The sequence below is a fragment of the Schistocerca cancellata genome, chromosome 4 (genome assembly GCF_023864275.1).
Source record: "Schistocerca cancellata isolate TAMUIC-IGC-003103 chromosome 4, iqSchCanc2.1, whole genome shotgun sequence".
Lineage (NCBI taxonomy): Eukaryota > Metazoa > Arthropoda > Insecta > Orthoptera > Acrididae > Schistocerca > Schistocerca cancellata.
In genome coordinates this window covers 222,876,225-222,948,313 of record NC_064629.1, presented here as the reverse complement: position 1 = coordinate 222,948,313, position 72,089 = coordinate 222,876,225, and the positions used below count along the sequence as shown (strand labels likewise).

Genomic DNA, 72,089 nt, shown 5'->3' with positions numbered 1-72,089 from the left:
CCTAAATAAAGAAAGAGCTGATCGTGTCTCTTTTTATCTCTTTTTGTTCGTAGTGAATGGCAAACAAGACACTTTTGAAGCCTTTGTTAGACAGACGAATAAGATCGATACAAATATTGGCCATTAGGGACGGAGCGGAAGCTAAAATATAAAAAGAAAGTGGAAGGATATCGGCAAAGTTTCTTTCCAGCGAACCATCCCGGTAATCGAACTAAAGGAAATTACCAAATACTGGAATTTAGGTAACCAATTGATGGGGGGAATTTGAAGCAAACTACTCCCAAATGGAAGTCAGCTGCCACTTGTTACGGTCTAAAATACTAATCATCGGAAGCTCAAGAAAAAAATTACATCTTTATGTCAGTGGGCTTAGCGCTTTTAATAGTGAAGTAGCAGCGTATACTGAAAGCGCTATTTTAAAACAGAACTTTATTGGCGTATGGTCGTGGCAATATAAGGGGCCATAAAGGTTGCGTTTATGCTGTCTAACGCTTTGACATTACAGGGTGATGTGGTGTTGGAGGAGCGACGTGAATGTGGAGTGAGTTATGGCTTGATTACTTAGGGGTGAAATTCCACACAGCACACATTTGCACAGGTAGAAATGTACATGACACTAGATATTGCTTTGACGATCTCTGCTTGCCTGCTTGTTTGAGTTCCAGCTAGAGGTAAAGTTAACACTGGCTTCGTTAATAATGCAACACAGCTTCAGTATTGAGATTAATATATTCTATTTCTGTTTCACTGAAAACAAACTGTTGTCACATTAAGCAAATTCACAGTTACCTACTTCGGTATGCATTGTTTCTATCGGCGTTACGTAAGACAGTTTAACAACAATAGTATCCAAACGGACAGAAGCTGATGCGCATTACAATACCGTATTCCTCAACCTCCTGACAACTTAAATTTTTAGAATCCGTATACTGAGACAGGACTGTGGGTGCCTATGATTCACTTAAATTCAGAATTCACACCTCCACTGCAAGTGATTGTAAATAGTATCATTTTCAATGTCTACCCACATTCCGCATTAACGGTACTGTGTTATATTTAACCCAGCAGGCACTACAGGCTCGCGGAAGTGGAATTAGTTGCACAACCTGAAAATAAAGCCAAACATTATAATGCTAAAGGGGGCCGGCCGAAGTGGCCGTGCGGTTAAAGACGCTGCAGTCTGGAACCGCAAGACCGCTACGGTCGCAGGTTCGAATCCTGCCTCGGGCATGGATGTTTGTGATGTCCTTAGGTTAGTTAGGTTTAACTAGTTCTAAGTTCTAGGGGACTAATGACCTCAGCAGCTGAGTCCCATAGCGCTCAGAGCCATTTTTTTGCTAAAGGGGATATAGATCGCAATCGTCATTCAGTATTTCGCTGTGACACCGTTAAATACGGATGTTACCTGCACGATTTGAGCAAAAATATCCACAAACCTATTCGTGGATAGTAATATGGGTTGTTTCCATCCTTCACCTTTATGAAATGGTTCAAAACTGCTCTGAGCACTATGGGACTTAACTTCTGAGGTCATCAGTCCCCTAGAACTTAGAACTACTTAAACCTAACTAACCTAAGGACATCACACACATCTAAGCCCGAGGCAGGATTCGAACCTGCGACAGTGGCGGTCGCGCGGTTCCAGACTGAAGCGCCTAGAACCGCACGGCCACCAGCGGCCGACTCACCTTCATGACAGCTTGAACTATGCTGGGAACGCTTTCAGTGAGATGTCAGAACGCCTGCTGCGCGGAATGGACGCGCGGTTACATGCGCCATGTTACGGTTTGAGCAGCCACTCCCGCCGGAGGTTCGAGACCTCTCTCGGGTGTGTGTGTTATTCTTAGCGTAAGTTAGTTTCAGTTAATTTCAGTAGTGTGCAAGTCAGGGGACCGATGACCTGAGCACTTTTGGTCCCTTGAGAATTCACCCACATTTCAACATTCAGAACGTATGTGAAGGAATGGCAGCCCGTTCTTTCTCAAGAGCAGAAACCAAAGAAGATAGTGTGTCGGATCCTGGGCTCTGGAGCAAAGTCAACGGTATGACTTATTCCAAAAGTGTTCCATTGGGTTGAGATCGGAACTCTGGACAGGACAGTCCAGGACTGTTGCTGTCCACAAACCATCGCCTCACAGACGCCGCTGTATGACAGGGTGCACTGTCATGTTCATAACAACAATCACCGTCTCCCTATTTTTCCTCTACTGTACGCAGTACACAATGCTGTATACTGTGTTTATATCCTCCCGAATTTAACATTTTCTTTAGGACAATTGCTTGAGTGTCGGCACTACGACAGATGGCAGGTCGAATTCACAGAACATTCCCAAACCCAAACTCTTCTACATCTACATCCATACTCCGCAAGCCAGCTGACGGTGTGTGTCGAGGGTACCTTGAGTACCTCTATCGGTTCGCCCTTCTATTCCAGTCTCGTATTTTCGTGGAAAGAAGGATTGTCGGTATGCCTCTGTGTGGGCTCTGATGTCTCTGATTTTATCCTCATGGTCTCTTCGCGAGATATACGTAGGAGGGAGCAATATACTGCTTGACTCTTCGGTGAAGGTATGTTCTGGAAACTTCAACAAAAGCCCGTACCGAGCTACTGAGCGTCTCTCCTGCAGAGTCTTCCACTGGAGTTTATCTATCATCTCCGTAACGCTTTCGCGATTACTAAATGATCCTGTAACTAAGCGCGCTGCTCTCCGTTGGATCTTCTCTATCTTTTCTATCAACCCTATCTGGTACGGATCCCACACTGCTGAGCAGTATTCAAGCAGTGGGCGAAGAAGCCTACTGTAACCTACTTCCTTTGTTTTCGGATTGCATTTCCTTAGGATTCTTCCAATGAATCTTAGTCTGGCATCTGCTTTACCGACGATCAACTTTACATGATCATTCCATTTTAAATCACTCCTAATGCGTATTCCCAGATATTTTATGGAATTGACTGCTTCCAGGTGCTGACCTGTTATATTGTAGCTAAATGATAAGGGATCTTTCTTTCTATGTATTCGCAGAACATTACACTTGTCTATATTGAGATTCAATTGCCATTCCCTACACCATGCGTCAATTCGCTGCAGATCCTCCTGCATTTCAGTACAATTTTCCATTGTTACAACCTCCCGATATACCACAGCATCATCCGCAAAAAGCCTCAGTGAACTTCCGATGTCATCCACAAGGTCATTTATGTATATTGTGAATAGCAACGGTCCTACGACACTCCCCTGCGGCACACCTGAAATCACTCTTATTTTGGAAGACTTCTCTCGATTGAGAATGACATGCTGCGTTCTGTTATCTAGGTACTCTTCAATCCAATCACACAATTGCTCTGATAGTCCACAGGCTCTTACTTTGTTCATTAAACGACTGTGGGGAACTGTATCGAACGGCTTGCGGAAGTCAAGAAACGCGGCATCTACCTGGTAACCCGTGTCTATGGCCCTCTGAGTCCCGTGGACGAATAGCGCGAGGTGGGTTTCACACGAACGTCTTTATCGAAACCCATGCTGATTCCTACAGAGTAGATTTCTAGTCTCCAGAAAAGTCATTATACTCGAACATAATACGTGTTCCAAAATTCTACAAATGATCGACGTTAGAGATATAGGTCTATAGTTCTGCACATCTGTTCGACGTCTTTTCTTGAAAACGGGCATGACCTGCGCCCTTTTCCAATCCTTTGGAACGCTACTCTCTTCTAGAGACCTACGGTACACCGCTGCATGAAGAGGGGCAAGTTCCTTCGCGTACTCTGTGTAAAATCGAACTTGTATCCCATCAGGTCCAGCGGCCTTTTCTCTTTTGAGCGATTTTAATTGTTTCTCTATCCCACTGTCGTCTATTTTTATATCTACCATTTTGTCATCTGTACGACAATCTAGAGAAGGAACTACAGTGCAGTCTTCCTCTGTCCAGCGTATTGCTACAGGTTACAGCGTGTTTCCTCACTCCAAACCATTCATTTCCAGTTGTACTCTGTCCTCCCGTTGATTTCACGCTATCTTTTGCAACCACTGTCCGCAATGCTCGATAGTCCCTGCCCGTCAGTGCCTGTGGTCTGCTTGGTCGTGGTTTAGCTTTGCTTGTTCCTTCCCGTTTCCACTTAACAAACAATCACCAACAATCGAACTGGGCAGTTTTAGAAGGGCTGAAATGTCCCTGATGGATTCGTAACTCACGTAACATCTAATGACTAGCCCACGTTCGAAGTCACTGAGCTGTACTGACCGAGCCATTCTGCTGTTACAGCCTCACTGCTCAGAACAGAATACTCCCCGCCTCCTTTTATAGTGACGGGTCCTCCTCTTGTGACATCTAGTGGTCAGTTCCGCATTACATAAGAGTGTCCAGATAATTTAGATCAGACAGTGTATATCCGTCGTAAAACAAGCTCTGTGATTATTTTTTCAACTATAAGGAACCTGTCAGCCTTAAAAAATCACTTTTTTAGCGTGGTCCGCTTAAACATTTCAGTGCAGGTAACTCTGATAAAATACAGATACTGAAAAACGACTTTCACTGGTACGAATGTAAGACAGGGATTCACGAAAATAAATACTATGAGACACTCTAATACGTTTCTTATGCAATCAATAACATGAACAATCATAAAAAGAATGGCATTGCCGGCCGGAGTGGCCGTGCGGTCCTAGGCGCTACAGTCTGGAACCGCGTGACCGCGACGGTCGCAGGTTCGAATCCTGCCTCGGGCATGGATGTGTGTGATGTCCTTAGGTTAGTTAGGTTTAAGTAGTTGTAAGTTCTAGGGGACTGATGACCATAGCAGTTAAGTCCCATAGTGCTCAGAGCCATTTGAACCATTTGAATGGCATTGGTTGCATCGCAGTACGTCAATTACATCCAGAGAAACTGCAAAACGAAGTCGACTCTTGAAATAAACGAAAGGCGCCGCTATTGCACATCCCGAGATGCAAATGTGATCCCCACATATCAGAATTTGTGACACGAAATCCCATAATTACTTTAGGCCCTTGTGACAACAGTGAAAGTAAGACTACCTACGCCAATCACAGTAACATTACGAAGTGGAGCTCACGCTTGCATGTCGAGATGTGCAATGTCAGTAAGTTACGTTTATTCCAAGCACCAACTTCACTTTGCCATTTCTCAGGATATAATTGACGTACTTCTATGCAACTAACGTCATCCTTTTCGTGATTTTAATGCTATTGATTGCGAAAGAAATAATATGGGGCGTCCATATATAAAAAAACGTAAGTTTGTGTTTAAACTAATAGTTCCCTACGTTTTAGAATGTCTCGTAGCGTTTATTTTCATAAACCGCTGTCTTACATTCATGTCAGTGACGGTAATTTTTCAATATCTATTTCTATACCAGAAATTCAAATGGTTCAAATGGCTCTGAGCACTATGGGACTTAACTTGTGAGGTCATCAGTCCCCTAGAACTTAGAACAACTTAAACCTAACTAACCTAAGGACATCACATACGCCATGCCCGAGGCGGGATTCGAACCTGCGACAGTAGCGGTCACGCGGTTCCAGACTGAAGCGTCTAGAACAGCTTGGCCACAGCGGCCGGGCTATTCCAGAGATATCTGCATCAAAACGTTGAAGTGGGCCACCCTGTATACATACATACATACAAGGTCTCTCTCCTAACAATCGTCAGACGCATTTTATCTGGTGTTTCAGAAGATATATGCAATTTCGTTTTCACATTGTGTAGCTGGAGACACCGCAGACAACTGCTGCTCGTCGTCTCTTTCATGCGACGCCCAGTGTCAGCAGAAAGTGTCGGTTTGTTTCCCATTACAAACAAAATTACTTTTAAATCGTAATTTTAAGTGCCCATTCGATAGAGTGGTTCCAGATTGGTCTAGCCCGATCTTTGTTTTATCGATATGTATCAAAAAGGGCAGTAAAACTCTAAGAATAACCAGTACGCCAGCAGCGATAGCACTGCCCTGGCCCTCGCTGACTGCTACCGCAAAGGATGCAGCGCTACAGAATCGCTGCTGTGTTGCTGTTTATTCTTCGTGTTTTACTGGCCATGTTAATACATACCGATAAAACGAATATCGGAATAGATTGATTTGGGAGCGCTCTATTGGATGGGCACATATAATTTCGATTTAAAAATAATTTTGTTTGCAATCGGAAACAAAGCGACGCTTTGTGTTGACATTGGGCGTCGCGTGAAAGATGTAACTAGCAGTAATTGTTTGGGCTGACTCCAGCAACACAATGCAAACACAAGAGAAAATGCGCCTGACGGCTCTCAAGAGTGACATTATTACCGCAGTTGTGCATAAAAACAATAGATAAATACTCTCCCACAATTCTTTTTTATTGGCGACCGGTTCGCAGAACTATCTGTCTTACGACAGGCATTAATTGATGGAGAATGAGCTTTTCAAGTTTCTAATGCTGCCTGTTTGTCATAATTTCTACGCTTGAAACCTTGCGTATATAGAGTTCAGATATGAAACACGGACAAAACACTGTCAGGTGTACTGGAAAATTTCTGGCGAACGCTTTGCATGTGTTTTTATAGAAAATAGGGCATTGTCGACGCTATTGCAATTGACAGTTTTGCCTATCTACGAAGTCAGGGTATTTTATATCGGAAAAGAACGTCAGAAACTCATATTTGTACGGAATTTAATATTGGTATCACGTAACATCTGTTGACACGTGAAAGACCAGCGGAAAAATGCTTCTATCGGAGTACAAAAAAGGCGAATACGCTCTTGTTTAAAAGTCTCTGACTGAAAAGGTGGGTACCAGCTCCTCATTCTACCTTCCCCAGCACCTTCAAAAATTTTCCCACAAATTTTGGCATGCGAACATATTCGCGCCCTTATTAACATGCATCTGATCACTCACTGCCACAAGCTGCCATAACTGTAACTCGCTTACACCCAGTAGTCCATCGCTGTAAGTCCTACATATCCATCCACTCCCACTTACCCATTGTTGCACATTCATTCCAACTCAATGTCATTATCTCTTCGTATCTCTATAACTGTAGCTGTCTCCTTTGTTTCAGTCACAGTCTCCTTCGTTCTGTTTCCTCTTATTGTCACTGTCTCCCACTTGCTCTCTCTTACTGCTACTATCTACTATCTCATTCATTCCTTCCCATTGCTGTTGCCTCTTCTCACTGTCACTATCTCTCTCTTTCTCGTTGTCAAGGGCTTGTGGAGACCATGCCATGCATAATCGCTACTGTACAGTATTCCAAATGTGGACCAGTACGCTCGTAACTAGACAGTCATAACGATTTGACTGATCAGTGTTTCTTTTGTAATCTGTCAAGATGCAACATTCGGATCTGTTCAGATGAGCACGGAATTTGTTGTAAATAGGTAATCTGCAGGTCTTCGAGTTTTTACGTCTTTGCGTTAGCACAGGGCGCAAAGTTCAGACGTTCAGTCACTGAGTCTCAGCTCCGTGCCTTGACCTAACGAAAAATGCGATGACTTTATGGGATATTACGTGAGATTAATTCCCTAGCTCTTTCTCCAGTTATACGCTCTGATATTTTTAGCTATATTGCTCAATGTATTGCTCCATAAGTAACGATTTCTACTGCTAGTATTTAAAGTCGACCATCATTCCGTTAAATTTGACTGTTGCTGAAAGCTTTGCGTGACACTCTGCTACCTTAGTCAGGACGATTGGACATACATTACTTGATAAGATCGTGAGCGGATGTTGCGTTCAGGACAAGAGGATGTTGACGACGTAGGACGGAGTATGCGGACTTGCGAAGATGCCCAGGAATAATTGGAAAGGACCCATAAAATGTTAGGAGAGAACAAACGTTTCACGATCAGGTAGTCTGTTATGTAGTTTACACAAATGGAATCGTTCCTGACATATGGAAGAAATAGGTCACGGGCTAAAATACACTACTGGCCATTAAAATTGCTACACCACGAAGATGACGTGCTACAGACGCGAAATTTAACCGACAGAAAGAAGATGCTGTGATATGCAAATGATTAGCTCTTCAGAGCATTCACACAAGGTTGGCGCGAGTGGCGACACCTACAACGTGCTGACATGAGGAAAGTTTCCAACCGATTTCTCATACACAAACAGCAGTTGACCGGCGTTGTTGTGATGCATCGTGTAAGGAGGAGAAATGCGTACCATCGCGTTTCTGACTTTGATAAAGGTCGGACTGTAGCCTATCGCGATTGCGGTTTATCGTATCGCGACATTGCTGCTCGCGTTGGTCGAGATCCAATGACTGTTAGCAGAATATGGAATCGGTGGGTTCAGGAGGGTAATATGGAACGCCGTGCTGGATCCCAACGGCCTCGTAACACTAGTAGTCGAGATGACAGGCATCTTATCGGCATGGCTGTAACGGATCGTGCAGCCACGTCTCGATCCCTGAGTCAACAGATGGGGACGTTTGCAAGACAACAACCATCTGCACGAACAGTTCGACGGCATTTGCAGCAGCATGGACTATTAGCTCAGAGACCATGGCTGCGGTGACCCTCGACGCTGCATCACAGGAGCGCCTGCGATGGTGTACTCAACGACGAACCTGGGTGCACGAATGGCAAAATGTCATTTTTTCGGATGAATCCAGGTTCTGTTTACAGCATCATGATGGTCGCATCCGTGTTAGGCGACATCGCGGTGAACGCACATTGGAAGCGTGTATTCGTCATCGCCATACTGGCGTATCACCCGGCGAGATGGTATGATGTGCCATTGGTTACACGTCCCGGTCACCTCTTGCTCGCATTGACGGCACTTTGAACAGTGGACGTTACATTTCAGATGTGTTACGACCCGTGGCTCTACCCTTCATTCGATCCATGCGAAAACCTACATTTCAGCAGAATATTGCACGACCGCATGTTGCAGGTCCTGTACGGGCCTTTCTGGATACAGAAAATGTTCGACTGCTGCCCTGGCCAGCACATTCTCCTCTCATCAATTGAAAACGTCTGGTCAATGGTGGCCGAGCAACTGGCTCGTCACAATACGCCAGTCACTACTCTTGATGAACTGTGGTATCGTGTTGAAGCTGCATGGGCAGCTGTACCTGTACACGCCATCCAAGCTCTGTTTGACTCAATGACCATGCGTATCAAGGCCTTTATTACGGCCAGAGGTGGTTGTTCTGGGTACTGATTTCTCAGGATCTATGCACCAAAATTGCGTGAGAATGTAATTACATGTCAGTTCTAGTATAATATATTTGTCCAATGAATACCCGTTTATCATCTGCATTTCTTCTTGGTGTAGCAATTTTAATGGCCAGTAGTGTAGATGCATCAACAACGAAAAGGACGAGGAAATCGCCCGTGGCCTCGTTTAAGCAACCGTACCGACATCCAAACATTTTACTCTTGTGACTTATGGAAACCACAGTCAACCTAACCCTGGTTAGCTAGACAGTATTTTTATCCTGCCGGTGCAGTCTGTAAGGATTGCTCCATTTTAGGATTGCTCCATTTCGTTTATCCATCGAAATGTAAAAATAATTGTGCAGAAAAGTGGAAGGAAATAAATAACTACATGAAAATTATTAACAGAAAGTCTTCAATCTTAAATTCTCTGTGTGGGTTAACAGAGTCTGAAAAATTAACTGAACACTACCATCTTATAAGATTTATCAATATTCATGGAGGCTTTTCCTGCAAATGCTTGCGCTACGGAGCACCAACGTAGAGATGAGTATGAAGAATCGACAGACCAACGTGACGACAGAGCGAGCACCGTGCACTGCACAGAAAAGAGAGAAATGAAGACTACAAAAGTAGAGCAAAGAGATGTAGTGCGTTTCCTTACAGCGAAGGAGTGCAAAAAACGGAAATTCATCAAAGAATAGCACAGGTATATAAAGAGCACTGTATGTCCGTTAGACGGGTCGAGGCGTGGCAGAAGGCTCACCATCCGAAACGCCACACCGTATTATCGATACCATTTTCCACCAGGTGGATGCTCTCAGTTTCCGAGTTTCGGTGGCACGAATTGCCCCAGAGGTCGGATTAGACATGGAAATTGAAAAGGACACGCAGTGCTTAATTTTACAGCCTCCGACTACATTTCTTTTTTCAATAGACCTTATAGAATTTGGTGAGTTTCATCCGATTTCCATAGAACAGCTAGATGTACGCAGGTTTGTTTCAGAATGTCTTTAACTATAACTTAAACGTTAAAGACGAAAGCTGTTTCTTTTATTAGATAATGATAGGTATACTTTAAGTAATTTACTTCAAGAGGTTAAACTTTATCTAAATTAAACAAATTAAAATGTTTCAGCCCTTCGCTTACGGATGGTGACAATATTTTGTTTTAAGGTATTACAAGAATCATTTCAGTAGGACGTGCCTACTTATTTATTTCCTGCGTTGATGCCGTGGGACCTTCCGGATTAAGTGGTATGTCAGGTTGCCCAAGAAAATGGTATGGGCTTCAAAGCGTTGCTCAGTTCATAGATAACTGGGTTTTTCGTGAAAAGTTCGCTGGAAGTGAAACTTGCAACGAAAATATCTTCTTGTGGCATTTTATTTCTGACACTGCCATCTTCCAGGATATCAGCAAATCTGGTGTATTTCGGAATCTTATAGTCTTTCTTGGTAAGTTCTTCATTTGGCATACTTTACTGCATATCCAAAGAAATCTAAACACATGCACATGTTGTCTTCTTTCCTTGAACCACATTCAACAGTTTTGTCGTACTTCCCGCTAAATATTTCCTGATGCAAGGAAGTTTCTCTCCTCTTCTCTTACACAGAAAATAAATTAGAAAATATCTTCGTATACAGTCATTCCCGTGTATCGTTATCATCTACCTCAGAATTAGTCCACTAGCCGCTACAAGGAGGAGGGAATCATATGTTCGTCAGGTAAAAGAAAGAGAAGGCGTTTTATATAATGGTAGTTGAAACGTCCCATGGATTCGAGTCCGGATCAGGAAAAGGGGGAAGTGACAATGGTATACAAGTGTACCCCGCCGTACATCATAATGAATATAGGTGTAGATGCAGGTATCTGCGTCAGTTACGAAAGTGTGTTTTAAGTTACTTCTACCTTCTTTTACTGGAGGAAAACAGCACGCTCCATATCTTTGACAAACCTATAAACTTGATGATTCGTAGGTTTTACTATACATGTTTTCGATTATAAGTTGAATTCTGGACTCTTGCATTAGCGTAAAAAACCAAATAGACATGAAAGTGAATTCCATAACACATTCACCCACCTTGAAGATGAAAGATAGTTTTGGAGACTACATATGAAATCAGAAAGCGTCCAAGGCATGTGGTGCTAAGCTACTATTTTATTGCATTACTGAGCACTCATACGAGTATGATGGCTCACATAAATCTTGCTAGTGACGACTGTGTGTCTAGTCAGGCATGTTCTGCTGCATGGCGTGAATGTTGTAGAGGAAAGATACGGTAAGCGCATTTAATACATTATAAGAAAACAAGATTTAATAGTAGAAGTTGCGTATTCATGGACATGAATAATCATTAACTTTATTGGGACTTCGTATCAAACACGTTGTTTTGAAATTCCGGTGTTCTTTGTGCAATGAAAGAGTTTTAAGTAAAAAAGTTTTACTAAAAAAAAGAATGATTTCCAGGGTAAACAAGTAAGTGCTTTCTCCAGAGACTCATTACTATGCTAACCTTATTCCCGAGTGCTTAATGCAGAATCCATTTCTTGGAAACATTTGCAGTGACTGTTGCCTGTCCACTGGGAAATTCAGGAGGAGCTCTCAAGTGTTATGTTTAAAAATATAAAGAATATGATTAAACAGCCGATTCACTGAAACAGCCTTTTGGAGAAATCTCCAAAGTCGGTAGCAGTTCTTGTCTAAAATCAAGCAGAAGATATACAGCTTCGTAGAGGTTTTACTATGCAGCGAAGATGTATAGCTTATTAAAGCTTCACATTTTATTCGATTTTCTATCGCTACGGCAATCAACATGTCCAGTCATAAATGCCCAGAATTATAAGGCATAGCGTCCAGCTTCGGATGTATTTATATTTACGTCACTTGCATTATACTGAAATAAATGACAGGAGAAATTGAACCTAGTTTAAGTAAAGGATTCTGAGAAATAACGGAGGAGGGAAAAATTCATATGTTATTCGAGGGACGTACTGACAGGCTCCTTCCCAGAGTTTTCGCTGACGTAATAATAAAGAAAAAACTCTCATTGAGAAGGCACTAATGTTGTCGGTGCGTTGTATAAGCGTCTGAGGCACGTGGTGCTAAGCTACTACTTTACTGCATTACGGAGCCATCATGCTAGTATTGCTGCTCACATAAATCTTGCCAGTAATGACTGTGTGTGTAGTCAAGCTTTGTACTGCACGTTCTGCTGCAGGGCGTAAGTCGTAGAGGAAAGGTAGCAGACAGGCATTTATTACATAACAAGAAAACGAGATTGTAGTACTCTAGTATTTATATAGGATTCTAGTATGAACTACGACAAAGATATGTACTTAAATATCCTGTTCAAAATATTCACGATATTTATAATGACGTCTAACATGTCAGTTGAAAGAAAGTAGGTATCTATTGAAAATTTATCTATACGGTTCCACGCTGGCCATATGAACGTATCCAACTGTCGGCTTATGGGTATTCACGAAAGCTTCTACAGTAGTGAAGCTGTTACTAAGAATAAACAACTTTCATATTAATGTAAAACAAAACAACTGTCTGTCTGATATATCTTTCGGCAGACTACTAATGTTATATTTTGTGTTTTTCACCCTCATCACAGCCAAAGTTAGTTTCAATAGAGAGTAATCCACGTATTTTTTTTTACTTTTTGGATAGTATATGTGAACGTTGCTACGTGACATAGCTGATTATTACGAATAAGCTCATTTGTACATTATGTATTTTAACCGTTTAGAGTAACACTGCCACCGTCAGATTCGTTACAAATAGTTTACATTTATGTTTGTAGTAGCCTTACTGAATTCACAGTTTGCTCATCTGTAAATCGTATTCCATTCAACAGAAATAGCTCCCGTTAGGTCCGATGATTGGCACAAAACCAACAATAAAATTTACTTATCGTTCATAATCACCTAACATCTTGTCAGAAATAAATTCCCGGTATAGCAGAGAAGTTTTTGAACTGATCTTACATGTAGGCAAAATATTTACTACACGGAACTGACCGTTGTTAATAAACGTAACAGAAGATGCTGAAAATAGTACACCTCTAGCGTCGATGCAGCGCTGTGTTCGATTTATCAAACTATGGGGATAGCAGCAATAGCGCTTTCTGTACTCCGCTCTAACCCTTCCAGTATGTGAGGAAAATTTGATTTCAATTAGCCCCACAGGTAAAAACCGCAGGCAGAGAGATAAGGCGATCAAGGTAGCCAGGACATTGCACTGTCTCTGCTGACTGCCCTCTCATCACCAGACACCTCACGGAATCGTGACAAGGTTGTCACACTGGAGTTCGCTGTTGCTGCGTGTTGCTGATAATATACATAGATTCACCTATCTGTTGTGAGTTGATTCACATATCGTTTCTGAACAAACAGTTTGGTCAAAGAATCATGTTACGATGCGGACGCCAGACACTGCGCATCCAACACCAGTCTTGAGATGATGCAACAGCTCTTCAAGGTACTCATGGGGATTTTCTGCTGCGCGCATTTTCTGAGAGTTGACATACACCGACAGGTTGAACCAGGCCTCATGTGAAGGAATAAAAAACTGAGGATCTAAATTCCTTATCCCACTTCACTCAGAAATCACCGACAGAACTCAAAACGCTGAAGTTCATCTGGAAGGTTTATCTCATAAAATAACAATAAATATGTAAAGGATGCATACGCAGGTCCTTTTTCACATCTACATCTACATCCATACTCCACAGGCCACCTGACGGTATGTGGCGGAGGGTACCTTGAGTACCTCTATCGGTTCTCCCTTCTGTTCCAGTCTTGTACTGTTCGTGGAAAGAAGGATTGTCGGTATGCCTCTGTGTGGGCTCTAATCTCTCTGATTTTATTCTCGCGAGACATACGTAGGAGGGAGCAATATACTGCTTGACTCCTCGGTGAAGGTATGTTCTCGCAACTTCAACAAAAGCCCGTACCGAGCTACTGAGCGTCTCTCCTGCAGATTCTTCCACTGGAGTTTATCTATCATCTCTGTAACGCTTTCGCGATTACTAAGTGATCCTGTAACGAAGCGCGCTGCTCTCCGTTGGATCTTCTCTATCTCTTCTATCAACCCTATCTGGTACGGATCCCACACTGCTGAGCAGTATTCAAGCAGTGGGCGAACAAGCGTACTGTAACCTACTTCCTTTGTTTTCGGATTGCATTTCCTTAGGATTCTTTCAATGAATCTCAGTCTGGCATCTGCTTTACCGACGATCAACTTGAGTTGCACAGATAAACGGTGTTGTGATTTAGTTTGACTTTGTTCCACTCTTTCCATAACTCCAGCAGTTTTTTCTGATATTCGAACTCCTTTCCAACAGTTGCGGTTTTTATTCGCTACAGAACCCGCTTGTCGCTAAGTTATGCACTGCATACTTTTCTAGAGGTTTCGTCGAAACACTTTCAGTCTTAAGCTCTGGTGCAAATTTTCAAAGATTGTGCTTCGCATAATACTCGACAATAAACATGCGCTGCTTGGTCGTGAGCACCATTTTGTACAGCATCCAACTGGTCACTAAACACGTCTGCTCCTCTCACTGACTCCAACGGGCGCGCAGTCCGGAGCCGCGCGACTGCTACTGTCGCAGGTTCGAATCCTGCCTCGGGCATGGATGTGTGTGATGTCCTTAGGTTAGTTAGGTTTAAGTAGTTCTAAGTTCTAGGGGGCTGATGACCACAGCTGTTAAGTCCCATAGTGCTCAGGGCCATTTGAACCATTTTTTGACTCCAACGAAATAACAAGGCGACGTACTCGGGACACAGTATGCACGAGATGCGCATGCGCAGACATGAGACAACAGCCGATTGGTACATCGAAATCAGTTTCCAGCTGTTTCTGCAATGGCAATTCTCCTATTCATTGATAAGGATCAGTTCCGTGTCAATCTTTTTCCGGGATAGTTTTATGTTTTCCTCCCTGTATAAGTTCAGTTTGAAACTTACCTAACCAAAAATTGTTTTTTTTAATTTACCCATCATCACCTATAATTCTGTTATCATGTTATCAAATTTAGGTATGGCTGCATCGTGTCCCTCTTAATTTGCTGAGTCATTTTTATTCCAAGCATTTTGTTCGTGGATTCAGTTATTCTCTTCAAATTCTTGTGAGGAAAGTAATGAGAGTGACAACCCTGTGAGCGATCTGGCAACGCTATGTTGTTCTATTTGAGTACACCGATGTGTTCATCCCTTTCTGATACTGAGTTCGAGTTTCAGCTCTGTACAGCCATAACGTGACTGCTGAGAGTACAGTTAGTGAAGCTATGTTTTTGTTGTGTGTTATGAAAATGGAACATTGCAATTTAGAGCTGCGCTGTGTAATAAAGTTGTGTGTTAAATTTGGGAATCTGCGTGTGTGACCTTTGAAAACTTGAAGCAGGTGCCCGGGGAACATTCCTTACCCAGAGCGTAAGTTTTTCGCTGGCACACATCACTTTGGGAACGCCGAGAACATGCTTAGGGAGATATTCAAAAACTGACGAAAATGTCAAATGTATGGCTGCTCTTGTGAGATAAGACCGACGTTTAATAATAGCTATGATGGGTAACCTTTTGAACACTTTCACCATACATTAAATCCTGACCGACGATTTGCACATGCGAAAGGTTTTTGCCAAAATGGCAACGAAAAACATCACAGCTGAGCAGAAGGACACTCGATGAAACGTGTATGTTGATCTTTACGAGATGATTGCCTGTGACCACGAATAGTTCAGTCGTGTGATGATGTGATGAACGCTGGATGTCAATCCTGAGATAAATCGGCAAAGTGAGGAATGATACATTGAGACATCTCCTCGACCGGAAAAAGCGCGAATGAGCAAATCGAACATCAAAACAACGCTGGTTTGCTTTTTCGATAGTAGGGGTATCGTGCATACAGAATTTGTTCCATCAGGACAAACTGTCAATCAAGTGTTTTACAAAGATGTTCTTGAAAGGCTGAGAAAAATGTTGAATCGAGTGAGACAGGATAGTCCGGACAAGGAGATATGCTGCATCATGCTAACGCCCCATGTCACACGGCCACGTCTATCACGGAATTTTTGACCTCAAAAGGCATTCGTGTTTTTCCACTGCCCCCTTATTCACCGGGCCAGAGTCTTTGCGACTCTTTTCTTTTCCAGGAATTGAAAAATGTCTTAACACGACGTCATTTTGGGACTCTGGAGAACATTGAAAAGAATGTGAATGTGACCTACATGTTAAAGGCTCTTCCAATTGAAGTCTTTCAGTGCTGCTACCAAGACCGCAAACGGCAACTTCGTTGGTGTACAGCTGCCGAAGGAACTAATTTGAACGGGAAATGGGGAAAATATTGTTGTTTGAAAAAAAATTAGTAGATAAAAAATATCTCTTATTACTTTGGTTTGTAAAAAACGAGGTTCCGGTACTGTGACCTTCTGGTGGAAGGGATTTGAAATTTCTATTTCTGAAAACAATTTTAACGCTTTTCTGCGAATTTTAAAAGTGTGAATGAAACAATTTTGTAATTTCTTAGACTTACTTACAAAAAAAATACTATCGTACTATATCTCAAAATTTGAAGCTCTGAGTTTTTTTCGTCAGAGGCACTGGTACAGAGTACCGGTGCATACCGTCACAAATCAAGCACAGGATATATACTCCATGTTTCACTAATTTACCAGTTTAATCTTACATTCAGCATTAGGAAAAGTAAACTCGTCAGATGATCTATGCTGGCTGAAAAGTACGTACGTAATTGATAACATCTCTTGAAATTAATCCTGTCTCATCCCTTATCCTTGCATTGTATAAAACAGGCAGCAGGTAGTTAAAAGTCACCTTTTGCGTTAATATGCAAAGGAGTCTAATTTCGGTGCGCTGGTGTTACAAGCGAGAGCTTCCTTAGGTAGAATGACCTTCGAGCCCATAAAAACGGCGACAGGTCGAACGGACCTAATTAAAAGAGTTATGTTCGGTGGGCTGGCGGTTTTCCTGCTTCTCTTGATGATTGCTTAATGAACGCCGAGGTCAGCTGCAGTTCCTGCTCTCAGCAATTTCCTCTCCGTCCAATAACTCCGAAGCACACGACACGCGAGCGCCGGTAACAGGCATCGCAAACTTTTTAATTGGTCGCTCTGTTGCTGTCGGTCTGACTACGTGACGATGCTGCGTAATTCACCTCTCTCCTTAAAAGCCCAACTCTACCGCAGCAAAACGTAGATGGCGCTCTGAAAAGTGTCGCGTTTACGACGCAATTGCTCAATTTTTCCAAGCTTGTACCATCAGAATCGCTCGATAAATTCGAACGGCTAGTAAATAGAAGCCCAGAGGATTCATTCTGGTTAATCTGTATCGACTGCAGCCTATTCAATGTTTATGACCATCACTTCACACTTACCCTCAGGCACACATTAACCCCTGACCTAATGACTGTACTAGGAAGATCAGCTCTGTAGAGACGTATTGATAGGTGGCACTCGGTTCTTAGTATTCTTGTTGAGAATCTGTATTGTTACAGACTGTCAGCTGTCGTCAAGTCTCGTCGTTCGTCCACCAGCCGCTGCTTCCTCCCGACACGTCGCCGTTATTCTTGCAGCTGTCGCCTCCACCTTTTGTGTCGTCGTGTTGTCGTTCAGCGAGCCGCCATCTGCGGCCATAGCGAGGCCGTTCTTCTCTTAGCCGTCGTTTTCACCTGTCGTGTTGTTTATCCACCAGCCGTCGCCTTCGGCCAGTGTATCGTAGTACGGCCATCAGCGGTCATAACTGTTACGCCAAGCGGTAGTATGTCACCGTTCCTCATTCCATCGTCCGCCTGTCTTTCCGTCCACTTGTAAATCAGCAATACTGATGCTGCAACCTTATCATTCACGTTACGAAATGAAATGATCGTATGGCATTTATTGGCCGGGATATCCCCTTCGTGGTTCGGCCGCCGTATTGCAAGTCTTTTTAATTGACGCCACTTCGGCGACTTGCGTTTCAATGATGATGAAATGAAGATGAAGGACACACAACACCCAGTCCCCTGCCGAGAATCGAACCCGGGCCCCCTTGCGTAGTAGGCGGTAACGCTACCACTGCGCTACAGAGGCGGACATTCATGTTATTTTTGTTTATTATGACCAGTTCCCATTCTCATCGAAAACCGTCACCAGATCTTGTGCCAAGCGTATCATACAGAGTTGAAATCGGATTAGCTGTACATGAAACAAGGGCCCCAAGATCTGATGAATACAACCGAAACCAGCCATGCTGTAACCTACAGAAAATAAGAACTTTTATGGTTACAGTATTTACTGGCCATCGGACACTAATACAAATTAAATTACCCGATCCTTCTACTCGTGAAAAATTAAGAGCCACAAGAAATAAACGAAGCTTAAGGAACTGACTCTTCAAGTTCCTGAGGTTCAGCGTCTATCACACAATGTAATCTGTGACACTTGATAAAAATGGGAGCAAGCGAACAGTTTACGACGCGACGTAGGCCACGTAGCACAGATATCCGGATCAAGTTTGTCAGAGTCTGTCATCAGTAGCCTAGTCGTGCACTGCTGACAGTCAAAGCCCCTTGGCAATACAGCAGGACGAAACGAGACGAAGTCTGCAGAGTCCAGCGGAGCCGAGCGATGTCGTAAACCGAGTCCAGAGGCTGTTAGGAGACACAGATCTGCTTTACGTGGTTGCCGGAAGGGAAACTAGCTTCCGCCTGTGTACGGCCGGTTATATTGCCATCTCCGTAGTTCCCCAGGCGGCAACACAGAATATTTGCCGCCGCTTCTGGGGAACCTGCTGCCGCTACGGCCTTCATGGGTTTTGACACTGAATGTCTTCGTCCGTCTGTCGCAAAGATATAGCAGGTAATAATAAAAATAACTTTTTGACACAGAAACTGGAAAAACTGTTCAAATTAAAAGGGCCGCGATCGCAAAATACTGCATAAGAACGTAAAAAAAATCTTGTTTTCTGTCTTTCAGCATTTCCTCACAACAAATTACTCCCACTTCTCCCCTCCAAAACCCAACAGTTGTAGCATATATATGATATGCAAATATTTTAATACGTTATTCCACATGTAAAACTAAGAAAGAGTTTTCATATAAACATAGGTCTGCAAGTGTTTAGTTACGGAGTTACGGCTAATAAAGGATTTTGCCTGAAATTTAGAAACTTCGCTAATATGAAGACATCGCAAAACTGTACGAAGTTAAAAAAAACACGATTTCCATTTATTTTATTGTTATTTATCTGGTGAATCTAATAAAACGTGTCCCAGACGTGTATCTGTAGTAGTTTTCCAGAACATTCAGAGAACCAAAGATTATTATACAAGTAAGTTTGTTTACTTTCCATTAACAATGCAGAAATGTTTATGTCATTGTTGACAACCGTTAGTGAGTTGTTTCAGTCGTTCCCTAACCTTGAAACGAGTTAGTTTTCTGTATTGTTCAGTGACCGCCCATAATAACTACAGTGTATTTAAATTAAACCACATTAACCTGAATTCGCGTGTGTTATGGTATTAATAAAAGCAGATTATCTGACACAAATCATACAGTTTCAGCTAACGATATTACCATCGTTTTTCTAAAATTAAATTCTCCACAACTTCTGCTGAAAACTCTGTGCAATTGTCTGGAATTTAAAAAAAACAAATTGGGCCAAGTAGTTAACAAATTAAAAATTTTACGAAATTACTTCTTTGCTTCTCTGGATATTCTGGAGAACTATTGCAGATGCATTTCTAGGACATGTTTTATGAGATTCACCAGATCAATAACAACAAAATAATTGGAAATCGTGTTTTACTTTAACCTCATATAGTTCCGCAATGGCTTCATATTAGCGAAGTAGTTAAATTTCAGGCATAATCTTTTATTAGCCGTAACTCCGTAACCAAAAATTTTCGGACCTATGTTTATATGAACTATTTTTCTTTGGTTTTACTTGAAGAATAACATATTAAAATATTTACATATCTTCGTGAATCACCCTGAATATAATATATAGTGTCTATAAAATTCCTGCCGGGCGTTGTGGCCGAGCGGTTCTAGGCGCTACAGTCTGGAACCGCGTGACCGCTACGGTCGCAGGTTCTAATCCTGCCTCGGGCATGGGTGTGTGTGATGTCCTTAAGTTAGTTAGGTTTAAGTAGTTCTAAGTTCTAGGAGACTGATGACCTCAGATGTTAAGTCCCACATTGCTCAGAGCCATTTGAACCATATAAAACTCCTGTTTTCTTTCGGCGTCAGATCCGATGAAAACTTGGGTTTACTAAATTGCTGGTGACCAGTTCTAACCAATAGACGGCTTGTGATTGTTCGGAGTGGAGCTATGTCATCATTCTGTCATGTGATAGAGAATGCGTCCATTCCTGCAGTGATGGCACCACCACTCTAATCCATGGTTAGGATAAAAATATGCAAACACCGCGAGAAATGCAAGAATGAGCATAAAGCTGATGATAGCCATGCCTCCAGGAGGTGCTGTTGTATTTGACAAAGAACGGCCCCTGTTTAATGTCCTCAGCACATAGCAAGTATTAACCGTGGCCAGAATACGGTTCTGAGCAGTTGTGAGTGCGTTATGTCGGAGGTAAGTGAATTCGAACGTTGGAACGTATGGTGGATGCTTTCGTGACGAAGGCTGCCGAAATGTCTGGTATCTCAAGCGGCACCAACTCGAAGTTTAGCCACGCGGTCTCGTGGCGCCTTGCCACAGTTCGCGCGGCTGCCCCGTCGCAGGTTCGAGTCCTCCCTCGGGGAGGAATGTGTGTGTTGTCCTTAGCGTAAGTTAGTTTAAGTTACATTAAGTACTGTGTAAGACCGGGGACCGATGACCTCAGCAGTTCGGTCCCACAGGATGACATCGGAAGTTCATTGAGGCTTTTTGCGGATGATGCTGTGGTATATCGATAGGTTGTAACAATGGAAAATTGTACTGAAATTCAGGAGGATCTGCAGCGAATTGACGCATGGTGCAGGGAATGGCAATTGAATCTCAATGTAGACAAGTGTGATGTGCTGCGAATACATAGAAAGAAAGATCCCTTATCATTTAGCTACAATATAGCAGGTCAGCAACTGGAAGCAGTTAATACCATAAATTATCTGGGAGTACGCATTAGGAGTGATTTAAAATGGAATGATCATATAAAGTTGATCGTCGGTAAAGCAGATGCCAGACTGAGATTCATTGGAAGAATCCTAAGGAAATGCAATCCGAAAACAAAGGAAGTAGGTTACAGTACGCTTCTTCGCCCACTGCTTGAATACTGCTCAGCAGTGTGGGATCCGTACCAGATAGGGTTGATAGAATAGATAGAGAAGATCCAACGGAGAACAGCGCGCTTCTTTACAGGATCATCTAGTAATCGCGAAAGCGCTACGGAGATGATAGATGAACTCCAGTGGAAGACTCTGCAGGAGAGACGCTCAGTAGCTCGGTACGGGCTTTTGTTGAAGTTTCCAGAACATACCTTCACCGAAGAGTCAAGCAGTATATTGCTCCCTCCTACGTATCTCTCGCGAAGAGACCATGAGGATAAAATCAGACAGATTAGAGCCCACTCAGAAGCATACCGACAATCCTTCTTTCCACGAACAATACGAGACTGGAATAGAGGGGAGAACCGATAGAGGTACTCAAGGTACCCTCCGCCACACACTGTCAGGTGGCTTGCGGAGTATGGATGTAGATGTAGAAAGCGGAGAAACATCACTCGGTAAGTCATAATGCGGAGGTAAGTATGTGTTGAGTGATCGTGACGGACGGTCACTGAAGAGGACTGTGGCGAAAGATAAGAGGATGACAGCTGAAAAAAAGTCTGTGCAGAACTGAATGTCGCACTCGTGAACCTGACAGCACAAAAACAACGGGAAGGGAGCTCCATAAGCTGGGAACTGCAGGGCGCGCTGGAGATCCAGAACGATTAATCAAATATGGTTCAAATGGCTCTGAGTACTATGGGACTAAACTTCTGAGGTCATCAGTCGCCTAGAACTTAGAACTAATTAAACCTAACTAACCTAAGGACTTCACATACATCCATGCCCGAGGCAGGATTCGAACCTGCGACCGTAACGGTCGCTCGGCTCCAGACTGTAGCGCCTAGAACCGCACGGCCACTCCGGCCGGCGCTTCGCAGTTTTCATTTCAGTTCTTGTATTATTGACACTTACTGAACAGTAAACATCTATTTATTTTGTACAGCATAAACACATGTCTCCGCCAAAAATACGCGAAAGTCGTGTGTATGTGTCAACCTTTCAAATTACGCATTCGTATTTTCAGGCTCTAGACTGAATTACTTTCGTGTTAAAGAAACCTTTGTAGTAGACAAAGGCTTTTTCTTGCTCGCGGCAGTAACATGCAACACACCACGCGACTGAATTATTTAGGCATCGACGAGCCAGCTAGGAAACAGCTACATGCGCATCTGTTTCTCACGGAGGCCTAAGGGATTAGCTCTCAACTCCGCAGTTCAATTCGCACGCATGCTCCACAACGAGGGTAAGAAAAAACTCATTACTGCTTAATGAAATGAATTACATGCTTAAAATGAAATTACTGGATCGCAACGTATGAAATCATTGAAGATTCAGTGATATGATGATATTAGTTCAAACCGTTCCGAAATGCTGAACCAAAACTGTAAAGAATATGCAGTGACAAATGAAAAATCTCTGCCAGACGGGGGATCGAACCCGTATTTCACGCTAATCGCAAGCAGCCGCTACCTGGACACACCTTCAGTATTCATTGACACTGATGCCTCTACCTGCGATTTCCGGATCCTACTACGGCGTTCGATTGTCGGACTGGCACTTAATTTCAGTTAACAGTACATACTCATTATTTCTTTTTCTTATTATTTTTCCTCTTATTATTATTATTATTAAATAGGCCGATAATTTTTATTATAAAAAGGAAGGTACGTCGTTTGAGTGTATCTGGTTTCAGATATTAAGGAGTAGGTCGTCCACGAAAGCTCTTGATGATCATCCCCGCAAACTGAGTTGAAACGTTAGGATTTTGAAGCAAAACCATGATACCACAGCATAAAAGCCCAACAAATTTTACTTACTTTAATGGTTCTCGTCGTGAAAGAGCCATTTTATAATGACGCGATGTACCTACAGAGCCTGCATCTCGTAGTCGTGCGGTAGCGTTCTCGCTTCCCACGCCCGGGTTCCCGGGTTCGATTCCCGGCAGGGTCAGGGATTTTCTCTGCCTCGTGATGGCTGGGTGTTGTGTGCTGTCCTTAGGTTAGTTAGGTTTAAGTAGTTCTAAGTTCTAGGGGACTGATGACCATAGATGTTAAGTCCCATAGTGCTCAGAGCCATTTGAACCATTTTTGTACGTACAGATATAATGTGAACAGTTTTCTCTGCCAAGTTGACTGGTCTGTTGGAGCTCAAATGAACTTCCGATCAACAGAAAAAGATTCAAACTGTAATATAAAACCAGAGACATTTCTCTAGTTTTCTGCGGTCTATTCAATTTAAGAACGTTATTCATAGAAAACACCCAAATTCCAGCTGTATCTAGTTCTTCGAAATACATCACTATGTCGAAGATAAGTCTCCCGTGATTGACGATTGTTTGATATAATAGTTCGCGACACAATCACAAAATAACACCAGTTTCAGCTGCTCATTCAGTTACCTCAGAACTGTTAAGAAAGCATCACTGTACCCGCCACGCACAGTTAGGTGGGATGCGCAGTTATAAGGTAGGTCTGGATACAATCTGCAGTTTTCCATATATATACTGCTTACCCAGTAATGATTTTTCAATAGATGTGAAGACAGTTGCTGTGATGAATTGAAACCAGTCATATTTTGGGACCATATTGTTACTGTCCAGGGCATTAAATGAATATATAAAGACTCTAGATAATCAGTTTTTCACACACAAGACATAACGTAGAACTTAATAACACTTGATATACATCCGATTGTATTCCTAGACGACCTCTTATTAATTATTCCCATTAAGGCACTTGTCAACTTCTTATACAAGAGTAGTTATAATTATATACATATATGCTAAACGATTTTAGGTGCTACTAACGTCGCTGAACTAAAAATTTAGGGAGAAATATTTCTTATACTTTGGTGGCTTGCACCAAACAACCTATAAGAGATTTTACGGTTCACGCAAGGGAGAGAGTGTGCTTGATGGACGGTCTGCGTTCGCTTCCATCTTGCATTTACATACAATGCAACATGAATCCAGCATATTAATTAGAGGGAGGAGCACTTGCGATTGTCGTTGACGAAACTTACATCTTACAGGTCAAAATTAGGTGAGACAAAAAGGGAAACGTCTGGGTTTTTACGAGGGCAGATCATTTCTGCGCAATTATCTGCAGTAACTGTATCGGACAATGTCAGTGTGTGACGTGCACCAAGAGCCACGGAGTGCAAAGTGATGATCGTTCATACACATCAGCCATGTGTAACTGGACCAACTAGCAGTAGCTCTCATCTGCGAACATCCACCGCAACAAATCGTGGCGGCTGGAGCGATACAAGTGACGCCACAGGTCAATTAAGTTCTCGAGCAGATGATTTCTGGAATCAAAATCTGACGAGAACTAAAAATACTGACCATCGGAACCAGGACACCAAACCCGTACTTGTGACCTCAACATGAACATCTATATTCTGCACGATTAGCATCTTGCACAGTGTGTCTCATTTCCATTAGGACTGTTACTACGAAGAATTACTCATAGCAATGTTCACAGAATCACTGTATTTATTCAGTATAGTCTCCCCCTGAATCAATACATAGCTGAAATCGTTTTAAAAGTGTTCAGAAACGGTCACTTAGTACAACTATCTGCTTCGCAACCGGTGTCCTTTCATTGCCAACTTCATTTTGGGGAACGACCAGTAATCGGCGTCGGCTAAATCCGGCCAACAGGACTGTGTTCCATTAGCTGGCCAAAAACTCGTGCATGATCTTCGCTCTGTGGGCTGGGGCGTTGTCGTGAAGGAGCAACCAGGAACCTGCCTCTCGGGTCGAATTCGAAGAATTCTCGCCCACAAACACAAAACTTAACACAAAACTTTTTGTTGCCTCGCTGTTACCGTACTATTTTCAACGAGTGTCAGACATGTACTGATATATTCGCGACCAGAACGTCTTCTGCAGAGATGCTACCGCTTTGATCTTCTACACGGATGTTGTTGAAACTTCAACGATCAGTTCGCCACGAGATAACATTGCAGTTTGGAATTTAACACAAGCAGTCCTAACGGAACTAGGACACACTGTGTAGAGTACAGGATGTACCAGAATACCCTCGCCCCTTTCCAAATGCTGCTGGTATGCAGGAAGAAAGTTTGTCGACACCCATCTATACAAAACTGTACAGTTGTTCAGTTTTATGAAGTGGTCATTACGGAAGGAGAATGATCAATTAAGTAATATGTTTCTTGACTCGTTTTGGAACGTAGGCTCTTGTAATTTTTGAACTAAGGCCCCCCACAATTTGCAAAGTCTGTCTCGAAGTATCTCCCGCTGTATTTCTGTGACGCTCTCGCTGACTAAATCTCGACGAACGGTCTACTTCCTCTTTGAATCTTATTCCTCACTTCTGTTAATAGAACTCGCTATGGGTTCCAGATCAACGAAAATAAATCGAGGTTTTCTTTTAAGCAGCTTCTTTCATTATGCTTCCTCTTTTTAATCTGAACATGAAATATATTTTTCCCCAAGTCTAAATTTATACTGTCATTCAGCTTAAATCGCCCAGGACAGAATTTTCTACGTATGTGACAGGTGCGACTGTTTTTCATATCTGACAGTCGGTCGGGCAGCCGAGTGATACAGGGTGCTTTTATTTTCTAATGTGCGTTACGATACGTTTAAACTGAGGCCCATACGTCAGATGCCCTAATTTCCAATCACCCGCAAGGCTACTTACAGTTTCTTAACGATACATGCCACGTCTTATATAATTCTTATTCCTGGTACACAAGTCACGACACAGCAGTACCTACGGTGGCAGTTTGAACAACGAACATCGATGTGTATTCAGCGGAATCCGCAGCTGTGAAACATATCACGTAAAATGAAGGAGGAGGGGGGAGAAACGAAATGGAAGGGATTATTGATACCAGCTGCAACAGAACTTAGTGCAGCATTAGCGACGACGAATGAAAATGTCTGCTGTACCGGGATTTGAACCCAGGATCTCCTACGTTCGAGGTAGTTGCGTTAACCACAGCGACATCCGGAGACAGTGTTTATCGCAAATGCACGAACTATCTCGGCACGACTCTCTGCCGACCCACATTGCCACCTAGTGTCACCTGTTCACAGCCCCTGTCGTTGTCGTCCATGCTCGCTACTTACAGATTCTCGCAGGAGGACGAATGGCCGGCCGTTGTGGCCGACCGGTTCTAGGCGCTTCAGTCTGGAACCGCACGACCACTACGGTTGCAGGTTTGATTCCTGCTTCGGGCATGGATGTGTGTGCTATCCTTAGGTTAGTTGGGTTTAAGTAGTTCTGAGTTCTAGGGGACCGATGACCTCAGATGTTAAGCCTCATAGTGCTCAGAGCCATTTGAACCATTTGAGGACGGATGTAATTGTGCATCCGCACTGAATGTGATGGATCCATTGTCCAGTGAGGCGTATCAGTTATATATGAATGCGTAATGTTTGTTCATTCGGTCTTGACCATATCAGGTGTTCAAGTCATTCTCCAGAATATTTTGAAGAAGACGAAATTATGCGCAAAGTATGTTACGCACACCTTGACTCCCGAGAAAAAACAACGACAAGCAAATACTTGCCGCGACTTAAGTGAAGTGAAGTGAAAACTGGGAAAACTCGTCGTGGGTGGTGAAACTTGTCGTTCTTAGTAAGAATGTACCACTAAACGACAAAGTGTAGAATGTGTTTCTGATGGCTCGCGGAAGTTGCGATGTGACGCGCGGGTTGAACAAAATCCCAAAGGAGGACTTTTCTGGTAGACTGGCATGTTTTATAAACGTTCTGTGCGTTGTACCCAATTGAGGGAAGCGGGAGGGCTTGAATCAATAAAACCACCATCTTAACTGTTCTCTATTTCTTTATTAAACCAGTCTAGAAACGTTTTGGACTGAGTTCATATCGTGGTGACTTAAGGTGTATCAACTGCTACCTTCGCCTATGCACTGATTTATGGTATTAGCCCTCGCCGGCCGCGGTGGTCTAGCGGTTCTAGGCGCGCAGTCCTGAACAGCGCGACTGCTACGGTCGCATGTTCGAATCCTGCCTCGAGCATGGATGTGTGTGATGTCCTTAGGTTAGTTAGGTTTAAGTAGTTCTAAGTTCTAGGGGACTGATGACCACAGATGTTAAGTCCCATAGTGCTCAGAGCCATTTGAACCATTTTTTCTAGCTGACTAGAAACAAAAGTCAATGGTATAGTTTGGTAGCAACAAAGATATTCGTTTTGACTAAAGAAGAAAAGTTGCGCGTCAAATACCGATGAAAGTGATTAATATAAAATGCGTTCTATCCCGAAAAACTTCCGAAATATACACTCACAGCTAAATGAGTACTCCGGAAGACATCATACGGTGTGCGGAGAAGTGCACAAAGTCAACCACTACCACTTTCTCCCCAACTTGTTCTATTCATGAATGACAAACGCGAAGAGCCTCTGTCAGTATGCCACCGTATAACCTCGAATAACCCGAGTCTTAGCTTGGCGGTAAAAAACTGGTACTTACATGGAAGGGATTTGTCGCTGAAGTCCTTTTGGAATGTGTACTCTTAGAATGTTAACAGAAAATCTCTCCTTCACGTAAAACGCCTCCTTTGTCGAGCCTGCACAGAAACTCTACATCTTCGTCTAGGTAGCTACTCTACAATTCCCGTTTAAGTATTTGTCAGGGGATTCACAGAACTCGTTTCAAACTACTTTTAGACTGTTCCAGTCTCGAAGAACACGTGAGGAAAATGAAAGTCTAAATCTTCTCGTGCGAGTTCTGAATCTTTTTTTTTTCTTTTAATTACGATGCGCATTTCCACCTATGTAGGTGGAAGCCAAGAAAATATTTTTGCATTCGGAGGAGAAAGTTACTGATTGCAATTTGGTGAGAAGACCGTGCCACAACAAAAGATGCCGTTGTTTTAATGATTGCCACCCCAACTCGCATATCGTATCCGTGATACTCGCTTCTCAGTTTCGCGATAATATAGCAAGACCTGCCCGTCTTTGCACTTTTTCAATGTCACCCATCAATACTGTCTGACAAGGATCCCACGCCGCATAGCAGTACTTCCGAAAAGGACAAACAAGCGTAATGTAGGCAGTGTAATAGATCTGTCGCATCTTGTAAATGTTCTGATAACAAAACACAGTCTTTTGTTCGACGTCCCCACAATATTTTCTATGCGGTGGTTCCATTTTAAGTTGTTCGTAACTGTAAGCCCTAGGAATTTAGTTGAACTGACGACCATTAAATTTGTGTGATTTACTGTGTAAGTGAAATTTAACGTATTATTTTTAATAGTTATGTGGAGGACCTAACATTCTTCGTGGTGGTAACTGAAACTTTTCAGGCCATACAGATATCTTGTCTAAATCATTTCACAATTCGGTCTGATGACTTTATCAGACGGTAAACGACAGCATCATCTGCTAATAGGGCTGCTCAGATTGTCCACTAAATCGTTTAAGTAGATCAGGAACAACAAACGTCCTATACAAGTCCTTAGGGATCGCCAGGTATCACTTCTGCTTCATTCGGTGACTTACCGTTACTAACTATGAACTGTGTCCTTTCTGAAAAGAAATCACGAATCCAGTAGCACAACTCCATTGGCACGACATTCGCTTAGAAGGTATTTGTGAGGAACGGTGTCAAAAGTCACTGGAAATCTAGAAATATGGAATTAGTATGCGATCATCTGTCGACAGCATTCATTACTTTGTGTGAATAAAGAGCCAGTTGTGTTTTACATGAAAAGCATTTTCCGATGCGTACTGACTGTGTGTCAATGTACTGGGTGTCCAGAAAAGGACTCCCAGATTTCAAAATTAAATATCTCGAAAACAAAAATGGTTCAAATGGCTCTGAGCACTATGGGACTTAACATCTATGGTCATCAGTCCCCTAGAACGTAGAACTACTTAAACATAACTAACCTAAGGACATCTCACAACACCCAGTCGTCACGAGGCAGAGAAAATCCCTGACCCCACCGGGAATCGAACCCGGGAACCCGGGCGCAGGAAGCGAGAACGCTACCGCACGACCACGAGCTGCGGACTATCTCGAAAACAAAGATCGATAGAGGAATGCAGTACACGGTATGTTTGCGAAAACTGTAAGATGTTTATACAGCAGTGTGAAATAATAGTTACAAAAGCTGCTAACAGATGGCGCTGTAATCGTCATACGTAATGCCTAGTATAAATAGTGATCCGAAGCCCAGAGCGGTCAGTTCAGAGACGTGAAAGGAGGTTAGCGTACCGAAGGAAGAGATTAAAACCATGTACTCCATTGAACAACGCGTTTTTCTGGTGCTAGAAGGTTAGAAGAGAGTCCTACGACAACAAGGTGAAATTTTCAAGCACGCTTTAATGTTCCGAAAGGACCCGATGCGAAAACCATTCGTACGCTCTTCGTAAAATTTCAACGAACAGGCAGCGTAACTGATGATCTAGTGGGTCACGTTGGCCGCAAGCAAACCGCAGTTACGCCTGAAAATATCGCCACAGTTTCTGGAATTATTCAGCGAAATCCAATGTCATCCGTCCGTAGAATTGCATCTGAGACTGGTTTGAAGCGTTCCAGCACGCAGAAAATACTGAGAAAGAGCTTAGACATGTTTCCATTCAAAATTAAAACGCACCAGGCCATACCCGTACGAGCTGTGCAACAAAGGGTTGCCTTTGCTAATCAGATGCTCACAATGATTGATAGTGAAGGATTTGATGTTGGCTGCAACTGGTTTACAGATGAAGCACACTTCCACCTGAATGGATACGTGAATAAGCAGAACTGGCGATGTTGGGGTTCCGAAAAGCCATATTGGTGTGAAGCGAAACCCCTGTATTCTCCTAAAGTTGCTGTGTGGGCTGCAGTATGCAGCAGAGGCATTATTGGCCCTTTTTTTCATTTGAGAAACGGTCACTGGTGCACGTTACGTTGCAATTTTGGAACAATTTGTCGCCACACAGCAAGCGTTAGAGGATCGACCAGGTACTGAATGGTTTATGCAAGATGGAGCCCGACCACATCGGACCGAACAAGTGTTTCGCTTTCTTGAGGAATACTTCGGGAATCGAGTCATTGCTTTGGAATATCCCAGATTTACTGGTGCAGGCATGGATTGGCCTCCATATTCGCCGGATTTGACTCCCTGTGACATTTTTTGTGGGGCACAGTGAAAGACATGGTCTACCCGAAGCCTCCCGCCACGCTGGACGAGCTTGAATCGGCGATCTCTGAGGCATGTGAATCCATTTCGGTTGAGACACTAAGAAATGTAATGGCGAATTTCATTCTTCGTTTGCGCCACCTCTGTAGTGCCAATGGTGAACATTTTGAAAACATTGTTATGTGATTGTTTGCAAAGATTGTTTTCATACGATTATTTCACTTACGTATGCTGATATGAGCTGTAGCGTACAGCGCCATCTGTTAGCAGCTTTTGTAGCTATTATTTCAAACCGCTGTGTAAACTACTTACAGCTTTCACAATAATACCGTTTACTGCATTCCTCTATCGATCTTTGTTTTCGAGATATTTAATTTTGAAATCAGAGAGCCCTTTCCTGGACACCCTGTATCATATTTCGTAATATTGGAACACAGTATACGTTTCAGAATCCTAGGGACAACAGACGTTAGTGACGTGTTACTGTTTTGGTCTTCAGTCCGAAGAGTGGTTTGATGCAGCTCTCCATGCTATTCTATCCTGTGCAAACCTCTTCAAGTCCAAGTAACTACTGCAATTTACATCCATCTTAATCTGCTTACTGTATTCATCTCTTGGTCTCCCTCTACGATTTTTACCCACTATGCTTCCCTCCAGTACTAAATTGCTGATACCTTGATGTCTCGGAACGTGTCCTACCAACAGATGCCTTCTACTAGCCAGGTTGTGCCGCAAATTTCTTTGCTCAACAGTTCAGTTCAGTTCCTCCTCATTAGTTAAATGATCTACTCATGTAATCTTCAGCATTGCATTCTTCTGGAGCAACATATTTCATAAGCTTCTAATCTCTTCTCGTCTAAACTATGTGTCGTCCACGTTTCACTTTCATGAATGGCTGCACTCCGTCCAAATACTTGAGAATAGACTTTCTGACACTTCAATCTATAATCGATGTAAGCATATTTCTCTTCTCTAGAAACTGTTTCCTTGCCATTTCCAGTCATTATGTTACAATCTCTCTACTTCGGTCATCATCAGTTACTTTGCTGCCCAAACAGTGAAAATCATCTACTATTAGAAGAGCCTCGTTTCCTAATCTAATTCCCTCAGCATGAGTCTGTAATTCTGCGGATTACTTCTATTCCCTTTCTTGTGTAATGCTGTGATCTGTGCAACTTTCCAGTGTTTAGATACAGATCTTTCGTCGAGTGAGTGGTTGTATATGATTATTAGAAACGTAGCTATCTAATCACCATACTCCGCAAGAAACGTTAACTGGTATACCACGTGGACCGGAAGACTTGGGTTTATTAAGTGACTTAAGTTGCTGCGCTATACTGAGGATATCTACTTTTAAGTTACTCATATTGGCAGCTGTACTTTAATCGAATACTGGAATATTTCCTTCGTCTTCTTTGGTGAACAAATTTCAGAAAACAGTGTTTAGTAACTCCGCTTTAGTGAAACTGTCATCGGTATCATTACCATTGCTATCTCGCTGTGAAGGTATTGAATGTGTTTTGGTGCTGGTATACTTAACATACGATAGAAATCTCTTTGGACTTTCGGCCAGACATGAAACTGTTAAAGACATCTCGCATTTAAGTCCACGCTGAACTTAGAGTTTCTGTAAAACAATGCCAAAATTAGAGATTTTATGTTTTTTTAAAGAAAAGCAAGCTATTTTCGTGTTTTCTACAACAGTGTCCCGACCTGTTTCGTGTTCCATCGCAGATCTGTTCCGTCTCTTATTTACACATATCAAAAAGAAGTTTTGCATCACCCCAGTTCCTAGAACTCCTGAAGATTGACGTTGACTATGGATATTGTATCACAGACACAGTCATAGTGACTGCTCAGAGATGTTACTAAACCCACCCAAAGATGTAAACAACCATGCATGAGCAGTACCTGTTAGACGGAAGGGGTCCGACAGTCAATCAGTTCCTGTCATTCCACCAGGAAGGAGGTACACGGCTCGTGTTGTCTGCAGTTCAACCATGCCTAGACGGTCAATACCGTGGTTCTATCGCGTCCGCATTGTTACTTTGTAACAGGAAGGGCTCTCAACAAGAGAAGTGTCCAGACGTCTCCGAGTGAACCAAAGCGATGTTGTTCGCACATGGAAGAGATACAGAGAGACAGGAAGTGTCGATGACATGCCTCGCTCAGGCCACCCAAGTGCTACTACTGGAGTGGATGATCGCTACCTACGGATTATGATTCGGAGGAACCTTGACAGCAACGCCACCATGTTGAATAATGCTTTTCGTGCAGCCACAGGAGGTCGTGTTACGACTCAAACTGTGCGCAATAGGCTACATGATGCGCAACTTCAATCCCGATGTCCATGGCGAGGTCCATCTTTGCAACAATGACACCATGCAGCCCGGTACAGATGGGCGCAACAACATGCCAAATGAATCGCTTATGATTGGCATCACGTTCTCTTCACCGATGAGTGTCGCATATGTCTTCAACCAGACAGTCGTCGGAGATGTGTTTGGAGGCAACCCGGTCAAACTGAACGCCTTAGACACACTGTCCAGCGAGTGCATAAAGGTGGAGGTTCCCTGCTGTTTTCTGGTGGCATATGTGCGACCGACGTACGCCACTGGTGGTCATGGAAGGCGCCGTACGATATATAAATGCCATCCTCTGACCGACAGTGCAGCCATATCGGCAGCACATTGACGAGGCATTCGTCTTCATGGACGACAATTCGCGTCCCCATCGTGCACATCTTGTGAATGACTTCTTTCAGGATAACGACATCGCTCGACTAGAGTGGCCAGCATGTTCTCCAGATATGAACACTATCGAACATGCCTGGGATAGATTGGAAAGGGCTGTTTATGGACGAGGTGATCCATCAACTACTCTGATGGATCCACCCCGAATCGGCTTTAAGGAGTGGGGCAATCTGGACCAACAGTGCCTAGATGAACTTGTGGATTGTATGCCACGACGAATACAGACATGCATAAGTGCAAGAGGACGTGCTGTTGGGTATTAGAGGTACCGGTGTGTACAGCAATGTGGACCACCACCTCTGAAGGTCTCGCTGTTGGTAGTACAACATGCAGTATGTGATTTTCATGAGCAATAAAAAGGGCGGAAATGATTTTTATGTTGATTTTTATTCCAATTTTCTGCAGGTTCCGGAACTCTCGGAACCGAGGTGATACAAAACTTCTTTTGATGTGTGTATTTAGTTGGTATGAAATTCTCTGTTGCCGTCAATTCTATTTCTTTGAATTTAAGTCATGTGTGGCGTGCACTTAGACAGTTTGGAATTAATGGAGACTGTTTCTTAGGCAGGCGTAATGCAGATCTTTACAATTTTGTGTGTGCTTCTATAAATAGTTTGACCATTTCAGTTATGATCTAGCGCTAAATAAACGAATGACGTGACTGAAATGAAAATATTGTGATAAGAGCTTATCCTTGATGACGTGCCCAGTCTGTCAGGAAGTAACTAAGAATCTCTCCAATGATGATTTTGTAACCTACCTTCTTCGAGGATGAAATTTCCTTTTAACACTTACAGCGAGTTTTACTCTGGCTAGTATTGTACGTACGTTGCACCTGAAATCGCTCCGGGCGCCCTTTCAAGTACGTGTTTTATGGTTTTATTGTTTCCAGTGAGTTACTGTCTATGATGTAATCAAACGCTTATGTGCCGTCTTTTCTATATATCCACAGTAGGATGCATTTATTTGTGGTGAGGGTCAAATGCCAGTTACTGCGCCAAATGTTTCTCAAGAAGTCTTCTTCCATTTACCTTCAATTTTCTTACCAAGTGCCTTCCGTACGTACAACAGCATCGTCCATCAACAGGCTATAGGTGCGTCCGACATCATCCAGTGCATCATTATATGTATCGTGAACACAGCATATTTCCAGTGAAATTTTTTGCCTCAAGTTATCATTTCTCTCACCATACTGAATACTGACCTTTTATTGCAACATGAGAATTCGAATGAAAGAATTTAAAGACAAAATTGGTTTAAGAACCGTGTAGTGCGAATCAAAGTAAATGAGGTCATTTTGTTTTGGCTACGTGTTCAGAGGCGTTTCAGTATCAAGCACAAACGTCTCGTATTTCTCGCTACAGGAGCGCCGCAGTCTCACATCCCTCGTGGACCGAGTCCGCTCAATTATCTCGCCGCCGCTGGTCTCAGAAATTGGCTCCGCACTGTTCGTCTCTAGAGCGCGCGTTTGCATTCGATTCTGCTCCCCGCGAACGACGTTAGCGTGGGTGACACCTGGAAACTTTGCCGCAGAACAAGTAGTTAGTTGGCCGTCGCAGGGGCTTCTACGGTGGGAGTCGCTGGCGCTGCTTTGATCGGGAGAGGTAAATTGCATCCGGCGGTCTGCGAACTAGAGAGCCACTGCTGAGAAAGCGCTTCCACGTGAGCCATTAATGCAGTAATTTGCGTGCCGCCGCCGGAAATAGGCGCCGGGCCGCGGGCAGCCGTGTGGGCGGCGCGCTTCCACTGCATACCCCGCCAGCGCACTCAACGTCATACGAGCATGCTGCGCGTCTATTGTTCTCCACACATACTAAGGAAGCGCACAACCAGCGGGTCTCCGATTTTGCTCTTCTTTCACAAGACTGAAGACGTAACGAATATTCCTTTAGCGCGATAAAATTCGAGGGACAGAGCTTTCTGAGCCTGCAGAATAACATACGAGAGCGTCAGCCATCGAAAAGCGCCGTTGGCACAATCGCCAGTTCATATTGACACTTCACGTGACGTCAAAACGTTCCACAAAACATTTCAAATGGCGACATTCACACAGGCCGTCAACGGACTGTCACGTCACGTTAAGGTTCTCGGGAAGAAAGTTTCGAGAATGGCATCGTCTGTTAACATCGGGAGTTAACCTACCTGCACAACGCTCATTCATTTTACAGTATAAAATGAAACTATATGGTTCCAGAGACCTATGTAAGTCTGAAACATTTATGATCTATATACGCAAACTGAAACGACGAATGACAATTTGTACCATGTCCTGGAGATGTATAAAGCTCGCTTATATGGATATGGTGTCTGTTCTTACGGACATGTCAGAAAGAATAGACACAATATGGTTCAAAGGGCTCTGAGCACTATGCGACAAATGCAGTCAAATTTGAGGGTTGTACTCGAACATTATGAATCATCTCGAAGAAAATGACTTAATGATACATAACCAATACGGATTCAGAAAATATCGTTGTTGTGCAACGCAGCTAGCTCTTTATTCTCATGAAGTAATGAGTGCTGTCGACAAGGGATCTCAAATGGTTCAAATGGCTCTCAGCACTATGGGACTTAACTTCTGAGGTCATCAGTCACCTAGAACTTAGAACTAATTAAACCTAACTAACCTAAGGATATCACACACATCCATGCCCGAAGCAGGATTCGAACCTGTGACCGTAGCGGTCGCTCGGTTCCAGATTGTAGCGCCTAGAACCACACGGCCACTCCGGCCGGCTACACACCATACCCATATAAGTCTATAGTTCTGGCAATACCGGCCATGACCTTCCTCTTTTGTGCGGATGCACACATATTACCCGAACTCTTACGGGACTTGGTAAGAATGTCTTCTGCGAGTAATGAGTTTGCTGGGTAGGGGCACTACGAATGTAGTGTGTGGACATATAAGGTGAGAATGTGGGTCTCGCGGGAGGCGTGGGCGAGATAGTCCCTACAGTCGCACTATCCTCTGTGCCCTCGGTGCCTCAGATGGATAGAGCGTCTGCCATGTAAACAGGAGAACCCGGGTTCGAATCCCATTCGGGGCACACATTTCCACCTATCCCCGATGATATGTATCAACGCCCGTCAGCAGCTGAATGTGTTAATATATAATTCTAATTTCGTTATAAAGATAGCGCTCTTCGTAGTTGATTGTCTAGAACTGTTAAACAATTTGGAAAAAGCATATCTGTGCCATTAGCTGTAAAGTTTTTTCTATTCTCTACCGGTTTCGATTGTTACAACCACCTTCAAGGAGAAAAACATTGTATATCAATGGATTATCTTTCTCACAGCCTTCTAGACTCATCTACAGTTCGTTTCGATTGTGTGAAAGAAAAATTAAAGAACAAAAAGTTTTAGCGTATAGAAGGTGTGGATCACGGCACATAAAGGTTGTGCGTGGCAGGCGCAGACGCCTAAACAAACTTTTTTAAGACACAGTTATAGCCAGAATTAGATAATGAAACTTTGCGACGTTATTCTTAAAGAATCAATCTAATAAATTACGCAAGACAAAATACGAATTTTTTCGCAATTTTGCCCTACGTCTGCCCTTAAGGCTTACCGGACTGCGTTACAGCTTCGCCAACTTCGTCTTATCTACCGCCAAACATTTGTATCGCTGCTAAGAATCACGCTTCTTCGGAAATGAGCAATAATAATAATAATAATAATAATAATAGTGTTACATTTAGGGTGAAGTATAATAAGGAAATGTGACGAAATGAATATTTATCAGTCCATTCACATGCGCATCGCTTTGAAGTGATGTCTGAATATATTTTTTTGTAGTCTACATGTATATACGTACTCTGTAGCCACCATACGGAAAGAGGCGGAGGGTACCTTGTACCACTACTAGTCATTTCCTTTCGAGTTCCATTCGCTTATAAAGCGAGGGAAAAACGAATATCTATATGCCTCCGTATGAGCCCTAATTTCTTTGTGCTCCATACGCGAAACTGTACGTTGGCGACGGCAGAATCGTTCTGCAGTCAGCATCAAATGCCGGTTCTCTAAATAGCAGCCCGGCTCTGAATTGCGTCCATGTCTTCCATTAATCCGCCCTGGTGGGGACCCCAAACACTCGAGCAGTACTCACGATTGTGTCGCACTAGTGTTATTTACGTGGTCTCCTTTGCAACTGCCCACACTTCCCTAAAATTCTCCCACAAACCGAAGTCGAGCGTTGGCCTTTCCTACTATAATCCGTACGTGCTCTTTCCATTTCATATCGCTTTGTAACTTTACGCCTACATATTTTATCGACGTGATTGTGTCAGGGATCACATTACTAACACTGTATTCGAACGTTATGTGATTGTTTTTCTTTCTATCTGCATCAACTTACAGTTTTCTGCATTTAGAGATGACTGCCATTCATCATACTAACTAGAAATTTTGTCCAAGTTATGTTGTATCTCTCTACAGTCAGTCAGCGACGACACCCCGCAGTGGTTAGACACTGGACTCGCTTTCGGGAGGACGACGGTTCAATCTCACGTCCGGCCATCCTGATTTAGGTTTTCCGTGATTTCCCTAAATCGCTCCAGGCAAATGCCGGGATGGTTCCTTTGAAAGGGCACTGCCGACATCCTTCCGTAATCCGATGAGACCGATGACCTTGCAGTTTGGCCTCTTCCCCCGAACGACCCAACCCAACCCAACCCAACCCCCCTGACGACACCCTCCGGTACGCCAAAGCATCATCACCACACATCCGCAAATTGTTGTTCAACCCCATCCGTCAGATCATTTGTGTATACAGAGAATAATATCGGTTGTGACAAAATTTCCTGTGCGGATCTGACGATACTCCTGTCTCTGATGAACACTTGCTGTCAAGGACAACCTACTGGGCTCTTTTCCTTAAGAGTTTTTCGAGCCATACACACATCTGGGAATTTACTGCGTATTCTCGCACCTTCGTTAACAGTGTGGAGTCGTGCACCGTGTCTAAAGCTTTTTCAAGATCTAGGAATATGGAACCTGCCTTTTGGCTTTCATCCATAGTTCGCAGGATATCACACCACAAAAGGGCAATATCAGTTTCGCACGAGCGATGTTTTCTAAATCTGTGTTGATTTGTGGAAAATATTTTCCGTCTAAAGCAGATTTATTATATTCGAACCCAGAATATGTTCGTGAATACTGCAGCGAACCTATGTTAAGGACATTGGTTTGTAATTTTCGGGTCAGTCCTTTTACCACTTTTATATCGAAGCGTCTCCTGCGTTTTTTCCAGTCGCATAGGGCTTTGCGCTGGGCGAGAGTTTTCCGATAGATGCAAGCTAGATAATGGGCTAATGCCGTAGAGTACTGCTTCTAAAACCGAATTGGAATTTCATCCGGTCCTGGCGACTAATATGTTTTCAACTCTTTGAGTTGCAATTCTGCGTCAGGGACTCCTATTTCTGTGTCCTCCATATGGGAGTCTCTGCGATGGTCAAATGACAGTATAATGTACAATATATTTGTACTGCTTTTGTTGCATCAACAGAAAGCAGCTGTGTCCGCTATTCGTGAAATGGGCCGAGTTTGTTAGCCTTTCTACGTGGTGTGTTCCAGACAGCTTTATGTGGATACCGGAAGTGACTGAGTTGTCAGTGAACACTTCATAACCGCTGAGAAAACACAACTCTCTACACTGAAAATATAGGTTCACCGCGTTTTGCGACAGGGCTTTTACAAGGACCTGCAACGGCGATTGACGAATCATCATACGGAGGTTTAGCGGAAGATCAGGTAAAATCTGGCGTGGCTCGAACGCAGAACAATCAGACTTCTGGGCCGGCCGGAGTGACCGAGCTGTTCTAGGCGCTACAGTCTGGAACCGCACGAACGCTACGGTCGCAGGTTCGAATCCTGCCTCGGGCATGGATGTGTGTGATGTCCTTAGGTTAGTTAGGTTTAAGTAGTTCTAAGTTCTAGGGGACTGATGACCTCAGAAGTTAACTCCCATAGTGCTCAGAGCCATTTGAACCCAGACTTCTGGTCTGCCGCTAAATGCCGCTGCGCTGTGCGGTGTGGCTGCGTGGTTTGAGGCGCCATGTCACGGATTTCGCGGCCCGTCCCGCCTGAGGTTAGAGTCATTAGTCGGCCGCAGGTTTTAACTTATAAATAGGTGAAAACAGACACTGTAAAGTGCGCAAACGAAAAGTATAAAACTTTACGGATATATGAACTGTATCACAGATACCAGAGCTGTACCCATAACTGTAATCTCTAAATGGACACGAGTTATCGACACAAGTAATTTATATAATCACTGTACAAGCATCCTTGATCTCACTTTTAGGCTCTCACTGATTATTTTTGCTCGCTCTCTTTGTTAGGTTGCTCGATTCTGAATTGCGCCAGCTTTGGTGTGATGTTAATTTAGCTGGGTGTTCCGCTTTAATTCTTATCTGGAGAGTAAATGTTTAATCAGATTCCGGGAATAATTAAATGTATAGGAATCGTATCAAAGTAATATGTTCACAGACAACATTTTCTTGTTTTCCCGTCATCACTATCGATTAGTCGCAGTTAAGACCAAATTGTGTGTGTGTGTGTGTGTGTGTGTGTGTGTGTGTGTGTGTGACTTTGAAGATATATTGTTAAATTCATTTTTTTATTCGTTTCCTCACAAGATTAGTAATTGTGGTATATCTAAAAACATAAGCTTTTCTTGCGGTCCGCGTAACTTTCAAGCGCCATTTCATGCGCAGTGATCTTTGGTCCTTAAATTCCGATAGACCCTGCTATCATTTTTACATCACGAAGTCAAATTATAAATTACATGTTCCGTTCCGAAAGGAAAAAGCATTAAATTTCACGGTAAGTTTATAAATTACCAGAACTTCCTTTCAAGCTAACTGTGGGCCGTAGCTATTTTAATGTTTCTACTGAAATTGTTTAATAATTTACGTATAATCATTAACAATGAAATCATAGAAACTGTATTCCATGATAAGAGGAACCAGTTTTCTTTAACGTTGCCGACATTGCTAATTATTTCAAGTCAAAATTACAGAAAGTTAATATTTTAATATCTCAGTATTTTACGTAACTTCACTTCATTTAAAGTGAGGAGGTGACGTTAAATTCTTCCCTTTCGTAATTCTAATATTTAGCTAGTTCCCACCAGTGTCTATAGTATTCCAAAGCGAGCTTCAACATTCAGTCCGTCTTTAACGGATTGCGTAAAATGTATTTTACTGTGGAAAACAAAGCCGAGTCATAATGGTTCAAATGGCTCTGAGCACTTTGGGACTTAACATCTCCCGGGTTCCCGGGTTCGATTCCCGGCGGGGTCAGGGATTTTCTCTGCCTCGTGATGGCTGGGAGTTGTGTGCTGTCCTTAGGTTAGTGAGGTTTAAGTAGTTCTAAGTTCTAGGGGACTTATGACCACAGCAATTGAGTCCCATAGTGCTCAGAGCCATTTGAACCATTTTGAACTTAACATCTGAGGTCATCAGTCCCCTAGAACTTACAAGGGAACATCCCCATCGCACCCCCCCCCCCCCCAGATTTAGTTATGAGTTGGCACAGTGGATAGGCCTTGAAAAACTGAACACAGATCAGTCTAGAAAACAGGAAGAAGTTGTGTGGAACTATGAAAAAATAAGCAAAATATACAAACTGATTAGTCCATGTGCAAGATAGGCAACATCAAGGAGAATGTGAGCTTAGTAGTGCCGCGGTCCCGTGGTTAGCGTGAGCAGCTGCCGAACGAGAGGTCCTTGGTTCAAGTCTTCCCTCGAGTGAAAAGTTTGTTTTCTTTATTTTCGAAAAGTTATGATCTGCCCGTTCGTTCATTGACGTCTCTGATCACTGTAATAAGTTTAGTGTCTGTGTTTTGCGACCGCACCGCAAAACAGTGTGATTAGTAGACGGAAGGACGTGCCTCTCCAATTGGAACCGAAAACATTTGATCGCAAGGTCATAGGTCAACCGATTCCTCCACAGGAAATCACGTCTGATATATTCTATACGACACTGGTCGCGGTATGTGCTTTACATGATAGGAGTGTGTTGTCGACCTACCTAACTTGTACACTTGGCGAATGGGTAAAAAGATTCTTCTACGTTGCCCGATTTACGTTTTCTTGTGGATGTGATAATCACTCCCAAAAAAGTGATGTAAACATAAGAGTTTGTCACATAAACTGAAAATAAAAAAAAATTAAACTTTTCACTCGAGGGACGACTTGAACCAAAGACCTCTCGTTCGGCAGCTGCTCACGCTAACCACGGGACCACGGCACTACTGAGCTCACATGCTCCTTGATGTTGCCTATCTTAAGCATGGACTACTCTGTTTGTATATTTTGCTTATTTTTTCATAGTTCCACACAACTTCTTCCTGTTTTCTCGATTGATCTGTGTTCAGTGTTTCAAGGCCTATCCACTGTGCCATTTTATAACTAAATCTGAGGGGGGTGCGATGGGGAGCTTCCCTTGTTAGAACTACTTAAACCTAACTAACCTAAGGACATCACACACACCCACGCCCGAGGCAGGATTCGAACCTGTGACCGTAGCGGTCGCGCGGTTCCAGACTGTAGCGTCTAGAACCGCTCGGCCACAACGGCCGGCTCAATGAAGTGTGAAAAAGTCTCATGAAAGGGAACCTCCTCGATAGTTGTGAAGTGAGGCATCCGTGATTGGCGTTAAAATTATTTCCCACAGTAGGAAAATAACTTAAAACGAAATGGCCCTGCAATTTCGTCGTGGTATGCTGGTAAGCAATGTTGTGGGTGACGCGCAACATTCAGTAGTTATTGTGCGGGGCACCGCATCCGCGTAGCGAGAGCAGCAGCGCGCGTAACAAACGGCACGCTGCGGCCTGCCTGCACAGCATATTTGCGCAGCGCGCCGAACACGCCCGCGGTATTCTCACCTGGCTAAATTCTTTCACGCGCCGCAGTTTTTGCACTGTAAACTTCCATGCAAAATGGATAAATTAATGTGGACGGTAATAATACGACCCCACGGGTCCGCATGCGAAATTGTTTAGACGAAAAAGTGCACACACGGGCGTGACACGCTGGGCACACAAACAGATCACTTCGAAAAAATAATAATATTGCTCCACTGACTTCTGACAAACACTGGCACCAGAAAAAATTTTATTGATTTGGTACCACGCCGTACCCCTCTAGGGCAATGACATACGGCTTTACATCACAAATACGTCTGAGTTACTTTAATTGTTACAGGCGGATGTCCAGTATTCAACTTTTCCAAAGGCGATTAACACATTGAATTCGTATACAGAACAGTGCAATTCAAATACCAGTCCGGCCGTTCTGTTTTCTGTGTTTTTCACTTTACTAGTACCAGATGAGGAGAGTACCACGGCGGGCAGTTAAACAAACCAAGCGCCGATTTCTTTCCTCATACTGGTCCAGCTATGCAAATGTTCCATTTCGGATTACCTTGATGTTGGCGATACCTTATACTCCAATCTTTGTATGCACATGGCTTCTCAGCCTAAGGAAAATACTCATCTCCAAGCCTCCGATGTCTCAGGAGCCGAATATTAAAACCGTGAGAATACTAAATCTGGATCATGAGGATATTAAACTTTCAGTTACTAACAACGCGTAGCAGTCTCCCTCCAAGACAGCAGTCAACCACCCAGATTGCTAGGTGGTTGAAGTCCAATGCAGAAAACAAAGGAACTTTCAAAATCGCTTGGATAGTATATAGGAAAGACAGATTAGACTCCATGAGGGATAAAGTGATTGTAGCAACAAGAAGAAACATTAAACCTAAGGAGGTTTAAAATCACTCCTAACGAGAACACACACTGAAGGAGTGAATGGCAGTTGGGGATTTACATTAGTAGTTTCTAGCCGCCGCCCTATTCAGTCACATATGTCGTAGATACATTCCAAGTCAATCTACATCCAATAGCACCACAACCCACGGACTGAACCATAATAGTAAGATATGACTAGTTTGTCCAGTATGGACTAGGAAAACTACATCTACATCTAAATCTACATGACTACTCTGCAATTCACATTTAAGTGCTTGGCAGAGGGTTCATCGAACCACAATTATACTATCTCTCTACCATTCCACTCCCGAACAGCACGCGGGAAAAACGAACACCTCAACCTTTCTGTTCGAGCTCTGGTTTCTCTTATTTTATTTTGATGATCATTCCTACCTAAGTAGGTTGGGCTCAGCAAAATATTTTCGCATTCGGAAGAGAAAGTTGGTGACTGAAATTTCGTAAATACACTCCTGGAAATTGAAATAAGAACACCGTGAATTCATTGTCCCAGGAAGGGGAAACTTTATTGACACATTCCTGGGGTCAGATACATCACATGATCACACTGACAGAACCACAGGCACATAGACACACGCAACAGAGCATGCACAATGTCGGCACTAGTACAGTGTATATCCACCTTTCGCAGCAATGCAGGCTGCTATTCTCCCATGGATACGATCGTAGAGATGCTGGATGTAGTCCTGTGGAACGGCTTGCCATGCCATTTCCACCTGGCGCCTCAGTTGGACCAGCGTTCGTGCTGGACGTGCAGACCGCGTGAGACGACGCTTCATCCAGTCCCAAACATGCTCAATGGGGGACAGATCCGGAGATCTTGCTGGCCAGGGTAGTTGACTTACACCTTCTAGAGCACGTTGGGTGGCACGGGATACATGCGGACGTGCATTGTCCTGTTGGAACAGCAAGTTCCCTTGCCAGTCTAGGAATGGTAGAACGATGGGTTCGATGACGGTTTGGATGTACCGTGCACTATTCAGTGTCCCCTCGACGATCACCAGTGGTGTACGGCCAGTGTAGGAGATCGCTCCCCACACCATGATGCCGGGTGTTGGCCCTGTGTGCCTCGGTCGTATGCAGTCCTGATTGTGGCGCTCACCTGCACGGCGCCAAACACGCATACGACCATCATTGGCACCAAGGCAGAAGCGACTCTCATCGCTGAAGACGACACATCTCCATTCGTCCCTCCATTCACGCCTGTCGCGACACCACTGGAGGCGGGCTGCACGATGTTGGGGCGTGAGCGGAAGACGGCCTAACGGTGTGCGGGACCGTAGCCCAGCTTCATGGAGACGGTTGCGAATGGTCCTCGCCGATACCCCAGGAGCAACAGTGTCCCTAATTTGCTGGGAAGTGGCGGTGCGGTCCCCTACGGCACTGCGTAGGATCCTATGGTCTTGGCGTGCATCCGTGCGTCGCTGCGGTCCGGTCCCAGGTCGACGGGCACGTGCACCTTCCGCCGACCACTGGCGACAACATCGATGTACTGTGGAGACCTCACGCCCCACGTGTTGAGCAATTCGGCGGTACGTCCACCCGGCCTCCCGCATGCCCACTATACGCCCTCGCTCAAAGTCCGTCAACTGCACATACGGTTCACGTCCACGCTGTCGTGGCATGCTACCAGTGTTAAAGACTGCGATGGAGCTCCGTATGCCACGGCAAACTGGCTGACACTGACGGCGGCGGTGCACAAATGCTGCGCAGCTAGCGCCATTCGACGGCCAACACCGCGGTTCCTGGTGTGTCCGCTGTGCCGTGCGTGTGATCATTGCTTGTACAGCCCTCTCGCAGTGTCCGGAGCAAGTATGGTGGGTCTGACACACCGGTGTCAATGTGTTCTTTTTTCCATTTCCAGGAGTGTAGATCTCGCCGCGACGAAAAACATCTTTGCTTTAATGACTTCCATCCCAACTCGCGTATCATATCTGCAACACTCTCTCCCCTATTACGTGATAATACAATACGAGCTGCCCTTTTTTGCACCCTTTCGATGTCCTCCGTCAATCTATGTGGTCTTTCCAACTGAAGTTGCTCGTAATTTTAACGCCCAGGTAATTAGTTGAATTGACAGCCTTGAGAATTGTACTATTTATCGAGTAATAGAATTCCAACGGATTTCTTTTGGAACTCATGTGGATCACCTCACACTTTTCGTTATTTAGCGTCAACTGCCACCTGCCACACCATACAGCAATCTTTTCTAAATACGATTACGTTACCAGCGGTGACCACAAATGTCTTGTGAATTTAAAATGAATGCATTATATACAGCATCCTTGAATAACTTAACTGAGATGCAGAGAGACGTGAGTGAAGTGTTGTAGATCTCCTGTCTGCGTACACACAAGATATTTTCGAAAGCGTCGATAAAGATGGTGAGAGCGTGGGTCTCAGGATCTTCGCCCGACGTTTGTTTAACGATTTCTCTGACGTTTCGCCAGCAGGAGTGACTGCCATTGCTGGTAGCGAGCCAGTAGCAAGTCATCAGCAACCAAACTGCCCAAAAGAGAGCCGATGATCATCAACACGAAGAAGTTAATCGAAATGGTAGAAGTCGTTAGCATCCTCCTTGTTGGATGAATCGAGAATGTCGAGTAAGACGAGGTGATAAAATATGGAAAAGATCAATCTTGTTTTGACTTTAAGAAAACAGAGATTAGTATACTCCTGGCCATTAAAATTGCTACACCACGAATATGACGTGCTACAGACGCAAAATTTAACCAACAGAAAGAAGATGCTGTGATATGCAAATGATTAGCTTTTCAGAGCATTCACTCAAGGTTGGCGCCTGTGGCGACACCTACAGCGTGCTAACATGAGGAAAGTTTCTAACCAATTTCTCATACACAAACAGCAGTTGACCGGCGTTGCCAGGTGAAACGTTGTGATGCCTCGTGTAAGGAGGAGAAATGCGTACCATCATGTTTCCGACTTTGATAAACGTCGGATTGTAGCCTATCGCGATTGCGGTTTATCGTATCGCGACATTGCTGCTCGCGTTGGTCGAGATCCAATGACCGTTAGCAGAATATAGAATCGGTGGGTTCAGGAGGCTAATACGGAACGCAGTGCTGGATCCCAACGGCCTCGTATCACAAGCAGTCGAGATGACACGCATCTTATCCGCATGGCTGTAAAGGATCGTGCAGCCATGTCTCGATCCCTGAGTCAACAGATGGGGACGTTTCCAAGACAACAACAATCTGCACGAACAGTTCGACGATGTTTGCAGCAGCATGGACTACCAGCTCGGAGGCCATGGCTGCGGTTACCCTTGACCCTGCATCACAGACAGGAGCGCCTGCAATGGTGTACTCAACGACGAACATGGGTGCACGAATGGCAAAACGTCATTTTTTCGGATGAATCCAGGTTCAGTTTACAGCATCATGATGGTCGCATCCGTGTTTGGAGACATCGCGGTGAACGCACATTGGAAGTGTGTATTCGTGATCGCCATACGGGCGTATCATCCGGCGTGATGGTATGGGGTGCCATTGGTTACACGTCTCTGTCACCTCTTGTTCGCATTGACGGCACTTTGAACAGTGGACGTTACATTTCAGATGTGTTACGACCCGTGGCTCTACCCTTCATTCGATCCATATAAAACCCTACATTTCAGCAGGATAATGCACGACCTCATGTTGCAGGTCCTGTACGGGCCCTTCTGGATACAGAAAATGTTCGACTGCTGCCCTGGCCAGCACATTCTCCAGATCTCTCACCAACTGAAAACGTCTGGTCAATGGTGGCCGAGCATCTGGTTCGTCACAATACGCCAGTCACTACTCTTGATGAACTGTGGTACCGTGTTGAAGCTGCATGGGCAGCTGTACCTGTACACGCCATCCAGTCTCTGTTTGACTCAATGCCCAGGCGTATCAAGGCCGTTATTACGCCAGAGGTGGTTGTTCTGGGTACTGATTTCTCAGGATCTATGCACCCAAATTGCGTGAAAATGTAATTACGTGTCAGTTCTAGTATAATATATTTGTCCAATGAATACCCGTTTATCATCTGCATTTCTTCTTGGTGTAGCAATTTTAATGGCCATTAGTGTACATGGGAACGTAGTTTTTCCGAGACGATATTCTGGTAAAAAATTGTCTCCGTCGTCCTGTCGCATTATGTTTGAGTGGTACCACTAGCTTTCGACGATTCGCTCTGTCGTCATCGTCAGAAATTGGCGTCCGCAGCTCTTGCTGTGCTGATATTTTCACTAATGCCGTGCTGGTACTATATCTGTAACTGTAGCAGAATTACGCCAAGATCACGTCATCCAGGGGTCAATAAATGCAATCATACTACCAGATATTTAGGTGATGACTGACATGGAGGAATGTTAGTAGAATTGTCGATATCGTCGGAGTCAAACATCGCAGCATATTCATCAGCAGGCTCCCAGCACGGCGAGCTCGCTTCCATGTGCCATAAAGCGTGTGTTCATTATACAAAAGAGAATGGCTCTGAGCACTATGGGACTTAACTTCTGGGGTCATCAGTCCCCTAGAACTTAGAACTAATTAAACGTAACTAACCTAAGGACATCACACACATCCATGCCCGAGGCAGGATTCGAACCTGCGACCGTAGCGGTCACGCGGTTCCAGACTGAAGCACCTTTAACCGCATGGCCACACCGGCCGGCTGTTCATTATACAGATTAATGTTATCGCTACATTTTAACCGTTCAGATGATGACGAAATTTCATCACTCAAAACCTTGAAATACCCTTTATATCCAGCACGGGAAGATAATCGGCAGAATTTCACTCAAGACACTGCAGCTCGCTACGAAAGAGAATGCAGTGATACCATAAAGAAAACTTAATAGCAACTTGCGCAAACAGTGAAAAGGACAATTCGTGTATCCTCAGTAATTTTCAGTCAAATTCACTGCTGTCAGTGTGCATACACGACATAGCGGACAGGGCCAGCAGCGCTCAAAGACTCCTTGCAAACGATGCTGCTGCACACAGGAAGTTATCGTCGTTCGGCGATTGCAAGGAAATGTGTAAAACTTAGGACAGTATTTGCAGTGGAGTACTAAATTGCAGCTTTCTTTAAATGTTGGTAGATGTAAGATAAGGCCTATAAAAAAGAGAAAAATTCTGATAGTATCCATTTATTGGATTAGTAGTAGCCTGTCGTACAGTTTCAATATCGAGGGTTTTTACTACGAAACGATATAAAATGGGACGAACAATTCTAGTTCTTGGTCTGGAAGGTGAATGGAAGACAGATTTGTTGAGAGATTTATGGGAAAGTGCAGAAAATATCTAAAAAGAGCTACATACAAATTGTCAGTGGGTACAACTCTGAAATACGTTTCCAGCGTTTGGAACCTTTAACATGCACGCATGACAAAAGACATCGGAAGAATTTAGAGAATTGCTGCCAGAAAATAGGAAGAGGAATACTGTACAACAGTTTTACTGACCACATCGTTTATCTCGTGTTTAGTGACTTTAAAATAGGGGGGTTTAAAAGGAGTAACGAGACATACAGATAGTCATTTCTTCCTTAGGCTCACACGCGACAGTCGACATGACGTCTCTCACTCCAAAGGCGACATGGCTCTAGATGGCAATGGTTTCGATTCTACATGTCTCCAAAGATCGAACACATTATGGTATTGTCTGCTATGGTATTCCACTGACTTACTGATTCCAGTGTGTACTGTCACACTTATAAGCGCACTTTGTCTTCGCACGGTACAGAAAGAACGCCCAGAGCGAAGTACCTTTCCCGAAAGCCGGCCGGTGTGGCCGAGAGCGGTTCTAAGCGCTTCAGTCTGGAACCGAGCGACCGCTACGGTCGTAGGTTCGAATCGTGCCTCGGGAATGGATGTGTGTGATGTTCTTAGGTTAGTTAGGTTTAAGTACTTCTGTTAGGCGCGTAGGAACCCAGCGGGCACACACTTTTGAGTACCCCAACTGGTAGATAAGAGCGTCTGCACTACCAACAGAGACGTTCAGATGAGCAGTGAGGTGTTTGTTTGTGATCCATCGGTCACCTCGAACGAGAGTGTCCGCACGTTCCAACATTACAGGACTCTCAGCTGCGTGCAGCCAGCCGGTACGTGGAAGATCGGACTGGTTTGTGCAACCTTGTGGCGATGACAGACGCCTCGCCCAGTAACTCACCGTGCTTTTGTTCACTGCCAGATATCCGTAGACATTCTACGTGCACCTATGAATATCTGCGATGCTCTGGTCTTTCGTCAAGAGAAACCCTATGACAGCTCTCTGCTTGGAATGCACATCCGCTGCAGATGCCATTTTGAAGGCTACGTATAGCGTCGCCACCTATCAGAACGCCATGAAACTATAGGGGCTGAAGTGGGGATATGCCACGATGTCCCACAACAAATACCGTATTTTTTCACCGAAAGTGGCCGAGGGAAAAAATTTGTTGCATTACTTGTTTAACGACCCTCGTAACATTACGCGATATCTTAAAGGTGTATAGAAGTCAGTGGTGGAATTTTTGAAGATTCAGCTTAACCCGATTGAAGGCATTAGTTTGTTTCCTAATAGACGAATTCACCAATGCGTCCATGTAAGTGTTCCTCATTAGCGTAATACTTTATGTTTAAGTGTTAAACTCATATACTCGTTAACGAGAACTGAACTCATTTCCATGAATCGCTTCACTCGAAGATAAATTTCTCATCTAATCAAATACATAAACTTTCTCCTGAGCTATCCTGTACAATAACGACTTAAAATTTCTACGTAAAGTACGTAAAGACGAACGTAATATATTATAACAGGAAGAGAGTGTGACCGAGATGTGTTATTTCGTAACTGACAGGCAAGACGTGCATATTCAGTTCCTTGCGCAGAATATTCAGCCAACTGTGATCACAAATTAGCAGAGAGCAAATTACAGAGTACAGAGGAAGCGCTGTTTCAGCCAGTAACAAAGCTGTCAAGACAAGACCGCAGCGGCAGCTTCATAGAGGCTTTGTATCTGCTCGCTCTGCCACACAAGTTCTGTAACATCTACTGTACTACGGGAGCACTGCCGACTAAGTACTGACGAAAATATCATCTTCAGATATTAACGGTGATAGGGGAAACAGGGAAAGATCCCGACAGCACCCGATTACAAGACTGGTGGTGAACATCTAGAGGACCCCAGGTTGCAGTTCTTGCGAAACTACCGTGGATGCATGTAATTAACTTGTATTCGAGGAAGACTGTGTGGCCGTTATGCCGTCATCACTGCACGGGTTGACACAAAAACATTCATCCGCTTTCGCAAGACCGTATCTTCCACATCTATGAAGGTAGAAGCATGGAGTGAATTCCAACTTATGCGAAGGACTATAAATTTTTATTTTCAGAACAACCATCCGATCTGGTAAGGGTACATTTTTTTATGTGCACGCAATAAAACCTCCTTGGGGTACTTGTTACAACTACATCTCAGATCTGGAGCTAATGCGTTCAGTGCTGTTGCTATACGGCATCTCAGTGCACCCAAAGTTTCTGGAAGAGGTGGGACATAAATGCACTCCTTCACGAGCTCCCACAAAAAAGTAACTGACCGTGAGATCCGTAAGGTCCTTACTATCTTCTCTTGTCTTTGAGGCAACTTTTATTAAGAAATGTTCTCACGCAGGCACCAGTTCGGGGGTGCTTCGCAGTTGTGGAAAAAGCCAGACCTTCAACGTTTTCAGATACATAAATCAAGTAACAGTCTTTTCCGTAAGGACAAAACATGAGGTCTTGGAGAGGCTCTCTCATTGCCAATTATCGTTTCTGGCAGCTGCGTTCCCTTGTGGTGGCTTAGTTTCCTCGTAAATGGAACGTAGCTTCATCAGTGAGCACTAAACTTATCTTCCACCTCAAAGCCGTGAATGAATTCGCAAAGCTCTAGTGTTGTTCAAGTAACTTACGGGAATTTCGCAGAGTGTCGTCGTCGACAACCATCGATATTTCGACAGGAGCACACCCAGCCATTTTCAAGGGAATTTGAAACCTCGGTCCGAAAGAACAGACACCATATCCATATAAGTATGTAGTTCTGGTAATACCGGCCATGACCTCCTTCTGTGCGGATGCACACATATTACCCGAACTCTTACGGGACTTGGCAAGAGTGTCTTCCACGAGTAATGAGTGCGTTGGGGTGGGACACAACGAATGTAGTGTGTGGGCATACAAGGTGAGAATGTGGGTCTCGCGGGAGGCGTGCGCGAAACAGTCCCTGCAGTCGCACTATTCACTGTGCCCTCGGTGGCTCAGATGAATAGAGCGTCTGCCATGTAAGCAGGAGGTCCCGGGTTCGAGTCCCGGTGAGGGCACACGTTTTCACCTGTCCCCGTTGATATATATCAACGCCTGACAATAGCTGAAGATATTAATATAATTCTAATTTCGTTCTAGACTGCTGCAGGTCACCAGTGGTGTCTGTTCTTTCGGACATGTCCGTAAGAACAGACACCATATCCATATAAGTATATAAAGATGACGGACGTTAGAAGTTATCGATAGTGAAATTAATGACAAATGTGTCAGGTACCATAAACTCCCCCCCCCCTCTCTCTCTCTCTCTCTCTCTCTCTCTCTCTCTCTGTTTTTCGAACGACTGAGAGCAGGATTCCACGCAGAATTTAAACAAAAACCACCGTATCTACTCATAAGGTTACTTGCTTATTTAATTTCAACAGCTTCCTTAATAACACTATCTCAATAGGTGGAAGTGCATGCCAGAATCTCCTTGTTGTTAAATTCTACAGGATGACCGGTGCCTAGACAATGTTCTGCAATGGCGGATTTGCTCGGATATTTTAAGCGTTTGTGTCGTCTATGCTTAGTACACCTGTCCTCTGTAGCCCTGATAGTCCGACCAATATACGACATGCCGCAACTGCAAGGAATACGGTAGACGCCCTCGTTAGGCTAGGAAAGATCATCCTTTACGGATCCTGAAAGGACCCTGATCTTAGACAGTGCTCGAAAAACATACTTTACATCATATTTACGCAAAATACGACCAATCCTGTTCGCAGTGCTCCCTGCGTAAGGCAAAAGGCCGTAGAGGTTGGTGCCACCTCGGTATTATCATCACTCATCCAGTGCACAGTTCTCGATACTGCAACGCACATCTAATCTATCGCTATAATCATTCCGACGAAAGGTGACTAACTCAGCTGACAAACTGTCAGGATCCGAGGTGACATGGACCCTGCAAACCTAGGTACGAAGTACCCGTTCACGTTGAGCCAGAGGTAAACGTAAGTGTGAGTAGGTTTCCTATAAACGGCATGTCCCAACGTACCACCCACCTTTCCCCTGACCAACACATCAAGGAGGGAAAGATAGCCACACTTTTCCACCTCCACCGTGAAATGAATATTCGGGTGGATTGAACTGAAGTGTTCTAAAAAGTGGTTCAAGTTCTCATTGCCGTGTATATGCCGGGAGAAACAAAGGTCTCTAATGTTATTGTTGATCACCATCGTGAATCCTGCATAGCTTGAAACATAAACGTCGTGTCGCTGCGAAACACTCCAGATACTCATATTAGGAATAGCGTACTCCAGTTGGCAGTGTGGACTACGTGCAAAATTCAGCTGAATGCGCTCTACGTATTTAACGAGCATAGGTGAGCAATGTGGAGTTCCCGTCACAAAAACAGTGTGTTGGAACCGCTGGTGTCATCGTCGAGTGCTCTGAGCTGCAGGAGCCGCACTGCCGTACTGTCGACTTAAATCACATCTCACAGTCGTGACTGAATTGCAGCTGTTGCAAAGAAGAGCGCAAAACGCCTTTTGTTGCTGCATTATCGCAATCTCAAATCGACGCATATAATGCAATGACCTAGCTCTATGGGGGAGACCCCATACAGGGAGCCGCATGAACCGGAAACTTACAACTGGTGCAAAGACAAACTTTTTGTTAGGACACATAACTTAAAATTCATCTAAAGTTCCTATCTTCATTATTGTAGAATATATAGTCTCGTGAAGTCTGATGAAACTTTTTAAAATGCCTTGTACACGTCGCGTAGCAATCATGGGAATGTAACAAAGATCACGACCCGTACAGAGGAAAGAAAGCCTGTCATTTTTCCCTCGGTTCATACGAGAATTGGAGAGCACAGAAAATCGCTAACACTGGTTCTAAGTATCCTCTTCAACTCAAGTACAATGGCTTGCGGAGCGTATAATCTGGTACTATCGGAGGGCAGATCTGCTCGGTGGTCGTAATTTAGGTTTCAAGAGATTTCCCTAAATCACTTCTACATCGACATCTGTATTCCTCACGGAGCGTGGAGGAGTATACATGCTTCACCTATTTCGCTCTTCCCTTCTGTTTTTTCGTCGATGGATTGTGGAAGAACGACTTCCGGCGCCTTCTTTGTAAATCTGAATTTCTGCTTTATTACTGTTATACTAATCAAGTTAAATGCATGTGGAAGAAAGTGAAATGCTTAGTCTCTCATCATGCAGCTTCGGAATTTTGACAGAAAGTTTTTATGTGGGCATACTGTTTCTCCTGTGACGTTTTCCACCTACGGTTGTTCAGTATTTTTAGGATATTCTCTCTCTATCTAAACAAAGCAGTGACTACAAATTGGGCAATTCTTCTCTGGACCGCACCGACCCCTTCTGTCACTTAAACTTGCTGTAGGTTCCAGGCTGACTAACAGTTCTTAAGAATATATGTAACAAGAAATTTTTAAGCTACTCCTTTCGTGGATATACTGTATGTGCTGTACTTCCTAATGATTCCGCCGATCAATTTCAGTCCGACATAGGTTTTACCCAGAACTATACTGACGTGGTCGTTCCACGTTACATCTTTCAATATGTGTCTCAGACGTATGACAGTGATTGTACAAGTGATCGATCGATGATGATGATGAAATTAATAAGTAAAAATCTAATCTATTCTTCTACTTATTCTCTACATAACATTATGTTGAGTGACAGTTGACGTGTTCACGCAAAACATTGATCACCTACAGGTCTTCTTGCGTTTAGAAACAATTTTCTGATGATACTATCTCCATATTCACACCTGTAACTACCTTTTACAACGTGTGAAGCCGTTTTTACCAAAAATGCCGCGGCCAATTTCATGAGCCTATATTGAGCTTTTATTCGATAGCAATGCATAACGCATTTTAACTAATCTCAAGGAACCTCAGTTTGTCTTTCCACATGACAGAACATCACCTCCATGAAGATGAAAGGGCTTCATGGAACAATGTCATCACAAGGATATCCACCAAACGGTCACCAATGTTTTTATATTTAAACTGCGCCTTCACAACCGGAGATAGCGCGTAATGATAACAGAAAAGATAGGAAAGTTTAATGAACCGGATAAGGCGAAGAAAATTAACTTATATCTAAAAATCATTGCTGCTTGAACCAGAACAAATATTCGTATATTCACGTAACTAATCGAGCCTGTGACGGGTCAAAGTTCGGAGGTTCAATCGAAGTCAATCATTACAAATATTGGCATTAAAATAACTCTTATGTTAGTTACCAGAATGGTCTCTATAGACTGCAAGTAAAAAATGCCTTGGTGTCAAGATGATAACTTGGTCCGTCGGGCATACATCGTTAGCTAGATTGAAAGATTGCGGCCCGCAAGTGAGAGATATACCAGTTGGGCACTAGATCCAACAACAGCATGCATTCCGCTTGTCACGTATGCAGCTCCGAGAGAATACACGATAACTGCGTTAAAAATTTTGTACTTTACTTTCTCAATGTCGATATGAATTCAGTACGCGGAAATAGTCTTTCTTATCATCCCTTAGATAACGTATCGCACCTTCTGAAATACAAGAAGATCTAATCGATTCAGTAATAAAATCCACAACAAAAACAGCAAGTGACTTCATCTACATACTGTGAAGCCTCCGTACAGCGCATGGAGGAAGTTATTTCTCAACACTAGTAGTCACTCCTCGTACTATTCCATTCTTAGAAGAAGCGATAGATTAATCGTACATGACCTAATGTCTCTTGTCTTCATCTTATTACACACACGCGAGATAAATAAACTAAACAGCAAGACCGTTGCACAAACATATTTCGAATATCAGTTTTTTAAATTTACTCAATAGAGTCTTGCTACAACAGTGTCGTCCTTATTCCGGCGATTCCCAGTTAAGTTCCTTTAGCATTTCTCGTACAATTTTGCGTGGCCTAGAAGCACATGTCCGAATTTAATCGACGTTTTCCGTTAGGCCGAACTGATAAAAATCGAAACATTAGTCCTGTGGACTAGGACAAGTCGCACTATAGTCTTTTGAGAGATTTCCTCAAAATTTGCGGTGCACTTTCCTACAACCTTTGTGAGTACTAAGTCTATAAGCTTATGTCTCACAAAGAAAAATTTTTAAGGTACCTTTCATTTTAAGAATGATTCGGCAAATTTATTTTTGATTAACTATGAGTATGGCTGCCGTACCGGTTCCTATAGTCTTAACATAAGGGAGGGAGTTGTGTGTACCACGTACTTGTGAATCGTGTGAGCTTTATTCTACGTGTTATAATTTATCTGTTTCTGTGTAATATTTTTGAGGCGGAGATTAGGGACCAGCTTAACATCAGCCTAAACGAACGCGGAAAGCCGCTTAGAAACCACACTCAGTCTGGCTGGCGAATCAGGAGAACGGTCGTTAATCCGCAGCAGGCATTCGATCGGCATCTGGCTCACTTGCCTCTCTTGCTAGACAGCGTGCCGCGCATTACGCTGTACGGACAGTTTTTCTGGATACTATCGTCTAGTTGAGTGTTATTTCAGATCGGTATGCCGCATTTTACGTTTTGCTTTTTCCTTTCCTGTGCAAAGCGAAAAACCTAAGGTCCACTATTTAAAAATATGTTAAGTCAGAACGTGGATGTCAAATGCGCTAAAAATTCTGCAACTAAACTTTCCATTATCATCAACGGAAAAATGTATATGGGACATAAAAATAATGTATATGAAAACTAACAAATCTGTAAGCTTAAAGACAGAAGCTAAGAATGCGGTAGTGACTCTTACGAAGTTGAATGGTCCGCAGCTCGTGGTCGTGCGGTAGCGTTCTTGCTTCCCGCGCCCGGGTTCCCGGGTTCGATTCCCGGCGGGGTCAGGGATTTTCTCTGCCTCGTGATGACTGGGTGTTGTGTGCTGTCCTTAGGTTATTTAGGTTTAAGTAGTTCTAAGTTCTAGGGAACTGATGACCGTAGATGTTAAGTCCCATAGTGCTCAGAGCCATTTGAACCATTTTTTACGAAGCTGAAACGGCTATAGGCAGCGCATTTAGCGAGATGAAATTGTGGTAGGTGGACTGAGAAGGTTCTGTGTGGGATTCTTCGTGATAAGGAAAGACCTGAGGACGACTTATTGTCGGATGGGTTCGCAGCGTAAGGAAACAGGCAGGGAAGAATTTGATAAAGGCTCCTGGAGATTATGAAGGAAGGAAGATTAGCTTTCAGCGGTCGATGGCGAGGTTATTAGAGATGGAGCACAAGCTCAAATTGGAGAAGGGTGAGGAGGGGAATAATTAATATCCTTTTCAAGGAACCATCCCAGAATTCGTCTACAGCGATTTAGGAGAACGACGGAAAATCAAAATTCTTTATGTCTTGACTCGGTTTTAAACCGCCGTGATCGAGTATGCCAGTCCACTGGCTTACCACCTCGCTCAGTTTGTACGGAGAAGTCTGGAAGAGGCCCATATCCAACAGTGGATGATAAATAAATTATGATGATGATGATGATGATGTTGATGATAAAGGCTAGAAATAAATTTATACAGTCGCAGACATCGCAACCATTGTAAAATGAATAATAAAGTAAAACTAAGCCTTCAGTCCACCTTCCTCACGACTGGTTTCAAAAACCCTTCACACAGCTTCTCCGTGGTAACTAAACGATGTAATGTGTCCACAGGAATTGGGTAAGCTATTCGGAAGGCGGTCGCAGGTTCGAATCCTGCCTCGGGCATGGATGTGTGTGATGTCGTTAGGTTAGTTAGGTTTAAGTAGTTCTAAGTTCTAGGGGACTGATGACCTTAGAAGTTAAGTCCCATAGTGCTCAGAGCCATTTGAACCATTTTTATTCGGAAGGAAGGAAGTTTATGGTTTGACGTCCCGTCGACGACATGGTCAGTGGAGACCGACTTTGGTTGGACACGGATAGGATGTAGGAAATCAACTGTGGCCTTTGTGAAGCACTACCTTGTCATTTTCAAATGTTAAAATGCGTGTGAATTCCTAAAGTACCAAACTGCTGAGGTCACCGGTCCCTAGACTTGAACATTACTTAAACTAACTTAACGCTAAAGACAGCATTCACACCCATGCCCGAGGGAGGACTCGAACCTTCGGCGTGAGAGCCGCACGATTAGTGACATGGCGCCTTCTAACCGCACGGCTGTCATTTTCCTGAGGTCATTTAGGAAGATCACAAAAAATAAAATCTTTACTGGTCAAAGCGAATTTCACTACCGGTCCTCTTAAATGCGAAACCGATGATTTAAACCAATGCGTCACCTGTCTCACTGAGGACGTACACAGACAAATTTTGGGATTCCGAAATTAGAGGTTGAGGAACTCTCACAACATGAGCGGTGGCAGATCTGACGCCAGTAACACAGCTGTTATTCTGTGATATGCAGAGTCTTCCCAGGCAGTTTGATCATACTAATCCCTACGTGACAGTTGAGTGAACGTATTGCGTTTTGTGAGGTTACTGTTGTTGTTGATGACGATAAAATTCGTTTCGGCACCACGTAGCCTACTCCTCTGAGATTACAGCAACTGAGGCGCTAAACATAACCACCCCTTCCGATGAACGGGCCACTAGCAAAAGTGTCACACGGGCTCTCGTCTCTGGGAATAACTGCAGACGGATTAGGAAGTTAACCAGGAAATTTTCACACAAGCTGGTGATGCTGTCCTCCCTTTGATGGCCAAATACTGTGGAATGAGTTCAACCTCCAAGACTATATCTATTCATCTAGTGCCGGCAAAACTCCGTCACAGCCGCATTCCTTAATCAGCTCGCCTGCAGGTAAAGGTTCTATGCGTATTTTAATTATTCTTTCGGTTAAAGCAGTTGTTGGATACAAAGAGGGAACACCGTCAATTTCATGGTAAGCGACATTCGTTCAATTAATTCTTTGACTACATTACTAACAGCCAAGTATAAACCCGCCATTCGTTTTTCCGTCTACATGCCATAAGGAAGACACAATTGGTCGTGTTACCTATGCTCTCCAAAGGCTCCCTGTTGTTGTTGTTGTGGTCTTCAGTCCTGAGACTGGTTTGATGCAGCTCTCCATGCTACTCTATCCTGTGCAAGCTTCATCATCTCCCAGTACCTACTGCAACCTACATCCTTCTGAATCTGTTTAGTGTATTCATCTCTTGGTCTCCCTCTACGATTTTTACCCTCCACGCTGCCCTCCAATACTAAATTGGTGATCCCTTGATGCCTCAGAACATGTCCTACCAACCGATCCCTTCTACTAGTCAAGTTGTGCCACAAATTTCTCGTCTCCCCAATCCTATTCAATACCTCCTCATTAGTTATGTGATCTACCCATCTAATCTTCAGCATTCTTCTGTAGCACCACATTTCGAAAGCTTCTATTCTCTTCTTGTCCAAACTATTTATCGTCCATGTTTCACTTCCATACATGGCTACCCTCCATACAAATACTTTCAGAAATGACTTCCTGACACTTAAATCTATACTCGATGTTAACAAATTTCTCTTCTTCAGAAACGCTTTCCTTGCCATTGCAAGTCTACATTTTATATCCTCTCTACTTCGACCATCATCAGTTATTTTGCACCCCAAATAGCAAAACTCCTTTACAAAAGGCTCCCTATGGGTTGTGATTTCCATTCCTGTTTGTGGACTTTATTTCTCATTTATGTGAATTCCTTTATTGTTTTCTGGCAACTATGTGGTGCACTAGGTAACCTCTGCGTCCGTTATTCGACATAACCTCCGGTTCAGAATTACATTACAAAAGTAAGTGACGGATTTTTATCTTCCGATATAGTCAGAGCGTCAACATACGTCGGAGGTATCATCATAACTTAATGCAATAAAAAAACCTACTAAAACTCAAGACAAGATAGCCTAAATTGAGATATTACTGACCTATGCAGTCTGCATAAAATATTTATGTACTGAATGTGCGCTCAGTGAAAATGTATTTATGAGCATTCACACCCTCAACTATCTACCTACAAACGAAGTATTACTCTAAGTTATAAACCGGCGAAGTCTGAACTTCGACGAAAGAGAGATCTTCCAGAAAACCGCAAAACAAAGTCTGTCAAATTCTGGATGTAAGCGGACAAACTAATTCTGTCTGAAAAGTGGCTCAACTGGTCAACCAAACCCCGATATAGCAGTATGCTAGTGACTGATACGGTCTAAAACTTCATTATAATCAGTACGTTAAGGGAAGCGGAATGTTTGTAACAGGTCCATATTTGATGGTGACGTCAGTTCTATTCTAGTGCGATCGTCAAAATAGGGTGCCTAGAACGTTTAACACGATCGGAATGATCATATTTGCGGGTGAGCAGAGTGTGGAATTCTGCGCGAATGTTTCACTGGCAAATTCGGCGACTGCTAATTACGTTTCATTGCAATTCCTCGTCATACGTTGACACCTTATGATACAATTATGTACTGTTTAACACGCAGAAATGCCACAGCCGTCGAGCGCCCACTGCATTTTAGAATCAAAATAGCGTAACCTTTGTGGACGCATAGGACAAGTAAGTTAAAACAGAAAGTTTCACGTTTGCACACGGTCGCTTGGCAGGAGCAGTAAATGAATCAACAAAAGCGGATAATGCGTGCTTGACAAAAATTTTGCCAGATTCTGCTGAAAAATGCAAAGATAATAATTTGGCACCTATATGATCTTCCACATTCATCTGTGTCGTATTTCACAATAAAATTAAGGAGAAAGAGAGCATTGCGCCACTTTCGCTTAATTCTCCAACTTCAAACGCAATGAACGAAGACTTACAGGCATTAGAAAACAAGAGAGAGGAACTTAATGCAACCTACTAATGCGGCATTCGCTCTGTAACTAGAGGTGGACCATCGAGCCCAACCTGCGAAAATGGTGTGGGTTTTGAAGGTGTCGTTGCTGTGTGTCTATCATAAATTGCTAAAAAAATTATTCTGATATGTTTCGTGGATCATATTCGCGACAGCTAGCTATAATGTGTCAGTAGGTTCACAAATAAAATTCTCTTCCTCTGTTAAAACATGGCTACACACAGACCATTTGCGTAATTGGACTTTTTTAAATAGTAATCTAAAACAAAATTCGATAAATGTAACCACGAGACATGCATACCGTCCACTCAGAAACTGATCTATGGATTAGAAGGAGCTGTGAAGTAGAAATGATTTCAATTCGTTTATAAAAATACATTATCCACCAGCAGTTTTAATTAACGTGGGACGGGTCAAATGTTTTTATGTCAGCATACTTTACTCTTTTCTGTGAAAAGTTGTGGATAGTGCAGAACGTTTTTGTTCCTATTGTTATATTTGTGACTGATAAAATTATTTTCAAGTAATGTCTAATCCTTCATAACAAACTTCACAAGTGAGTTAATGTATTATTTGGGTGTTCTGAGAACAACTTATTTTTTAAACAGTTGGTTACTTGAATTTCGAGGATGGATAACATATATCCTTACAGCACATTTATGTACAATGAATATTTTGTGTCTACATGTAAAATTGCCCCGTAAAATTATTCCATATTGCATCAATGACTGGAAGTATACAATGTAAGCTAAAATTGCAATTCTTGCATTATGTAAATCAAGTTACTTGGGAGAAAGGTTGCGTAGCCCAAAGCCAATAAAAAAACAACCATTTATTATTCTTTCTGGTGTTTATTTAAAGTCTGTGCGTATCTTTAGTAAATGACATATTTACTCTGATAATGTGCTAATTGAGTTCAGGGAAAACTCTGTGACAATAAATTTTATAATAATCCAGAACTGAGTTACAGATGGATGCTACTAGGAACAGTGAGTGCCAGTTAATTGATATACGCTTTTCGTCTACGAAGACATTACCGCCCAAGCTAAATCATAAAAATCTGTGGAGGACTTGGGAAGTCTAGTCAGTTCAAACAGAAACTGTATGTGTTGAGAAAAAGTGTGACTGATATAAACGAGCGCAAAATCGCTTCTGAAGGACAACAACAGTCGTCGTATGATCTTGAGGCATCAATATGCTTTTACAGTTACCAAACCACTGCACACATGTGACCTCATGTCACGACGTTTTCATTGTACAGTACCTGCAACTACGTCTGTACTCCGCAAGGTCGGTATGGTGTGTGACGAGTGTTACACATTGTACTCTTCCATGTACCATTCACAGATGGAACGTGAGGAGGAGGACTGTCGATATCTGTCAGCAGCAGCCCTACTTTTACATTCGTTATCACAATTCGAGATGTCTGCTGGAAAAAATAATGTTCGTCTAATTTGCATTGGAAGAGTAAATATTTGCGGTCTGTCCACCTTAAACCACGTCGGGTAGATATTCCTACTCATTTGACGGTAGCGATTGATTCCAGAAACTGATCGTCTAAATGTAGTCGATATCTTATCTTTTCAACTATTTACGATGATTAAATTGTACTGTATTTATTTAAGTTTGTGGTCGGTTTCAGAGCTTTGTACCAAACACTAATCATGTACATGTGTCGCTGATATACTCGTATTTTATTTTAGATACTTCTGTAATTCCTCAGTTTCCCAGGCAGATCTTGCGACACGAGGGAAACTCGCCGATGTCTCGTGCTATAACCCGTACGACCCTTTCCTGTACACGTCGTTCGCGAACAGTATCTGTGGCCATCGATCTTCTGGCAGCATATGACAACGCCTGGAGGAAAGGAATGATTTATAGGTTACTGAAAATAATTAAATGCCGCACAACAGCATCTCTTATTAATAACTTGATAAGTAATCGATACTTTCAGGTTGCTTGGATGAACGTAAAAGCTCAATAAGGACACTAAATGATAGTCTTCCACATGGCTCAGTTCTCTCATCTCTCCAGTTCAGCCTTTATATTTCTGATGTTCCAAAGACATATTCAAGGAAATTCTGCTATGCAGACGATTTCGCTCTGGATTGTCAATCAAAATAACTTGGTCAGTCAGTGGAAACACTAACACGGCACTTAGCGGACGTTAACTCATATTTAAATTGATGGAGACTGAGGCCCAGTACCAATAAGAGCGAGGTTTGAGAGTTTCACCTTAACAACAAACTAGCTAACACTGAGCTCAAGGTGGAATTTGATGGCAATATTCTCCGTCACAAGAAGTACCCCAAGTATTTTGGCATCACACTCGACCGCACTCCATCTTATATAAAAGAAAAAAGAAATAAAGAAAGACCCATCTGGAAAAAACATCAGCCAAGACAAAAACTCGCAACATGATTCAGAGACTGTGTGGCACAACCTGGGGGGAGGGGGCTTCAATGTAGACTTTGCGTACATCGGCTCTTGCACTGGTTTCTCTCGGCCGCAGAACATTGTGCTTCAGTGTGGTGTAATAGCTGTAATACGATCATCATCGATGAAGAACTCAACAACACGATGCGCATGGTTACTGGTACAATCATACCACCCCCTCTCTACTGGCTTCCCCTGCGAAGCAATATCTACTACCCGCCACAGCTTCGCAGAGCTGAAACCCTCCTTAGAGATTACCACAACATACGAGACAATAAGATACTGCCCAATGCTCACGACATACCTGTCTTACGAAGGAATAGGCTTAGTTAGAGACGCCAGCCACTACTGTACGCTCAACAGCTAGTTACAAGTACCTCCAAAGTAGAATGCTCAGGAACAAGACCTGTCAACACATCGGAAACTACCGAGAGCTGGAATGGTTCGATAATATATCAGTAAAACTATGGGTGTCGAACTTAACAGGAAAAGGTCAAATTAAATAGAATCGGCACTGGATGTGGTCGGTGCTCTGACACAATCTATAAATGGGATATTGTGGAGCCTCCGAGTTGTGATTGTCATGCACTGAAACGATCATCACGTAATAAGAGAGGAATGCATCCTACGATGCTATAAGCCCGACCGGTTAGCCATTCGGTCTAACGCACGCTTTCCGGAGTGGGAATGAGCGTCTGGTCCCCGACACGGATCCGCCCGGCGGACTTGTGTGGAGGTGCGGTGAGCCGGCCAGTCTGTGGATGGATTTTAGGCGGTTTTCCATCTGCCTCGGCGAATGCTGGCTGGTTCCCCCCTTATTCCTCCTCGGCTACACTACGTCGGCGATTGCTGCGCAAACAAGCTCTCCATGTGCGCGTACACCACCATTAGTCCACCACGCTAACATAGGGGTTACACTCGTCTGGTGTGAGACGTTCCCTAGCGGGGGTGCACCGAGGGCCGAACCGCACAATAACCCTGAAAGAGTGGGTCGGTGTGGGGCGGCGGAGGGGTGAAGTGGACTGCGGTAGTCGTCGTGGGGTTGTGGACCACTACGGCTGCCGTGGGAACGGAGCCTCTCCGTGGTTTCTAGGCCCCCAGTTAACATACAATACAATACGATGCTATAAGGGCAAGTGGAATCGTTTTATGAATGTTATTGCCAAAATGGTGGAATGGGTTAATAACCGATATATTAGTATTTCGTGGCTTTATTTTGACTTATGCAAGGACATTCATTACATATTACAAGTGTACTGAATGTGTGCTCCATACGAATTAGGCTCATGAAACATCAAATTACAAATTCTGTCATTTTGTCTATACATCCCACGAACCTTAAGCGCGGTTACGAATTTTAAACTGAGATGAGCTGACCATGAAGCCGGAGGAAACGACGGGATGTGGGTAAAGGGAACTCCTGTTCTGTACCACGACGTTAGAAATAATGCATGAAGGTAAATGTATAATTGAAAGTAAATATTATATCTTCTTAAGCGTTTATACTGAAAAAACCTGAACTGGAATTCACATGTTACAGTATAGATTAATCGTCTAAGCTCTTCAACTTTTGCGTTACGGATAATGTTAAATTTTGGAGCTGAAAATATAAAAAAGTAGGCTACCTTTTCTATTTTCATTCGCTAACTTCTTATGGAATCATTTCCTGGAGCAACTCATCACTGAAGACAAAAGTCATTGTTGCACGGGAGGATGCAGAAACGATAATATGTGGTATCCACACCAAAACTTCTCGTAGAAAGCTCTTTGAAAACTTGGGTAATCTTATAAGAGACTCACAGTAGCCTATGCATAGTCCCTTATGAAGTCTATTGCTTATAGTCTGTCACAGTTCGAAACCAACACTAAAACTCATAAATATAATATTAAAATGAAAACTGACTTTCATTACCTTTCACACTCAGCGTTAGTGTGGCACAAGAAGGAGTGAAGTATACAGCCGTTGACTTTTCATCATCTACCCAGTGCTAATAAAATCAATTTCAAATACAAAATCCAATTGTATTTACTTAGAAACGTCTCCTACTCTACAAACGCGACCATCCTGTGTAGCGCGGTGGTGACGGTGGCAGAAGACACCACGTCATGTTCTGTGCAACAAAATATTGGTGGTAGTGTAGTAGGACTCATCAGCATCATCATCATCATCATCATCATCATCATCATCATCATCATCATCATCATCATCCATTTATCATCCACTGCTGGATACAGGCCCCTTCCGGCTTTCTCTGCGCGTTACGGTCTTCAACTTTTCACATTCACGTTTTCCATGCTTATTTCTTTGTGACGTAAATCCAGCTTCCTATAGGCCTTTTCCTATCACGAGGAGGCTGTCACATTTTATTTCAGTTATTTGCTTGTTCCATAGACCATAATTGCGATTCCTCGCAACGATGTCGAACTATTAACTTTCATACTTATAATATACTCTCTCAGCGAAAGACGAACCAACATCTGAAGAACTGCGTGTTTGTCTCAAACCTTCATTTCTTTACGTGTATTTCTGCTTATCTGCGTTCACAGCTCTCTCTCTCTCTCTCTCTCTCTCTCTCTCTCTCTCTCTCTCTCTCTCTCTATCTCTCTCTCTCTCCCCTCTCCCTCCCTCCCTCCCTCCCTCCATCTCCATCTCTCCATCTTCCCCCCTCCCTCCCCCGTCTCACCCTCTCCCTCTCCGTGCTGAACAGAATTTATCGATGAAAAAACGACGCATAGTTACCCATCAAGCCAATCCTGGCTGTTGGTATAACGCTTAAATCTCAGGCATTCACTACTGGTGGCGTACGCGTATGGAAGTGAACATACAGCGGGCGATACGGGGCTGTAGTGTTTAGTGAGGGCTGCTGCGGACAGCCCAGCCGTGTGTGGCACGGGAAACAATACGCAAACAGATCACTTGGAGGTTGCATTGTGACGATGCCGTCGCGACACTGTTATATCGGATTCCCCTTTGATGCACGGCAGAGATATTGATAGTAACCAGCGGCCCCTATGCTGCTAAGGGTGCTCTTTCGCCGAGGGCAGTGCATATATAGAGCGGAGCTTGCCTCGGCGACCAGTCACGCAGCGCTCGGCGGATAACCTGCAACCTGCGTAAAGTCTGTCCTTTGTGTCCACCGCCAAACTGCTGCACTCATCGTTTCCCCGGACGGTTGGCTGCTATAAAAACCTGGATACGGATAATGAACTGTCTGGCAAAATTACTTTGTCGTAGTCTTGTACGCGAGTGTATTATTTTCATTAGGGACTGGTATGTCGCTACATATTGCTTTCTACGTATTATTACTAGCTGCATCGCCCGGCGTAGCCAGGAATGTCTAATATCTGCCGCACAAAATGATTGGCCCTGTGCTTTTTGATACTCGTAGCGAATGCAAGCCGCACGGAAAACCGGAATCGCTTTAAATTGAAGGGCATATTTAAATCACTTGGTATGAACGCAATGCGAGGAATAAATACTTCTTCACCTGCAGCATAATCCATAATGATGGTGGCCTCCATTACGTTCTGCAAGAGATTCTTCACGACCATCGTTGTTCCGTTGCATATTAACAACGGCAGTTAATCAATAAATAAGAATTTGCAATCTAGTGACTTCGGATGCTACTATCTCCGACACGGTTATTGCCGCTGTAATTTACTCTCCCTATAGGAATTACATTCAGTTTGTAACGATATTTTTCCCTTGTTAGGCATTTAATTTTTCATTAATTTTCGCCATCGTTTCATCTGAATGTGGAAATTTGAAGTAAATGGGCTAAGAACTTTTGAAGATTTTTTTTGTAACAACCTTTCCCCCTTATATGTTACATACATATCTGTTTCAAGTCAAATTATGAAATATTATGTATCCAGTGGTCTTCCTCTTGTCTTGAAGGTAAAGAGTGCAAAATTTCATCGCGATCGGAATAAAACTGCAGATACAAACAAACAACCGGACGCTCTTCTTTAGGTACCGCTGTGTTTTCTCCTTGCGACCGAGAATTTCAATTTTGTCAGCACTCATCACATTGTCAGGTGGTTTTCATAGGTCCTTCCACAGTTTAATTTTTCCTTATTTTATCTTACCTAGTTTCTTGCACTACGATCGAGCCGTCTAGGTTGTCGTGTGTAAGCATGCGAAATATGTTTCCAACGCTACCGTAGGTCTGCTGTTGATGATAATGATGATGTTTGGTTTGTGGGGCGCTCAACTGTGCGGTCATCATCAGCGCCCGTACAAAGTCCATTTTTTCACAATCCAATCTAGTCACTGTCACAAATGGCAAGTCTGCTGTGAAAAGTAGACTGCGGCTACGTTACCATGTCATACGAGAGGCGTTCAGTAAGTAATGCAACAATTTTTGTTCTGAAATCAGGTCGGTTTTGTTCAGGATTCCAATACACCATATTATTTCCCTCTCTTCTGGCTGCAAAACTCCGTTTTTCAACATAATCTCCGTTCAATGCGACGGTCTTACCCCACCTTGCTGTGAGGGTCTGTATGCCCGCACGGTACCACTCTACTGGTCGACGTCGGAGCCGAAGTCTTGCTGCACCAATAACCTCACCATCACCCAAGTAATGGTTCCCGCGGTGTGTATCCTTCATTGAGCCAAACATATAGAATCTCTTTATGGCCTTCAGTTGGGTGGCGTGGAACCCAGCGGTCACACACCTTTGAGTACCGCAAATGATGGACTAGTGTGTCAGCATTACCAGCAGAAACGTCCAGTTGAGCAGCGATGTGTCTGACTGTGATCCATCGATCACCTCGAATGAGTGTGTCGGCTCGTCCAGATGTGAAGGAGTCACAGCTGTGTGTGGCCGACCGGCACGCCGGACATCGTACAGGTTTGCGCGACCTCGCCAACGACTCGCCGTGCTTTTGTTAAATTCCACGTCTCCGTAGACATTCTGCAAACGTCTATGAAGATCTGCGATGCTCTGGTTTTCGGAAAAAAAGTCAATGACAGCTTTCTCCTTGGAACGAACCTCCGTTACACACGTCATTTTGAAGGTTAAGTATAGCGCCGTCACCTATCGGTAGTTCATAAGGGGCGTAGGACGTCAAACGGGCCTACTTGGAGCAGGAGAGGCACCACAGGACATTATAATTTCCATTGTCTATACTTTTACAAATAAATTCATAAAACTTTGTCAGCATGACCAGGAAGGATTCAGAATTTACACTCATAGTAGTGGAAGTTCGAAAACATAACGAAGTAATTTTTTTTACATGTAAAATTTCATCATTTTTTCACTTACTAATGGCAGCATTTGTTGCTATAGGTACACTTTTCTTCATAAGTAAGAGAGATGGTTCGATGAATTTTGCACAGAATACAAACCATACTTAAAGGGGTATGAAACTCCAGAATTTTCCTAATCTACACTCCTGGAAATTGAAATAAGAACACCGTGAATTCATTGTCCCAGGAAGGGGAAACTTTATTGACACATTCCTGGGGTCAGATACATCACATGATCACACTGACAGAACCACAGGCACATAGACACAGGCAACAGAGCATGCACAATGTCGGCACTAGTACAGTGTATATCCACCTTTCGCAGCAATGCAGGCTGCTATTCTCCCATGGAGACGATCGTAGAGATGCTGGATGTAGTCCTGTGGAACGGCTTGCCATGCCATTTCCAACTGGCGCCTCAGTTGGACCAGCGTTCGTGCTGGACGTGCAGACCGCGTGAGACGACGCTTCATCCAGTCCCAAACATGCTCAATGGGGGACAGATCCGGAGATCTTGCTGGCCAGGGTAGATGACTTACACCTTCTAGAGCACGTTGGGTGGCACGGGATACATGCGGACGTGCATTGTCCTGTTGGAACAGCAAGTTCCCTTGCCGGTCTAGGAATGGTAGAACGATGGGTTCGATGACGGTTTGAATGTACCGTGCACTATTCAGTGTCCCCTCGACGATCACCAGTGGTGTACGGCCAGTGTAGGAGATCGCTCCCCACACCATGATGCCGGGTGTTGGCCCTGTGTGCCTCGGTCGTATGCAGTCCTGATTGTGGCGCTCACCTGCACGGCGCCAAACACGCATACTACCATCATTGGCACCAAGGCAGAAGCGACTCTCATCGCTGAAGACGACACGTCTCCATTCGTCCCTCCATTCACGCCTGTCGCGACACCACTGGAGGCGGGCTGCACGATGTTGGGGCGTGAGCGGAAGACGGCCTAACGGTGTGCGGGACCGTAGCCCAGCTTCATGGAGACGGTTGCGAATGGTCCTCGCCGACACACCAGGAGCAACAGTGTCCCTAATTTGCTGGGAAGTGGCGGTGCGGTCCCCTACGGCACTGCGTAGGATCCTACGGTCTTGGCGTGCATCCGTGCGTCGCTGCGGTCCGGTCCCAGGTCGACGGGCACGTGCACCTTCCGCCGACCACTGGCGACAACATCGATGTACTGTGGAGACCTCACGCCCCACGTGTTGAGCAATTCGGCGGTACGTCCACCCGGCCTCCCGCATGCCCACTATACGCCCTCGCTCAAAGTCCGTCAACTGCACATACGGTTCACGTCCACGCTGTCGCGGCATGCTACCAGTGTTAAAGACTGCGATGGAGCTCCGTATGCCACGGCAAACTGGCTGACACTGACGGCGGCGGTGCACAAATGCTGCGCAGCTAGCGCCATTCGACGGCCAACACCGCGGTTCCTGGTGTGTCCGCTGTGCCGTGCGTGTGATCATTGCTTGTACAGCCCTCTCGCAGTGTCCGGAGCAAGTATGGTGGGTCTGACACACCGGTGTCAATGTGTTCTTTTTTCCATTTCCAGGAGTGTATTAAAAATTGTAGTAAAAATTGAGGTAATTAACTACAAAATTTGTGTTTTTTCTAAACATGAAGTTTAAAATACAACAGATCATTCGTTTTTTCATAAATTAAATAAATACTAGAGATTCATACACCTGTAAGTATGGTATGTATGCTGTGCAACATGTATCGAAGAATCTCTCTAAGTTATGAAGAAAAGTGTACCTATAGCAACAAATGCAGCCATTAGTAAGTGAAAAAATGATGAAATTTCACACGTAAAAAAATTATTTTGTTATGTTTTCGAACTTCCACTGCAATGAGGGTGAATCCTGAATCCTTCCTGGTGATGCTAACAAAGCTTTATGAATTTATTTGTAAAAGTATAGACACTGGAAATTAAAACGTGCTGTGATGCCTATCCTGCTCCAAGTCGGCCCGTTTGACGTCCTACCCCCCCCCCCCCCCCCCCCCCCCTTAAGCTATAGGGGCTGAAGCGGGAATGTTCCACGACGTCCCACATCAAATTCTGAATTTTTTCGACCGGAACTGGCCGAAAAAAGAATATGTTGAATTACTTCTTGAACGCCCGTCGTAGAATGAGGTTTCGGCGGATAGTCTCTGTTTCGTAAGAAAACGCTGGGAAAGTCTATAATTAAGAAAGTATCTAAACTATAATTAATGTTATTAATAAGTTGGAGTAGGCGGTAATAGATTTTGTTCCGTCGTATCACATGAAGTAGATCAATTGTAGGCAATCTGAAATGCAGAATCGGGCACCACCTTCCTTGTGAAATTCACTTTGGTTCGTGCTTTAGTGGTTACCATTGCTGCAGTAAATATTCACATTATCTTTAAACCAATATCACTTACGCTGATCCATATTCAAATAAAAGTATTAACATGAAGGTCTGCACGGCTGGGGGATGGTCCAGACTCGACACTGCCTGTGGCTTCTCGGTCATCACTTACAGGAATTTTTGCTGCCGGGATGACCGTTCACATTTATAAAGCTATGTAATTGTACCACCCCACCTGCAGCATCAATAATGCACTCGGACGTGTGTCCCAGATGCCCTTCTCTCCAATCATTTATAAATCTGTTGAAAGGGTACAAATTAGTGTAAGTAGATTTCTAGTTTAAGTAGATTTCTTTATCTCCAAGTGTATTTCAGTAATGAATTTTTATGTATGAAACTTAAGCATATCTAATCACTGTTTTGGACTCGATTTCGTCGATGTTCGTGAAACAGTGAAGTGCGACCAGCCTCTTCCCTCATAGTGTGTGAAGTATCGTTGTCCTCTACCTGATTAATGAGTGTTAGTGAACTCAGTCGCCTGAGATTGCAGCAAATACTAGCTTCCAGGGTCTGGCTAATGTTTAGACTCTACTGGGATGACTTCTTTAAAACGAGGAACGTAGGTAAGACTCTGTGTGTAAGTGTATCTGTAATGAGGTTTGTTATTATTTTTTCCGAACGAGAAGAATCGCTGCCACGATAAGTCCATCAGGACGAGTTACAGAAATCCTGAAAATTTAATGAGCAGAAGCTTTATTTCACAAAAATATAATTCCAAAGCGTCTCGAAAAAATTATCAGAGACGAATCTAGTATTCTTCCGCATCTAGTACTCTTCTCTCTATTAAAACCACGAAGAAAATAATCAAAGGCCTGTCAGCATTTGTACCCAATCTTCGCCATTCATGAATTCAGCGGGATGAATATTTAGCAGATTGGTGTAACACTAATTTACAGTGCTCTTCAGTACACGATAAATCCGAGCATACGACGGAGATTCAGAAGAGCGTGAAGAACAGCAGTGACTGCGAATACTCTAACTGCCATTTTCTTTATTTTCGTTTTTCTCTGAGAAATTTAGTTTAACATCCATTTGGTGAAAATGATGAATGATATCAAAACGTCCCGATATGTTTAGAAGCTCTATAGTCTCCGCAGGAAACGCATCACAGTGAACTTTCTCCAACCGCTGGCGAAAAGCACGCAGACAAGGGAGTGCAGAGTATATCTAATAAAAGGTACGGCAACGTAGGTCCAAGTGAGCATCTGTTTTCCACTCCGGCCTGTTAAAGGGCTGGTGCTCCGAACAGAGGTCAGTGACATGACCTTTCTTCGCTCCATCAAACGCCTGTCGTATTAAACCATTAGCGGCGAAGACTGAGCAAGTCTGACTACGAAGGGCTTTCGGGACAACCACACTACAGATTTAGATGTCAGAACATGTATTTCCCGTTAACAGAGGCATTCCCTCTCCAGCGCTGTGGTCTGCACGTTACGAGCACGAGTAATTGCATGGTTTTCGACGCATTAGCATCGAATAACTTTACAGATACTTCGATGAATCATTATTTTTCATCATTAGATGAAATACAGTTCCCATGGACATGCAGATATCCGTGTCGAGAAACACAGTCTGCGTGTAGGATGATCCGGACGTAAGTGCTGAGTGAATGTTCTGATATTCTGTCAGTCTTATTAAGCACATGGTTCGTTATTAAATTTAGAGCACACAGTGGCGTACCAATACGTAATCCCTCTTTAACAGGCAGTGTTGAGTGTATGTATATTTTATGTGTAGATACAAGGTGCGGCGCTTAAATCCGGACAGCCGGCCGCGGTGGCCGAGTGGTTCTAGGCGCTACAGTCTGGAACCGCACGACCGCTACGGTCGCAGGTT

General features: G+C 43.6%; 1 non-coding gene across 1 annotated transcript; it reads left to right on the top strand.

Moving 5' to 3' along the window:
- The first annotated feature begins 51,348 nt into the window (after positions 1-51,348).
- On the top strand, positions 51,349-51,423 carry Trnat-ugu (transfer RNA threonine (anticodon UGU)). The gene has a single exon. It is a non-coding gene; the product is annotated as a tRNA-Thr (tRNA).
- Positions 51,424-72,089: the final 20,666 nt, after the last annotated feature.